Below are 60,948 nucleotides of genomic sequence, written 5' to 3'. Positions count from 1 at the left end.
TGTTAAGGAAAGCTTTTTGCTGGATCTGTAGTTAAATCTGTTTATAGATGGCTCCTGAAGGGCTTTTACATGGCATCACTGTGACTCAGGAAAAGCCCAACTCCACATAGCAAACGTCTGTCTAGACAGGCTCCAAGTGGGAAAGGCATGTCCAGGAACACTCCACATCTCATAGCATTATAATATATAATATACATAGCACCAAAATACAGCTTAACCATATTAATTCCTAAACTGTGCTTCTATTAACAGTACACAAAGTATATAATCTATTAGCTTAGACAAACTGGTTGCCCATTTTGAATAGTATTTCTAAAATCATAAACCCTTAAAGCATGAAGTAAAAAAGGCCTGTATCTAGCTTACTACTTTATGAACAAGTGAATGGTTCTTTGGTCAGGACACAATCTTGTCAGTGCAACTTTATGGAATACGTTCCTTACACTCACTGAATTAGAATTAAACAGAATAATGCATGGGAGGAAAGATACAAGATTCAACAAAACCAAGGCTTAAATAAAATCTCTGGTCATAAGAAATCAGCCTACTTTTAATACTGTTAATGCTTATTGTTCCGTGAGTATTCTGTTGCTCCACAGCATGGAAAAAAGCAAACAAATCACAAAACCAAACATTAGAATATAATTTTTTTTTTAATTTTTATAAATAACTTATCTGTTACAAAGGCAGTTTACCCAGCTAAATCACAAAACCATCAACTCAAGATATCCAAATTAGGTTTTATTAATAAACAGGTAAAAACTGATTTGTCAATCTTCACATAGAACTGCAGATGAAGCTGAAAAACAAGGCCTCATTTTATAAACAAAATGCATTGAATGCAAGTGCTTCGGGTCTACTGCCTAATTACCTGGGATTGGCATTTTCTTCCCACATAAAAAAAAATGCAAAGCCTTAAAAACAAAGGCCTCTGTGCATTCACATAGATCACTTGTAAAACTCCTAATAAAAGTGTCCACTGGCAAATGTTTACAGTGGGTGACAGTCTACTTTGTCTCTTGCTACATTGTGAGCACTCCCTCCAGCCTCACACTAAGTGCTGCTACATAATTCTTTGCGTGCTGTCTTTCATGCATACTGTACTGGAATTCCATTTTCTTGATCTTGGTTACATACATCCCCGATCATGTGAATATTTTCCTTAAAAAAATAGATCATCAAAATAAAGAGATGCTTGAGGTTGCTTCAGTGTTCAAGTCTGTTTGATTTCTCTTTTCCAGCCTTTATTTCAGTTGTCCTAAATATTGCTATCCTTGTTTTCTATAAATATGAGACTTCACCACAAAGTCAGGTTTAGAAACTGGCTGCCAAAACAGGAAAGCATTTAAAGTCCTTGAACAAAGCTGTACGATGCTGCTGCTGTTGATTTTGGCACTGTATGTACTTCCCCAATGAATCTCTCTTCAGGAGTCTGCAAGATACCCAGCAGATGAAGCAAGCTTAAATTGGATGCTGATCTGTTGGTGGGTTGAAAGTTTCTTCGTATAAAAAGTTTCCTCACGCCAGACAAAATGCTACCTTGTGTCACCCACCGTAAAACTCAGTGTACAGAGTGAACTATATGCATAACTCTTCCAACTTTTCCTGCATTTTTACCACGCTGCATCTGCAGGTCTTCACAGATCATCAGCATTTACAAGAGCAATGTACAGAATGAGCAGAGGAAAGCTATTTTGTGCATAGTTTCTTATTAATGCTCTTATTTTAAGGCATTGCTTCTCTCAGATAAAAGCTTAAAAAAAGGGACATGATCGTGCTTAATCACTTAAAGGGAAAAAAAGAAAGTTAACAAAAAGACTATTACACTATACATACAGAAGTACAAGAAAATAATAAAGGTGAAGAAAAGAAATCACTTAAAGCAGGCTCTAGAGCTATGTACAGTAGGAAAAGCTTTGGGGTATTTCACTGTGTGTATTGTACAGACAACGCATGCAGTTTTTCCTTTTCATCTTTAGATGTGATTGTACTGATTTCTGGCTTCACAGAGATGTTTTCAGGGAAGACAAGGCAAAGAGTACCACTGATTTGTGAAGTTCTTCCCTTTATCGAAGGCACTATGTGGCAGCAAACAGTTTAAATAGTTAAACCTTGTTCCTTTTAGATCTCCTCTGTGCATGTAGTGTTTCACTGAAAGCTCTGAAAACAAAAACGCTAGCACTCTATTCCTTTCCCCTGTCAAAATTCAGTAGTGACATCGGGGCAGAGAAGAGGATGGGCAACACCCAAGCACTGAACATGGTGTGTGTTACTGGGATACTGGTAATACTGTACATGGTTTAGGCAGCTGGCAACTGAGTCTTTCAGCAGATTACCTTTCAGCCGATCAATTTCAACTGCCTGTGACAGAACACTGAGGTATTACTAGCTCTGTGGGCTGACATTTAATATTAGCAAAATACCATCTCGTCACACCTTCAATTTTACAAAATCCTACGCATAAATGCTTTTTTTGCCCCCCCCAATGACTGGATAGTTCCTTGTATGTTTGCTATGGTTTTACAAAAGGTAACGGGCCCGTTGGCTCAGAAATGCCTGGGCATTTCACACTGTTCACAGCGATTTAAGGCTGGATGATTTAAAAAAGTACAGGCAGTACAACTCCACTGAGCTCCCTCATCTTCATCTGTGTCTGGAACAGTCTTTGGTGTTTTCACAATGGACCTCTGATCTGTGACATGAAAGAGATAAGATAAGCAGTTACTAACCAAGAACAGCATGGAAAGAATTTTGAGATGATTTTTTTTCAGTAACTGAGAACTATCTTGTTCCTCTGAGAACAGCACAGTTATTACAAGTGACAGAGGCAGCTTTTTACCAGCCCCTTGACTACAGCTTGATTGTAAGTCAGCCAAATGGCACAAGGTGAAACTATAAAAAGCAAGTTTCCCATCCCTTCACTCTGCTTTCTCCCCTTTTGGTCTCAGTTCAAAGCTGTTGCATGAAAAGGAGATAAAATTTAGAAATTAATCAGGACAGGAAACATGCACAAGATTTAGAAGGCTGAGGTCTATGGAGCAGTCTAAAATTCATTATGACAAGAAATAAGTGCTCTGTAACCTTTGGACATATTTAACATTTTGACCCTTGAATGAGTATCAGCAGTTCTTCCTCAAACAAGATAAGCAGTCAGATACACTAAAGAAAAATCAATGCCTAGCTCTGTCATGCTATAGGGTAATCCTCCTAAGCATACAAGTGCATCTTTTTGCATGATGTATTAGACAACAATCTTCAACTACTTTAAAAGAGAAAAGATGAAAAGAGATGAAAAAGTTGAAAAGAGAGAAGAGTGACTTCTCAAGTTAAGGGTTCCCAGTTTAGGTAACTGCAGCAAAATCTTTTAGCCAATTATTTCAACTGGAGAACATATCATTAGCAACTAGCCAATTGCAACTGCTGAGAAATGACAGTGACAGCTTCGGGAAGTACAAGGCTACTGATCACAACACAAAGAATTATTTTCCATTGTTTTTTGAACAGTGGTAATTCTGGTTTAAGTCATAACCTACATCAGAGTTAAACTGAAACTTAAAAGAAAATGAACTGAAAATTAAAGTTAATGAAGGACTAAGATACAGTAGTGATACTTTTTAAAAAAGAAAGAAAGGATAAGAAGGACTTCAGAGGTTTATAAACCAGTCAGGGTTAACTTTGCATTTTCAAGATCGGTTGTACCAAATTAAACACTGAAATTTGTGAGTTCCTAGAAGATGAGTCAATGCAAATGTTAACAACTAGTTACAGAAAATTAATTTTAATTTTCCTTCTTTGATAGGTCAGGTTTTATTTACTGTAAAGGGAACCATGTAATTGACAGAACTGCTGATAAATTCTTCATGGTTCAGATGTAAAATGTGTCTAATAGGACTGCATATGGATTTAACTTTACTCAGTATTTTCACTAACAGCTTGGATAATGAAGGATAAAAAAAAAAAACTTATAAAGCATGAAGAACAGTATCAGTTTGGAGGAGTTACAGTCTGGAGGACAAAAAAAATCCAATTTATCCAGACCATTCTGAAATACAAAATGGCCAGAAATCCTAAGACAAGATTCTGTAACAACAGTTACTGCACACCACAAGGACAAATCACACACACATAATATATATGTGGAGAACTTCCTGGACAGAAAGACTGCACAGAAACATTAGTGGATTATCTATTTTATTTGGTGGTCTGCCTGTATGTCATAGTATGATGCTGTTGCAAACAAGGTAATTTCATTCTCTGCTTTACATAACACACAAGACATAATTATTCTGCTTTGTTTGACATCCCATTGGGGGGAAAAAAAAATATTGCGCAAAACAATGACAAGCAGAATATTCAAGACTGACTAATAAATTCAGCAATATTGACTGCCCTATTGGGCAGCATTCCTTTCCACTTCTACTATCTGAAACTATATTTAACAATAGTCAGAAGAGGCTTTTATGTAAATTGTTAATACAAATTCTACAGTAGCCAGGAAGTCCAGTCAGGGTAACCAAACTGAATTATTGTAACATGTAAATAAATCCACTCCTTACCAAGGACAATGATGAAGTCATCTAAGCGAGTTTCACTGATCCCTAAGCAATGTATCTCACGCTCATTTTTAAAAAAAGATGGATGCTTCCATTTACTTAAGCTACCTCCCAACATATTAGCCATCTTTAAATATATGCCATTTAATATACTTCTCTTTCCTGAATGTATGAATAGAGGAAACAAGAGCAAACAGAAGCACATTTACTGCAAATACAAATAAAATGCAAGGTTTGGATGCTTTTGAAATAATCTATTTCACAATCAACATTTAAACTAGATTCATAGAACAGAACTTGATATTAGATGCAAACCAGGTATTAGTATTAAAGCCAAATTTTACCAGTACAGTACCTTTGGGTTTTGGTGGCACCGGACCAAGAAATCCAATATTATCGTAAAAATTATGAATAGCACTGGGATTAAAATGTGGTCCTAAAAACAAAACAAACAAACAAAAAGAAAGTGTAGCAGTTTTAAAAATAAACTTGAATAGGAAAGCCTATCAGGTATTGACAGTGATTCTGAAACAGTACTATTATTCACTTATCACCTTTTATATCAAGGTGTCAATACTGACCCAAGTGAGATATTAAAGATGTCAACAATACACGTGAAGAAACTTACTGCCCAAAATATGCAATATAAAGTCAGTAACAGAATCCAGCAGACCAAACTCCTTAAACATTTTTTTTCTGTCACTCAAATATTTAACAGCATTTTATTAGTAAATTTTACCTGAGACTTTTTCTAAATTGTAACTATACTGAAAGAGATGTGCTATCTACTATGCAGTGTATTATATATGCTTAGATTTAATACTTTGAGGAACTCCTAACTCCAACTTACTGTAACAAACAGATATAAAAATCACATGCAATTTGAATATTCTATTTAAGCTCAAGTTTTTAGCGCAGCATTACATTCAGTACACCTGTCTACTTTCTCCTTATCTGCAGGTACATTGTCTGAAGAACTTCCACAGCTCAAGACTGAACCGATCTAACAGCTCGCTGCTGCTGAAAGTGGAAAGCATTAGTCCCTTCCCTCTCACTATCTCAGTTCTCCCTTTCCGTGCCTCTCCCTCACATCAGCTGCAGGAAGCTTTTCCAGCAATGCAACATTTTTTGCTTGGCTAGTGAGCAGCATCAGCTCTGCAAAGGGTCTAAAAAGCTAATACAGAGCCGAAGTACAGTAAGTGGCAAGAGAGGGAAGCAGGAAGAGAGAGGGACCTCTTGTTGGCAGCTCTTGAATTGGCTCAGCTGTCTTGTAATTTCACCCTCATAACCAAAGGCTGTGTCCCTGCAGACAAGGAAAGTGGAAGGAGGAGAGCACACTGGAAGTTACAGCCGTACTTTGTATTTGCTAACTTGAGAGGCTGAATACAAGACAGAAGAAGTGCAAGACGAGAGAGAGATGGACACGTACGTATGGCTGTATCATTTAGAAAACTTCTCCTCCCTCTTCTTTGATACTCAAATAACCAGATTTCCACACCCCACGCCCCCAGCATTTATTAAATAAATGGCATCACAAGTCTCTCTCTTCTGAGCCAAGTAAGAGATAGGAATGACCGTGGGATCAGGAAAATGATAAAGCCAACAAAAACAACAGGCTTAGAAGACAATTACTCCCATGGTTTCACTCAAACTAATGTGATGATTTTGCAAATAGTGTCTGTACTCACCATTTATAAACACAGACACTTTCGATACATGCAGACAGTGAAAGAAGAAAGGAAAAAAAAAAAATCAACATTTACAGTTGCTGATGTACTAAGGCATACTGTACCTCTTGCTTGAAAGAGATCAATCTCTTTGGTTAGGCAATCTATGTCTATCTGCAGCTGTCTGTTACAACTTCTTAACTGTTGCATTTCTTCCAGCTGAAAAAATAAATCTGCCTGTTAGACCAAATTTTCCCATTTTATTATCAGTTATCATTCACACATAGGTAGACAGCATTTAGTTATTTCAGAAGTAAAGATAAAAGAATCTTCCTTATAATAACCCTTCTTTTAGTCCAAGCATAATCTTACAAAAAGCTTTCAGACCCACTGAATTCTTGTCTCTCATCAGACTTCAGAGCTGACTAAACAACTCCAGATTGTGATCAGGACACAGCCAATGGTCCAGCAGATCAATGGCTGATCTTCTGGCACTGAAAACTGGTGCATTAATCAGTTTCTCTGAGATTGGTATATGCATGAAGACCAAAAAATACCTTGTGTGGAGAGCAGTGTGAGTATTAAACTGTAGTCTGAAAAGTTAAGTGATCATGCCTTTAAGAACATCCGGGAAGACTACCAGGTCAAGCCTTTTGTGACTGCCTTTAAAAGCAACACTTCACAAAGCAATTAGTGAACGGAAAGGTTGTGGTTAAATAATACACATTTAGTCTTTACTCTAAACTACACTATTTATCAGTTTAATTCTAGCTATACTGTCTGTCACTAGTATATTGTCAATATATGAGCAACTGTTCCTTCAATTTATTGTGACAGACCACACTTGTGGTTTACATTTATAGCCTACAAACATTTCAACTTACTGATGGAATTTGGGAAACAGAATTCGATCTTTTCAGGCGCCTTCGTGTTAGATTATTCTCCATTTCATTGACCTCTGATTTTAGTTTATCCAACTTTTTCTTTTGAATCTCAAGTTCTCGTTGAAGTCGCTCCATCCTGGCCTTCTGATGTACCAGTAAAGCTGCAATACATAAAGTCCCATTTTATCTACTTTATTATCCTTCACATGGTGACATCAGATAAAGATGAAAGTTAGTATTCTTTTGGGAAAATACAGACAAAAAACATTGCTACAGATGGCTTTTCCATTCTCCTCACAAGAAAACCTCTGCTGTAAGACAGAAAGTGTTGTATTTTCGAAAACAGCACAAATCAATTACAGACAACAAGCAAATACAATGAGAAAGTCATACCACCCAACAGATGACCCTGCAAAATTTAGTTGTAATCTGTAAAAATCTTTTTCAAGAACCCAACCAATCTACAAGAATGACTAACAGAAACCAACAACAAACATTTCCTTGTATTGTATTCAGCCCAACCACGGTAAAACAGGTAGTATGAAGAGGACTTCAGACAGACAGCTGCAATACAGAGTACTATATATGCTAGATAAGCATCAAGATTTTGATTTTTATTGCTATTTGGATTGGAACATAATCCAGTGTTCTTGTCATAGCAGGAGACACCCAATGAAACTAAAACAGGAAGTACTACAAGCAATACTGCTGGTAAACATCAGTTATATTTATCACAGAGGCTGGATTGTATACCATTTTATTCCTTAACTATGGTGCAGAACCATTAGCTCAGCTTCTAATTTCTAACACTGCTTACCATCTGTAAAGAAAATGGCATGAGGAGACCCAATTTAGAAACTATGAAGTTAGCTTTAAAAAGCAGAAGACGCAATCAAATTCATACAATTTAAGGAGTTTATTTTATTAAAGGTAGGTATACTATCAAATATCACCACATGAGCAGATAACACTGCTCAAAGCAATAATCACCTTCTATAAAAATGAAAAAGTATTTCATTAAATAAACCCAACAATCATTTCAACTTCTGCACAGCCATTCATTCATCCATTAAATTACTAATTCATATAAACCAGGATCAGTTTCGCAGACTATGGATACCTTTATAGCACTGTGGAAATAATAAAAAAGTAGCAATAACAAGGTGTTTTAAAAAGATTGAATTTGCCTCACAAAGTGTTTAAGCAAAACTCCAGCTGGAACATCATGTTTAATTCACCACGATTTCTTCAGGTACCAAAAAATTAGAAGCACTCAGATTTGGTTGGTTAGGTTTTCCCAAGTAGCAGCAGAGTTAAAAATAGCAAAAAACCAAGATGCAACTTTCCATATCTTCAGCAAGCGGAACTGCCCTCTGCTGCAATTCCTGCCTGTTCATTCATTCACGCATCACATTTTGTCTTCCAGACATTCTCAAAAGGAGGAACCATGCCAAACTATTTTTGTACAGTGTTACAGAACTGCAAGGCCTTACTGAGATTCAGCCTAGACGTTTGAGCCACCTGTGTTCAAAAGATACTGAAAAGACAAAGCTGCTTGAGCTTCTGCTTGGTTTTGTTCGATTTAGAGATGTTTGCATAAATAGGCACCTTTATTTAGGGTAGCCACTAGTCACACTATAGTTAAAGTTGCAGCTGTGCTCATATGTAATATAAAACCATAGTAACTGAAATCCCAAAATAAAGATTTTTGTTGAAGACTTGGAATCATCAGGTAAGTAGTCTCAAAAGACAGCCTCCCCTCTTGAAAAGCCTTTTAGAAACAGCTGAAGGAACTTTTTCCCATTTACAAACTCCAGGAGTTACAAATGTAGCTGCAACTATAAAAAAAGGAAATCAAAGACTCCGTTGCCTCTACTCTTGCAGGAAAAGTACACCCCCTTTTTCCTTCTACACTTTGTTTCCAATTTTAGATAGTCTCTTCAATTTTCATTGCCTTGGTATTACTGCTGAGGCAACTCTTTGAAGTCCAGATTATTGGTACTTGACCTGCAGCAACACAGCTGTGCTCTACCAACCAGAGTCAGAACTCCTTAGACCTGTCAAACTTATGGATGCAGGCTGCTGGTGAGCAGCCAGTACGCTGGACATGCTAAGCAAGAAAAAGGGTTACCAGAGTATCTCCAGGACACATGGCATGGCATGGCCTCAAGCGTAAGACTATGAGCAAGACTCTATCTCTGGAGGATTTTGCCCTGCCACCTCCTCCCCTCCTCTTTTTTTTTTTAAGCTACTCTTATAAAGCAAAAAAACCCCACAACTTCTCATTTCAATGTTCTCCCACTTCTGTGGTTTAGAAATTAAGCAGTCATTATAGAACCGCACAGGGAGCAGAAGGCACTGATGGATGCCCACAGCACTATTACATGCTCTTCATTTTCACATCACTTTCCAGACACGATCCAATTTATTCTCCTAGCAGCTTTGTGGCTACTTCACCATTTTAAAATCTGTTGGGATTTGAAATTGTAAACACACTCATTACAAAATTACCATTATGATTAAAGAAGAAGAATCACTTGATATTGCTATGCTAAACTTCTACTATTAAAAATAACTTGGATAAGAAACTGGCAAGACATAGGTTTAAGTGGTGGCTTTCACATAAAATTTGGTAATTTTGCTTAAATACCAATTTGGCAGCTGCAGGAAAAAACATGGGGTTGGGAGGACAAAATGTCCCCATATCCCACTGCAGTATTTATTAATGGAAAACAGCAATTTAAGTATTCAGCTCCCTCTAGTGTTGATCAGAGCAACTGAAAACGTTAAGAAAAAACTGCAGTGCATCTCTGAATCTAATGCAATTCAGCTACTAGGTCTAGTTTACGCTGTCTACAAGGAGACATTTAACGGTCTTTCTGATAATCCCGTGCTTCTTGCAGGAACGGGATTCCACCTATGCAGGCAGGACAGGCACACCCAAGTTTACTTTACATAGACTAACTTGGAGTACAAGCCAGAAAGCCTCAGGCTTGCACTTGTTTATTCAGACATTCTTAAAAAGAAGCTATTTACTGTACTCAGCCTAAGCAAAAGAAGTACAAAGATTGCCCCCTTGACTCGTCATTATTGTACGACAACCAGAACAGATTTCATGTCCAACTTTTTAATTATGTGCAAACAGGGTACTATGCACATTCCATTTTTTCAACTTCTGCATGTTCACATTCAGCAGATTGGCAAGAACAGTACACTTCAACACTTTGGCAGATGCCAGTTTCCTTTGACATTCAAAGTGCACATTTTCCATAAAAAGGCTGTAATCATTATAGTTAGAAGGAGCATTAAAATCTGAAGGACAAAAGTTCACTTTTCCTTTCTTAGAAACCTACTCAAACAGGTACTGAATATACTTGTAAATTTGAAAATGTATACATAATTGTTTTCTCAAAGCCTCTGTGAATCTCAGTTTTAAACAATTACTGCTTTAGAGAACCTTCTGTTATTTTAAGTGTTTCTAAAAAAAGCTAATCTAGGAACACAATGATTTCACCCTATTCTACAGACCTATGAATTTCTGAAATTTCTTATTTTGCCAAGTATGGAGGAAAGGGGAATTCTGGCAATGCAATTACTCTGTGGCAGTAGGTTCATGAAATTCTCAGGACACACTTAATGTCTGTGCACATTTTCAAAATCTGTATTTGAAGCTGCACAAAATTAAGTCATTTAATATGCATTTAATATGCAATTTCAACAGTTCACATTGGGTTTTTTATTCTCCTTTTCCAACATTCTTGCCATTTTATTTCTTAAAAAGAGTGTCACTCAAGTGGGGCCTGATATACAGAGCCAAATGTAAGGCTGTATTTTTTTCTTAAGTCACATGATGTAATGGGCTTAAGGCCTCTTGGAGCATGGGGCACAGCTGTATCTCATTCAAGTCTTTATTTTTAAAGATCTACAAGGACTGGTTAGGATTTTAAAAAATTTGTTTCCTGCAGCTTTTTTTCTTTTTGAAATTTTAAAAGTCTCCAAGAAACCAAAGCAAGGACTGTGCAAAATGTCAAGTTACTAAACTTGTTTATCAATTAACATATTTACATTAAAAACATAGTGGCAAGAATTGCTAAGTAAACATCCACATACATACCTATAGTTGGTACCAATGACTAACTCTACACATACCATCCCCTCCCCAAGAAAATATGAAAAAGTCACAGTCAAAAGCCAAGTAGTATTGAACTAAGGGACTTAAGCTCCCTAGTATGAAAACATCAACTTAAAGATTTTGTTACAAAATTATGTATTTTCTTGATAGGATGCCTGCCCATTATACAGATGGAAAGCTATATACAGAATGAACAACTATTAAATAATTATTTAGCCTCACTAAATAATATTCATATTCAACATATGACTACTGCATGCATAGTGAATGTATATCACAAAAACATTCCTGAGCACAGAATTTTCAGTTTCTAACAGGATTTCACTGTTTTTCATCCATAATACACTTTATACTAAAGTAATAAATTGAAATCTCGGGTAATTGCTTCATATTAATAAAACTAATTATATTATAAATTGAAATCACTGCTAAGTAATGGGAACTGATACTCCTGTACACACAGAGAACTGATACTAAATAGATTAGCATAAAAACACATCCTCTTTTGGCTGTCCTTTTGGGCATGCACCTAGCATTGCTTTTCTCACAGCATCATTAATTCTTACTGACTTCAGTAGTGGATGAGCGCTCTCAATATTTCCAGAAGCAAGTCCGCAGTATCACAAACTGGAATCCCAGAAAACGAGAAACATTAATTAGCAACCACTTCTGAAAAGTCTGGTGACAGAGTTTCTTAGCATCACAAAGTCAGTGGCGGAGACATAACCTAGCATTCCAGGGTAACTACACTGATTTTATCTGAGCAGTATCCTACTTCTTTTCACATCATATAACCTCCAGTTCTGGCAGCAAACAAGACAGAGATCTGTGGCAGCTTTCTACTACCCACTGCAACTTACTTGGGAGGAAAACCAGAAATCTAATCATGAAAGAGACTGGAGTGCCTACACGCACCATAATTAAAGGAAGCAAAGTTTCTAAGGTGGCAGGCAGTAGCACTTGCAGATAGGTCCAACACACCTTCTATTCTCCTGGGTTGGACCACACATATGAATTTAATTCACTGGAACAAAGAAAAGGAAATCTCCTTTGACACTGTCACCCCTGACACTTTGACACTGACACCAAAGCAACTCCACCTTCCACATTCCTTCTACCCCAAGCCAGATTCAGTTCTCCCTGCCAAGATAAGGAGCATTCTGGGCAGAAATGGAAAAGCTGATGAAAATACATTTTTCTCTAATTGTGGCCAGAGAAACTACTCATCTGTTCTGGCTACAATTAAAATGAGACAAGCACCTAGAATGGGAGTTTTTTTGCACAGTCTGGCTAAATTATAAGCAGCTTAGAACCCGGCCTCACAGCAGAAAGCATCAAGTAACTCAAATCCCTTTTAGTATGTAACAGAAAAAACCCCCACCTCTAAATAAAAGATTCAAGTTTAAAAGCAATAGTTCAGACTTCTAGATATCAAGATCATACAAGTCAGTCTATCACACACTTCTCAACTTTCCGAAGATTAAAGAACAAAAGTTTAAAAAATACTGCACTTGTTGCAGCAGAAATGGAGCAACACACGCCAGAAATCCCAAACACTTCTGAATGTGAAGAACTTCACAAGCCTGAGTGTGCTTTATATGAACTAGTGAAGGACACAGAAAGCTGGTGCTTCCCTAAGGTCCCTAAAGCTGCACCAGCCCACATTATGCATCTACACTTCATCTAAAAACTGCATCTATGTTGGCTTCAAGAACAACTGCGCTCCACAGCAGGCATGAGCCAGTCAATGCTTTAAATTCTAGGCTGCATAGCAGAAATGGGCATCTCAAGCTTGCCTCAGCTTTATAAACTGGATGCTGATACCTGCAGCCCGTGGAGATTCTGGAGGCAGTCAGGCTACACTAGCCATCACTACCAGGGGTACAAGAGATGAAGAGCTAGACCTAGTAAAAGTCAGTCCCATCAGAGAGGCAGAACAGGAAAAAGGGACACCCTTCCCCAACAAGTACCTAAAATGCGGAATGCTTGGGAAGCAACTTCATGATCTAGAAGAGTATTTACAGCCTAAGGACAAGATTTCGACTGCTTAATTTCCGGATATCTGAAGTCTTCTAGGCCTAAAACAGCCATCCAAGTCTCCCTCCAGAGTAAGGAAAGGGAATAGCACTTCTGGATAGCAATTTGTTTTGCTTATCTACAGATGAATAATTTTCTGAGGTTCTTTAACTCTTCATTAATTGTAAAAGACAGTCTAGGATGTTTAGGGTTTTTTTTGTTTTGACACCTAACCTTTAGACACTTGAGTTAAGATGGATTATTCTCTCACCAAAGATATTACATCCAGAAGTAGTGCGCAAGCTATCATCATTTTTTTATTTACTTCATTACTATAGTACTCCAGATGCAGACCAGGCTTCCAGTGTCCTGATCATTGTACTTACTTACACAAAACAAAACGGCTAAATTAATCTGAAGAACATTTAGAGTGGTCATAGAACAAGCCAGTTTAATGCTGAATTGTTTGCTAAGTCCAAAGAGGACCAATGAGGTCAAAGAGAAATTATTTTGACAACCTATCTTAAATATCCTAAGACTCATTCAACAACTTTATACAAAAATTCCACAGAAGGGCTAATAAACCATCAAGTTGGTAATAAAAGCATGCAAAAACATGAAAACAGAAGAAAAAGATTAATAGGTTGGGTTGCCATATCACATATTTTAAGTTTTACCCTCCCATTACCACTGATCCTTTAAAATAGCTTTCTTTGGTGTGGTGTTCCTCCTCACATTTTATAAAAGAAGTATCAAGACTTTAAGCATTTTATTGTCAGGCACACATTAGGAAACATGGAGGCCAATACTTCATCCCACTAATTGCTTTTGAAGTCTGCTTTTCTTCCTTCTTACATACACTTTCAAAAAGAAAAAAATGGGAACATTATCCAATGGAAACAGTTTCTCAACTAATTCAAAGATCTGCCAGTAGACTTGTAACTTTAAATCATTAGGACAAATTGAACAAACTAGATGTTTCAGAACAACAGAAAAATGAAGATGCTACCAGTCCACTTCATTAAACAGGCAACATATCTACTTAAGACAAACAGAAGAATTATCTCCAAGCATTCAGTTACATGTCTTCACCATAAAAAGAAATCTATGATTTGCTTATAAAGCTTTTTTATTTACTTAGGAAATGCTCATGAATGCTAAAGTTGAAGATACTGTATTAACATCACAAAGGTTATCAACTGTTTCCCGTTCTGTAATCTACATATTGAATTGACAACCTGGTTGAAATCTCTACTATTTATATTAAGAACATTACCTTGCGTGTAGGCAGCATCATCAGATCCCATACTCAATTTCCGTGCATCACTGATCCTATCCACATGTGCTAAAACAGGGTCAGTAAGATGCTGGATACCCTCTGGTTCAACATAGTGATCAGGAAGGTTTAGAAGGTTTGTAGGTTCAAAGGTTGGGGACACTACCCCTGGGGAAACTGCAGGGGGCTTATTTGGAGAAACTGTAATTTTAAAAGTATATTTTGTGTTAGGCTGCGTAACCACCACTCGAGGAGAGGTTGCAGTGGTGCTGTTGCCCACTGCTCGACTCTTGGGTGGATGGTGATGAATAAATGCAGGACCCATGCTTACTTGACCAGACATATTCCTAGAAGTGGCAGAAACTCCAGGATTTGTCGATATGAAAAGCGTGGGCTGGTTCCGCACAACTTGATCATCTCCTGTTGTGGCATTTGCTGAAATGTAGACCTTGGGCTGACCGCGTGTGATCACTTCATCAGTATTTGGAGGACTGGCCGATATGTAAACAGTGGGTTGACTTCTACTTAATGTCTGGCTGTTGAGGGAAGAGGGAGTAGTGGAGGTGCGAGGGCCAGTTGAACGCAACTTAGAAGAACTGTTTCTTTGTGGTGGTTCAAGTTTGATTTCAATTTGGTTTTTGCGAGGTCCTGTGGAAATATTCTGAATGTTGTATTGGCTATGAGAAGAGGATTGTGAGCTACCAGATGAATGAATCATAGGTGCTTGTGGAGTAGTAGGAGAACTGATAGGCATATAGACATGAGAAGTCTGGTGGCCTTGATGATTTGGCTGCGTTGAGTGTTGCGATGAGGTATGTGGCGTAGTACTGGATGTAGGAAGAGTAGTCCAGGGACTTGGCTGCGAAGGCTGGTAGACTTGCTGAGGGTGCATGGGATTAAACTGAGATGCCCAGCCTGGCTGCTGCTGTGTCTGTCGAGTGGTACCACTAGGAGCTGTGATGTAAGGCCTAATATAGATAGAATTTCCCTGTGGACTGTTAAGTACAGGAGGAGGTACACCATGTATGTGCAAAGAAGTAGGGGTATTGCGACCAGGCTGAATATTTGGGGCTAAAGTTACCATAATGGGGTTGAATCTGGGTGTTTGTTGAGACAAGTTAGATACTCCTTTGCCGCCTAGGTGAAATCCAAGATGCTGCCCTGGATTAGAAGTACTAACTGTATTAGCCATCCCAAAGACATTAAATCCTTGTGGAACCTGCGCAGGTGCTGTCTGTGGCTCCTGCTGAAACAGTTCATTGTTGGACTGACTGGTTTGAAGGTGTCCATCACTAACGCTGTGAGCTAGAGTCCTACTTCCATTCATTCTACTTCCTTCTCTTCCATGGTGATACACGTTCTGTGACTGCAAATCCAAATTAAGAGATGTCATGTGATTTCGTAGTCCAGGAATCCCAGAATCATCCGGAAAACCTAGGTCTCCTTCACCGTAGAGATACTTTGTGCTCTCCTGAGAGAGAACTGCACAACAGGCATCCAAATTATTGTTATTCTATAAAAGACAGATGAAAGTTTGACATTACTGATAAAATACCATCACAGTTAGATATGTATGTATCCAATCATCATTGAAAAATTAATGTAGCATCAAACAGAAAGCTTTAGGTGGTTGGCTAGCATAGCTGCTACACATGCACAAGGGGCTCGCATGTGAAGCTTACTATCTTGAGAACAGTGACTCAGTCACTGGCACTGAGAGTGGAGGTCTGCATTGCTGCTGAAGCAATGACAGGGAGATCTTGGACCTTGACAAGCTAACACCATACAGTATGATACACCTTGGATGAATATTTTTGCTATTCCTTCTCAATTTCAGAACAATCTTCAAGCAATGACCAAGTCTCTGGCTTAAGGCGGAAATGACAGAAGGAATGGATTCACAGCACCTGCATATTACTGGTTAATAACTTAAAAACAAAAATCAAAATACACGTTTATTTTAAATCTTTTCCCAAACATTTCAATAGCAGTTATGCATTACCTCCTGCTGAAAATGGAAAGTGAATCTTACTGCAGAGGAGAAATATGCCAACCTACGGAGTTGTACATGACTTCAGAAGAAATGTAAAAATTCAGTTTATACAAATACAGCAGGATTACTCTTTTGCAAGATGAAACTATTAATGGAAAATGCAGGAGACATTTGTATTTTCATTTTAAACCACTGCTTGCAAAGCTTTTAAATACTTACAATTGTACAAAGTTACTTTATAAAACCTGCAATAGGATAACTTAGAACAAAACCCACAACCTAGCTAATTTGCTTTTTAAGAACATTTCAGAAGTGAAGTGCTAATCCCTCTTCTCTTTTTCCACGTTTAGTAACATTGTACTCTGATCTTCCCAATTTAGTTTCCTACATAAAGATTTTTGGAAAAGAGCGAACATACATCAGTGGCATAATTTCTTAATATTATGCTCTGTCCGTAGCACTTTTCTTACAGAACTACTCCCCCTCCCCCACCCCAAGAAATAAAGGTTAATACTTTCAGCCAGAAGAGCACCTATTGAGGCTCAGATATTATTAAAACTAAATAGGTGTTAAATTCATCCAGCACACAGAAACAGTTACTAGAAAAAATGCATATGATCAAGGAAAAAAAATTCATATGCCAAGTAGTAACATTATCAGTTAGCTGAAGAGCAACACAAGCAAGATAAAGTGATCCATGCTACATGCTTTGTGTCAAGTTATTTTTGTTAAACTAGCAGACAGTAGTTCTCATCCTTCAACCAGGATGAGGGGTCATAGTGTTGTGCAGACACAGCAAGACTGTCTCTACTTTACAGATTTACAAAAGAAAAAAGAAAGAAGAAGAAAGGATGGACATAACAGAAGTGAGAGAGGGACAACAAGGCTGAACTCCACCCACAAAACCAAAACTATGTGCTCACACAGGTCAGATGCAGTTCTGAATTCTTAAAAAAAAAAAAAAAAAAAAAAAAATCATCCCACACAAAAACCCAGCCACAAAACCTTTTAAAATAACAGATTCCCTAAAGGCTATCTAACAGCCAGCTGTATATAAGGATTGTTGCAGAAAAGTCTTGAGAGATATGAAAATGGGTCAAATTGATGGTATGTGTATCAGCTCTAGTTTGGAATAAGCACCAGAGGACAAAGTAATCAAATGAAGTTAGTAGTGAAGAAAGGAATCACACACAGACAGAACAGTGGGTAAGAAGATAAGAACAATAGCTTTGTATTTGTTGCAAAGGAGAAAAGGGAACCAGAAAAGGGAAAAAGATAGGATGCCACAGAAAAACAAGCTAGAAAGATCTTAAAGGCAGATTTTGCATGAACTTAAGTGAATTAAAATTATTAACAAAGGCCAAAAATACCAAACCAAAAAGGAACAGGCCAAGCTTGCAAGGCCCTTACATTCAGCTTGAATGCATTTCTTTGGACAATTTTTTTTTCTTTTTTAAGACTGCATCCAATCAATTCCAAAATTTCAGAGACGTCAATGAGCAAATTGGAGAACTCAAAGGGGAAACGGGGGCACATGGAACCCCTGGCATCTTCTGGCTGGCAGAGGCAGAGTTTCAACCGCTTCTAGCTCTTTATAGATCAGAGAACCGGTTGATGGCAGAACTGAGCATATTCCAGCAAAACAATACCCCTCATCTTAGCTCTGCCCATGTCCCAATTGAGTTTAAAATGTTGGCACCCTGAAAGAGAAAGAAAAAAAAAGAAAGAATAAGAACGTTGGAGGGAAACGAGGAAGCAAGGAGAGGACACAGACTTGAGGAGCAGGTAGTTATAGAATGCTCCAGACACAAAAAAGAACAAAAGGAGACAATGTCCACAGACTGGGGACACTGCAGTGACTCCTTTAAATGAGTAGAAGGGGAGAGCTGAATGCAGAAGGCTTGTTGGGGAGAATGGAGGGATGCAAAACTTTTCAGGAACATTCAGTGTTGTCAGCCCAAGAAAGCAATAAAACTTTTTACTCCCTAGATTACATAGGTTTAAATTTCATCCTATTAGATTTTTGGTGGTCCTCTGTTTTTAGTATACTAGATATTGTTTAGATATTTCAACAGTGGGCTATTCACCTCAAGACATTTGCATACTCTGTTTATCCTTAAGTTTTTCATTATAAGCATATAAGGCTATCAACCTTCCTTTAAAAAAAAGCTGAAAGTGTTTGGCTAAAAAAATTCAGAGGACGACTGAAATATCTGTAAAGTTTTCCTGCACAATTCATAGTGATCTGAAGAAACTTTTTTTGTTATAGAAGCCTCTTGTCAATATCATTATAAACTGCATAACTGCTTAAACTCTTTCAGGTTCTCTCCTGGGATATCTTATACATCCTGGTTTAAAAAAGAAAACTGCACCCTGACACATGATGCCTGCATATTATGTATTGTGGGGGCAAGCCGAATGCACCATTTCTTATACCCAATAATGTCCTTAAGTACTTATCCCTAACCTAAATCATAGTTACCACGTTTATCGGAAATTCCTTCCACTATGCTCAACTACAAGAAGGCAGAACTCAGGATTCAGACACCGTTCCAGCAGTATTGCAAATACATGCAGAAGTACTCTCAAATTCTGCTTTCCAGTCTTTACCACCAGTCCAAGTACAAAATTTGTTGGTTTAAAGAGGTCATGTTAGGCTTCTTTTTAAACAAAAAACCCAAAACAACAACAAAAAACCACCACCCAAAAACCAGCCCCACAAAAAAACCCCACAAACCACCCCACTATCTCAGAGAAGTAGCAGAGCTAGAAGCTAACTGATGCAGAGAAACCAGAGCTCATGGAATTTCAAAGAACCACCAACATGATAGGATTTTTCTGGTGAGTCTTAGAAGCTCTCAGTTAACAACAAAAAAGGTAGCCTTCTAGTGTAATGAACTAGTGTAATAATATTGCACATATAGAACATTAATTACCCTACAGAATTTTTGAAAAATCCTCTTATGAAAGCTGACCTAAAATACTCCCTCATCTAAACCCTTCTCCCATATCTCTGACAAAGTATGGGATGTACAGTATCTTTTCTTCACAGTTATAATGCTCTTTATTAGAAAAAAATAAAAATCCACTGTATTCAATGTTATGAAGACTGCTGAGTCTCTCAAGAGCCAAGCACTAGCCTTTAAATTTATCAAGAATTACATTCAAAAGGTGATTACTGATGCATTCACCCTGCCAAGTCCATTGACCTGCTCAACAAGCAGTTCTCATGTTTGAAGAACAAAATGGTACTTGTAGTATAAGAATTAGATTAGTCCTACCGAGAACCAAGATAAAAATGGTAGTGTACAATCCTGAGAACAAATACTGGCAGTTTATAGTCCGGTTCTGTTCCCTCTTCAGCTAAATAATTAGAAAAAAAAAGAGTTGAGGAAAGCTTGAAGTCTCATGAGCCCTGAGCAGAACTTTACCCTCTTGCAAATCAAAAACAATTCTCAAGAGCTGCACTTTTCACAGCTTCTTATTCTAGTAAAAATGGAGAGTCATGATAAAGTCTTGAAAATATCAACATTAAATTGGCACAGTCACACTTCTACTCCCAACAGTACAAACACTGTGTTTGAATGCATGTGTGTGTGACTACATACACATATGTAAGTATACACATATATGTATTTTATAAATAAAAATACATATAAAAAGCAAGACAAACAATTATGATTTAAAGAATGCTGAATCATAACCACAGATGTCCTAGCCATAGTCCAGAGACAGCTAGCTTCTGGGAACTCATGACCCATCTTTTTTCCAATCAAGCTGTGTATACTGATCATCAGTATGAATATTCAGACAATCCTCTTATTATCCAGAGTACTCAAAGGTTGAATACCTTAGATAATGAAAAAAATCCAATCAGTATGGATGCTTTGGGATCACTGGAAAATGCAAAGCAAACATGTTTAAGCAACATAGTTAAGTCCATCATCATTTGTTAACTCCAGGCATTCAGGCTTTGGATAGACACATTAATTTACCTCCTGAAGTAACTAATGTGATGTTATAGAGCAGAAGTTGATATAAAATATGGGCACGTAAGTGTTCTGATAGCGGCAGTATAGAAAACAGACAGCTGGAGGTAGAAGTTGATGATATGGCAGTCCATAGCCTTAGCAATAACTGCAGTACCAGACTCAAATGTTCTGTTACTTCCAAGCCTAATAGAAATCCACAGATTAGCAGCATGGACTCCCAAGCTACAACAAAACAAATGAAGCCAAAGCCCTGGGAAGTTGTGGGCAGAAGCAAACCAGTGTATCACACCCACTTAGGTCTAACATGGTGGACGCTAAGCTACAACCACTTAGTCCTGCCTGATGCAGCTGACTTAGAGAACTTGGTTGCGCCCGCACTACGCTCCTAGGCTCCCGGATGCAGAAGATATGTAAGGCCACCAGCAGTGGCTCTGCAGGCCAAGGGAGCTGGGAGTGGAAAGCAGTGGGGCCGACCTGCATGCAGGCAAGGGCCCACTAAATACTTTGAAGCCTGATGGAAACCAGGTAGCAAAGTTGCTTCTGGACCTGCCCTAACCCTCAAAGCAAAAAAAAAACCCCAAAAACCAAAACCCAGAACCCAACCAAACAAAAAAGCTGCAGTTTTGTAGCACTGCCTTAAATTGTCCCTGCCGGACTCAAGTTGGCTTTGCATCCCTCCTTTTGCCACAGTTAGTTTTGGCTCTTGAGATGGCCAAAAGGCACGAGCATACTGATTGGCGAGATGATAGTCTCCATGCACACACTGATTTACAGGCTGGTTTACCTTGGGCCACCCCTTATGAGACATGGAAAAAGAGAGGCCAATTTAATACTTAGCTTGCTGTGCAACAAAGAAATAGACTGTGTATATCTGCCTCACTCAGAAAGGAAAATAGAAAGAAAAAAAATCTGCTTTCAAAGGAGACACCCATACATAAAGCTTAAAATAAGCAACACTGCTTACTCGTACAGTCATTAACAGAACACTGACCTGTAACATACATCTGGATACAACACCTTCAGGTACCTCAGGAAACTTCTGTCGCAGGTCATGTAAAACCTGAATATCAATTTGCTGGCTTCCTTGGGCCATTCGTATATTGCCTGGTCAGGATTGTTTTTCAACAGGCAGTTTTAGGCCTTAGTAAAGGGAGTACTCATCTCTTCTGTCCCAGCATTTTCTGGAAGAGGAAGGAAAGCCTTAAGACACTGAAAGCAGGCACTTCTGATGTAACAAAACCCAATGAAAAACAACCCCAAACCCCAACACACACACCCCCACCCTCTTTCCAATTATGAAATATAAGTCTGTATTTTACGTCAGTATTTTCCCACGCGACATCTCTGGCTAACTAATTGTCCTTCACACACTCATAACCTTGAAAACGGCCCATTTATAGACACATCTCCTGATCAGTTTCCTTCTATCTTGGTTTTTATATTGACATTATAAAATATATTAAGAATAAAAAAATACTTGATTTATCAAAGCATTAAAATTCCTGGTTTTAAGAACAGCATTTTTACTTATTTAAAACACAAGTAAACACGAAGAAGTCCACATCAAAAACAGGAAGGCAGTGTTCATTCAGCTTTTGAGTGCACCTACACCATTACCTTTACCATCACTGTTATTGTTTACTATCAGGATATTGCGGCTAGAAGTTCAGTGTTTCTAAGTTTCAGGATTAATTAGTAATAGTCTACTTGTTTTCCACCCAACATACTTAAGAAATATTCTGAGATTATGACTAGAAGTAAATAACCCTATAAGAACTCAGGTTTCTTCAACTAACTCTGTTTCTCCTTTGAAGGAAATTACAAAGAGTTATGAGTAAGATTATATCACAATCACCCAATCAACACATTTATACAAATTATCTGTCATGGCCATATGGTATTCATAGGCTTTTACCAAGAAGAGTTTCTACCAATTAAGTTTGGAAGAATGCACCTATGTGTTAGGCAATAGAATGGTATCTTCTTCATATAAACTAATGTTACAAATAAATGTGACCATATGGTTTACAAAAAAACCCAAAGTAGTCAACTCCAACATTCATTTACCTCTTAAGTCAGCAAGTCTTATACAAACATCTCTATCAAGTTATTAACTTTCTCCTCCCCTCCTCTACCTGCTTTGCTTTTCTTTTTTCTTTGCCTCATATTCAACATGTACTATGACACCATGTACTGACTCACGGCAACCTCCAGCAGAGAACTGCCTCCAGTACCAGGAGGCACCTGTATGTGCTGCTCCCTGGACCCTGTCAGCCCAAGTTCTTTCCCAACAATCCCACTGGCACACTCACTTTGTAAGTGAGCCTACATGCTTGTGTTTCTGCACTCCTATGCACTAAAAGGGGACTAGTGGCAAGTTAATTGGGGAGCATTAATCAGAATTTTCTAGAGCATTAACACCACTTGTGGTTCAAATGTAACATAGTGCAATGCTACAACTTCTCTTGAGACTGAAAAGATGGAGGAAAACCTGCAAAGAATTGATGGGAAAGCACAAAGCACATCATTTTCAGCATGGATGATGAGACAGGCTTAATACTATTCCCAGACCACTGAACCACTATATTATATACTAGTCCCAAACCACTCTATCGTAAGAATTTTTCAACTCCTATGTCTTCTGTGGTCCGAAATGATACAATTACCAGTCAACAGGTAATTGGCTTGCACGAGAACACCTCCAATAATAGCAGAACATGAAGTGAAAAGCAACACATTAACCAGTTCAACTTCCTGCCAACAATTTAATAGCTCTGAAGAAAGAAAGAAAAAACCCAAACAACCCAAAATACCTGTTACTCTGGAGTCTCCATCTATATGCACTACACATGGAAAAAACCAGCTTGTCAGCTAATAAAATACTGAAGACTGAAAGTCCTAAGAATATTCCAGTAAACATCTGCTCATTATTTTAGCCCCATAAATCCCAACTTCTCTGATATAATCACAATACATACTTAATTAAAGATACAAGCAAGAACAGAATTTTTTGTTGGAATATTCAGACATGTTTTGATAAAACACAGATCACAATCCTACCAACAGTTTTTAGTGTACATAACAGTACGATATTCCACTATTGAAAACAGCACAACTTCAAAAGAACCGTAACATACGACAAGTACCAGCCAAGACTGCTAGAACCGGAAACTCAGGTTATGGTATTCCTTCCCAGAATATGCATTCTGTTTATCTGACTAAGGAAGTTCAGTCTTCCTTCTCCTTGTGCACTTTAACAGAGCCAAAGCAGCCCAACTCTTCAGGAACTAGGAAGTCTGGTTCCCTTCAGACCTGTATGATTAAAAAAACCCAACCAATCCCCCAAAAAACCAAAACCACCAACCCAAAAAACCCCCACAAAACTATCTGCAAAGAAGTGACCAGTGTGAAGATCTGTGAAAATAGCAGGCAAGACAGGATTTTGTGAGTCCTACGTAAGTAAATTAAAAGTAGTGAGCACACATTTAACACCAACAGTCACAGTATGATTATGGTTTAACTAGATACACACCTGCACTAATCCTGTACAAATTTACTCTGCATATACCAAGAATGCTATCTCAAAGGGGTTGAGAAATATTGAAGACAACTGCTATATAACGTGACCTGTGCCTGCTGCTATCAGTACCCAAGATCACAAATTTAAAGGTAGCATGGATATGCCAAAACAAGCAGTGGTCATAATTTAGACTGAAGTTTAGACACACCTAAGAGGCCTCAGAAACTGCAACAACAGACAACCAGAGGATCAAAATATTTTCTTTTGAACAGCTCAAGCTATACATCTGAAAAACAACCATGTTCAAAAGCCAACTGAAGCAGCAAGTCTTGGCTTACAGAGAGAGAAACACAATACCTCATCTGAAACAAAAAGCGGTAATTTATTTTCTACCAGAAAAAGTGTCAGGCTTTTAATCTGTTATAGAGAAAAGCTACATTAAACATAACATGAATATGGTTAAAATAAGGCATGAGAATTGCAAAAGTTAAAATGAAGTAATGAAACAGTCTTTAAACACAAATTCAAGTACTAGAGAGTTCCTTTCCCCTCCCACTTCACGTGCGTTGGCTAGCACAATGTTCAGTATGTACGTATACTGTTAAAACGACACTAAAGCCTGTTTACATTTACTCAGGCCTAAAGCAAGCAATTCATAAAGGTTTGGGAGCAAAGAATACCATAAGAGTCCCTGAAGTCTTGGAGCAAACGGCTGCTCACTACAGCAGAGCCGAAGGAAGAGCTGATGATCCAGGCAGAGTGCACAAGCTTCAACCAGACCACAGAGCAGGCCCTTGAGAGCACAGCTGCACACACGTGTTCTCCTGAAACCACCTGTAGCGGCTATCTGCCCTCAGCTTGGATTAACAGTCACTGCAGATCCCACTCACAATTGCTGAGAATACATGCCCTCAGACAGAAAAAACAGGAGCTAGGTTGACACTGCTCTGTAATCTTACATTCTTAACTCTGAAAAAGTCAACTCCATGGCAGTGGTAGCGCAATTTTAAAAATTAATGAATCCACATCTCACTAAAAACACACCCCTGTTATTTCTTCAATGGTTTCGAATGCTAGGCAAATCTGAGCAGTGACAAAACACTATTGATCTTACACTTTCTTTTAAGCAACTGTTAAGAAAAACACTGTTCAGCAGAGAAAAAAACCACAACAAATTAAGCAATTAAATAATTCAATTGTTTATCAATGATAACTATACCACAATGCTTCTCTAATTGAAATTCAAAGCTGGCAAGATCACAGCAAGTCCAGAAGAATACAGGATTCTATTAACAAGGAAACTGGTTTACCTTAGTTCAGCATCAATGACATTTTTCGACCCCTCTTCTACGAGTAGCCCATTAAACTTGCTGCTAAGTAGTTAACCCCCTCTTAATCCTCCTAAGGCCTCTTAATTTTTTTCCAATTTCTCTAAAGTAACCCATACCACAATATACTGTATCATTATCAGAACAGTAAATTCTATATTCTCCATTTCAAATTCCCTGTACAGTACTAAAAAGTCTGTATTTATGCTCTATATAAATTTCCATCTTTCATCTGAGGTATCAGATTGGTAAAACAGCACCTTCACAGCTCTTACAGCAAAAACTGCACAGAAAGATTAACGCACCCACTCTTTTCATGAGAGCACAGAGAACAGATTAGAAAACATTATTTAAAACATTTAAAAACAGGAGAACGTTCCACATCATCACCCCAGTGCTTCATTTCAATAAATACTTGGTATTCTAGCTCATTTTTCAGCGTCTGTAGTCTTGATAAAACACACAATGACCACAAGTTCCATTTATTACTCTGAAACAGCATCAAAATAACTATAATAATTACCTTAAAATTCAAAGAAGTGCTGCAGAGAAGCTTTTCTGCATCTTCATGGGCATAAAACGACTTACGGGGCATCATCCAATGTTTGCAAAATCCAATTATCTGTTGGTAGCATGCAATACTTGGGACATTGCTTATTTTTATTTTACTACTGTACTTTTTAAGTTTTGGTGGCTTAGCAACAAGAAGATGCACGCAGTTAGTGCAGGAGGAGCTAGAATTAACATCTATCATTTTACTAAAGTTACTATGACATTTTTGTACACGTGCATCAGATGTGTCAACATGGCGGAACACAATTGTACTTATTGTAGCATGGGAGAAAATAAACACCATAGGCTCTGCTCCCACTGTCTTTATTCACAAAGAAATATACTCAAAGTCCTGTAGGCAGTATATCCACCACATTCACAAAAAAAGGGTTTTTTTTTTTTCTTCAGTTTCAATTACAACAGGTAACTAACATGGCTTCACTGACAATATAGCATATGAAAAATGCACTTGTATCATATGAATATTAAGGTCTCACTCCAATCATCACTTAAAGAAAAACCTACTGCAGAGCTCAAAGATATTTAAAGATTATTAATAAGTTAACCTTAATGAAGTCTGAAGTGGCAGGCCAGGAGGCCTCATGAGGCCTCTCTAGTACAGACAGATTAAAAGTTTTTTTCCCCAATTCTTGATGTTGCAAAAGGAACCATAAAAAGGACTCAGCATCCAACTTGCTAGAGGAAAGCTTAAAGGAACTGAAAGTTATTTCGACAGAGGCATGCCTAAGGAACAGAAACGTAGTGCTGTCGTCAGCCATGGAGGTCAGAATCTAGCAGCAGGACATCCAGAATATTGTTAGAAAGTTATATATACCAGTGGAAAATAAAAGGCACAAATGCAAGAGTGAACAGCCAAGACTGCCAGTAAATAGACTGTAGAAGAAAAGGGTACCAACAGGAGGTAAGGGAAACTGCTGGCAGTAACATTTTGGCTTCATTCAGAGACTCAGGCATAAAATAAGGGCAGTACAGCATTACAGAAGTAAACTGAAAAATCTATTCAAGAAATTAATTATCACCAGAAATTAAATCCAGCAATGGTGACTTGGAGAAGGAACTCTTCCTAAAACCATTAAAAGCAGAGTTTACTTACAAAGGAAAACTTTTAAATACTGGGGTGCAGTACAATATAAAGTTATTTTTGTAGTAATGTCGATTTACTACTAACCCTTTTTACATACTGCTTTTAGCTATTTCAGAAAACCCTTCAGTGTGACTTTATACTGTTGAAGAGAGACCCGCACAACAAAGATCCTAGTGCTCACTTATGACAGAAATACTAAGTAACTGGAAGAATTAATTAGCTGTGTTCTTTTAAAGACTACTGGCAAGATCCCCAGATAACTTAAAAGGCCTGGCAATTGTAACATGATGGAGCTCCCATTGAAGCTTTATTCTGTGAAAACTATTGATACTAAAGTAAACAATGCGTCATCTCCCAAAGGCTACTCAGAACCCTGAGTATGAGAGACAAAATAAACTGCTTATCTTTTTTATTAACAACTCAAAGATGACGTAATGTGAAATATGATTCAGGTGCCAAATACTAGGTTGCTGTAATGCTGGACCAATAGCTAGTTAAGAAATAAATAAATTTTTAAGTATCCTTTCTTCTGACAAAGCACACGTTCAACAGATCAGAGACAACTCTTCAATACAAACCTTACGCTTAATATCACATTGATTTTTCACAAAACTCTTACAATGCAAGTGTTCTTCAGAGTAAATTCTGCCAAAACTGATTTTATGAAATAATTATACCTAAAAAAATCTAAACAAAGCTGATAGTCTAGAATGTTAAGTGCACTTCTTGTTCACTCCATGCCATAAGAAGTACCAAAGGTAATTGTGTAAGTGTTAGCATAACTGCTGTATTGAACAATTCCAGTTGAACTTATGATGCACTCATAATGACTGAAGTCCCATTTCTGGTCAGCTACCACTCTGGAAACAGCCTTTGAGTTCCAGAGAACAGCTTTTGGAAATACGCAGAACACTACAACTGTAAACCTTCACCTTCCCCAAAATCAAATGAATGAAACCTCTGTACCTGCCTTTATACTTCAGCTACATATAATAAGTAAAATGCTCATGATTTTCTGTAGTTTTAATCTGATCACATCTGATCTGTGTTTTACTCATATGGCTAAAAATGCTATAGAAGTAACGCATCTAAAAGCTTATTTTAGAAACCTGGCTGTAAATAATTATTAGAAGGGTGCTGTGAATGCAGAAACAAGAGGACATGTCCTTGTAGCATTAATGGTATAGATGATAGATGTTGTGCATAAAAAAGACTGTTGTAATAACAGCAAATTAGATGCAACAAGTTGCAATGCAAGACCGGTAGAGGTTGCTAAAGTGCCTGTTGAGATAGCAGCCAAGGGATTTCTGGCATTCCTTTTGATGGATCCAAGAGGTGCAGAAAGACAGCAGAAATAGATAAGCAATTATAAAAAGATGACTAAACACCAAAAAAACCCAACCACCCAACCCCTCTACACTTATCTCACGTTCCTTCAGCAGGACTAAGTTGTTCCCCAATTTCTCCCGAACTATTTACCTATCCACTGGATAGCTCAAAAAGGGAAAACTATCTTCTCCCCTCCCCACTCCATACTTTCTTCAACAGTACCTTCGCCCATATATTTTGCTACTATTTTCCTGTTATCTTATCCAAACACCTATCCAAGCACCAGGTGAACAAGTATTAAAAAACTTCTATGGACCCTGCTTTTCAGCCAGACCTCAATTCTGACATATACTCCAAGTTGATGATTCAACTGCAGGCCAACCTTAGGTCACATCCCATTGAGGATTTCCTTACACCAAACAGCTTGAATGACAGAGTATGGCTCATACAGATATTGCCAGCACTTCTATCAGCTTTCTTTCAAGAATATAACAAAGTCTTTGGTCTATACTTAAGACTGGTAATCACATTATAAGCTTATGAATGTCTATACACAAAATATCCCTCCTAAGCAGGATCTCATTCCTCTGGCAGTAACAAGCATCGCAAGTTTATTGCCAGTTTATACTTACTTGTTATGTGAAAACACTCTCCCTCAGAATTAGGTTAGGGGTATATTTTCATATCCCTGTTGCTTGGGGCAGGAGGGAATCAGACTATAAATGCCATATTCTCCTCTTGCAACCTGCCTCTCTAACCTCTTACATACCAACTTCCACACCTATTAGTCCTTCCTTTCCTTCCTCAACTACACTGGCAAGTCCTTTGTTAAATGTAAGACTAGAAACTCCCACTACATGTGCCTAGCAAATGAAGGAAAGAAAAAAGAAAAAAGAAAAAAAAAAAAAAAATCAAGAGATACCACTGCATGTAAGGCCAACTTTCCTTAAAGAAATAGATTCCTAGCTCCAGGGAAGGCTGCCACAGTTTTAACTATAAAACTGACAACCTGCAGGCAGGAAAAGAGAAAAAAGAAAAACTCAAGAATAATAAAACCAAAATTGTATGATTCTCTGAGAAGCTACAACACAAAATACATTTAGAAATTAAACAGCAAGAAATAATGAAATAGTCTCCCCCACCCCCACCACGTAACCCTAATACACTTTTTCTGAATGGTTACATGGAATCAAATACCAGGCGGCCTGAACGCACACTTTTTCTTAAAATTAAAGTTTAGAGTAATTTTGTAAGGGAGAAAATATAGAAGCAAGAACATTCTACCATAGAGTCCCATATTGGCTCTGCAAAAGAGATTAAGAAGTGAAACGATAGAATATAAAAGCTTAAACTAACACCGCTAATGCTTTAAATGCATATTTTTTAAAGAAAGAGTGCATGAGAACCTTATGATGGAAGCAGGATTATTAAATGTTCCTAGAAGAATTTAATTTTTCTAATACATTACTCAGCTTTTCCACAGCTATTTTGAACCATTTCAACAGTCCTTCAACAGTATCTCTACTTAAAACAGAATAATTTTATCAAAACCACAAGTTATCCTTCACTCACTACCACCCACCTCCTAAATAAAAAAAATTAAAATAAATTCAGCTCATCACAATTAGTTTCTGGTCTCATCCTCAACCTACTACACAGTGATACTTAAATTTAACTATTTGCCAGACCTCTACTCTGCACTGTTCTGAATCCAAACAAGAATACGAGAGAGGATATAAACCTGATTTCCTTACATGACCACAAAACTAAAAAATCAGAATTACAAATAAGCATGACTTAGAGTTTTCCCCCAAACACAGTATTGGATTGGATTAGACCAGAAGACTTCTATCAAATAATCAATGATGATCAAGATCAGAAGAAGACGGTAAACTCTGCAACAGTTCAAAGAAATAATCTCTTCCTATGGAAAATCTGTTTTAGTGGCCATACCTGGAAGCAATTCATACCTTGAAGCATGAGTTGCTATTTTTTCTTCCTCCAAATTCATTACAAATATTCATTTCCAGAAATAACTCCTGGCCTGAATAACAGGTACCACAGCAAAAGTGTTCACATATAAAACATTTAAAGAGGTTTAATCTGTCAGGTATTTCCTTGGAAACTATGAGCACTTATACAATTTCTTTTTCAAGGAAAATTAGTTAGTTGGGGTTGTACTTTTTTCATGTTGCACAAATAAAGTGTTGGGTTTTTTTGTTTGTTTGTTTGTTTTTTTTACTGTGAATTATTTTAATTCTTGCTAGTTCAGCCATGCTAACTTGCACATTATTCACGGATTTTACGTAAGTTGGGTTTGGGTTGGTTTTTTTTTCCCCTCCCTTGCAGAATTAATTAAAACCAAGGCCACCTTCCTTTACTGCAGGCCATTCTGTGGATTCTACTAAAGCACAGCTGACTTTTTCATACCTCAGCAATATGTTAGCAAACCTCATACATGAGCACCTTAAAAATGAGGTTTCTCAGATCACTATAAATGATTCCTCAAGAGTACGGTTTCATTAGAGAAAAATCTATCACAACAGTTATCAAGCTTGCCTCAAGCTATTGTTACAGTTGACCATTTGAAATTTGACCTGTATTCTCTCCACAGTATGGTAACAACAGAAAACTGGATCTGAAAGCTTTGAAATTTGTAAAAAGGTTTAAATTCATTTTTACTGGAGATGAATTAGAAGTGAGGAAAGAAAAGCATCTCTAAGACAGCTGAGAAAGCATTTTGAATTCTTTCTACGCTTATTCTCAAGGGCACACCCAACCATTTAAGAGCAGTACCTCTCATGTGCTCTCCTGTCCACACAGTTCTTCCAAAACTGCTGGAAGCTTTGCATCACGAGTTAGCCTTCTGGTTAAGAACATACTAGTCCCCCTCCAATTAATCTCACCAGGTTGAAATGAAAAAGGTCACAAGGAGAAAATGTAAGTGTGCTATTTTTCTTCATTTTTATTCCCTGATAAATACAGTGAAAGTGCAATTAATTGCTATCAAATAACCGATGATTTGCTAGGTATTCACATGAATCTGAAAGGAGAGATTCTACCCATTAAGTTACACTGGGAATATACGTGAAGATAAAAATCAACATGACTGAATACCATGCGTATCTTAAATACAGTATTTGATGAAACTCAGAAACTTTTAAATCTCAGAATCTTACAAATTCTCCACCTCAGAAACAACCACATGTTTTGCATGTGTCTTGCAGCACCTGTTTCATGGCAACTGTAGGATGTCATGTGGAAATGAAGTAGACAAAGTAAAAATTGCATTACATAACCCACTTTTTTTTTAATTATTTATATTAATGAACTCCATAGTAACTCTAAATTCTGTCTGTATTAAGATTCCAGTCTTAGCATCCTTCATGCCAATTTTACTCAGGTAATTAATTCTCTCCACATTTAAGCAGATTTATTCCCCTTCCTATGCATCTACATACTTGCTTCCATTTGTCAGCTTCCCAATGAATGAAAAATCCATTATTAATTCAGGGGAAGTTCAAGTAGCAAGTATTAACCTTCACATCCCCAACTGTTATTGTATTAGGTTTCTTCCACAGATTTAACAATATGAGAAAGCTGCGAAGTATATTCCACCTCCCCCCCCCCCCCCCCGCCCCCGCCCCCTCAAGTTTCTACTATGGCTGCAACATAAAGCTTTCATAAAGATAATCCTCTATGAACTCCCTGGAGTCCACTGTCAAATGCAGGTATTGCTATTTTGAAGAGTATGCATTATTTCCAATGCAACTGTTCTGAGATTTGCAGGAAGAAAAAAAAAACAAAAAAAAACTTAAGACAAAAAGAGTCAATCGGAGAAAGAGGCAGGAAAACACACTTATATGACCAGCCTTTATCAAAAGATGGTTTGAAAACAATGACATAATCTACACAAAGCAATATTTGCTTAATTAAGCTTGTTATTTTTCTCTTCAACTCACTTGACCAGATTTCCTTTAAAAGTTTTCGATTGATGATTGACAAACACAAAAAAATTCAAAGCCTTCCTAAAATGAAGTGATGATTTTAAAGAACCAGTTTAAATCTAACTTGATGCTATCATCTTTTACAGATTCTCTGATCACAATGTGCACTAATATAAGAACATAAGAAATATCCCACTGAGTCAGACAAATGGTCATTTTAGCTCAGTATTGTCTGCAACCAGGGGCAACAAAAAGTGATATTCAGGAAGAACATGTATGTAAGCCTAAGCCTTTCTGTACTACATTCCTCTTGTTCTCTCAGTATATACAACTTGTGATTAAGGAAATTAAGGAGTAGAACCCTGACTATTCTATTTACAGACCTGTTGACAACATATTCATCAAATTCCTCTTCTTAACCCACTGAAATCATCTGCCTCCACAATACCCCGCAGAAAAGGATTCCAGAAGTTTGTTACTCTATGCATTTAAAAGTAGTAATAATAATAATAATAAAATCAACTAAAAATCTTCTGCAGACTCTTTCTAACCAGTTGTCCTATAAGCTTGGAGTGCCACATAGTTCTAAGGTTGCAGAATTTGGCGAGTAACAGTTCTGCATTCATCACCTTCATGAATTTGTAAGCTTCACTCATAACTACTCCCATCACCTTCGCCTCTTGAAACTGTTAAGTCTGTCTTTTAAGTCCCTCCTTGAAAGGCAAGAGCTGTCATCTTATTTGGAAAAAAAAAAAAAAAAAAAAAAAAAAAAAAAAAAAAAAAAAAAAATTCTCACTACCTTCTGTAACACCAGTATATCCTCCCTGAAATACAGAGACAGTGGCACAATGTAGTCAAGAGCAGGGCTCACCAGGGCTTTACACAGAAACAAAAAGACAGTTTCTCATGTCCTCAGTATCTTTCTGATAATGCCCAACAGCTATGCAGGCTTTTCTGGCTGCTGCTGAACATTGAGCCAATAGTTTCAGGTAACTGCCATGAATCCAGGACCTCTTTTCTGAATTGTAATGAGAGTTCTGAATATAGTACCTGTAAGCATCACCACGGCCTACTACACACCACAAGATTTCATACTGGAACTTTAATCACCTATTCCTACCCCTCACTCCCACCTATGCTTTTCCTTCTCCATATTTAGCTCCCTAAACATCATTAGCTGTTGAAGTCTAAAATGTTTTCTAATGTTTTACTACTTCCTAGTTTGTTGAGTAGGAGATAGCTTGGCAAAAGCTGCAACAGAAAGAAGATTCAGAGCCATAGTCAACAAAGCCCTTAGTACCTCAAAGTCAGGAAAGCGTTAAGCTTGTGATACAAAGCCTGTTGTACATGCTGGTTATGACCACAGTAACAAGTAGGGTAACAACCACCTGAAAATGCTAGTTTGTTTATTTCTATCTCCCTGCTTCCATGAATTTTAATCACTGCTCAACACACAGAACAATTTTAAGAGCAGCTGGCTCCAGAGAAGTTTGTAGAGATTCAGTTTTTGTATCTGACTTCAGTCCAAATCAGATCAAAGTCTTCCTTGAACAAGTTGCGCCCTAAAAAGTTGTAGATGTTCAGGGAACTTGCCAGTAACCTACTGCCAACAGCAGCAATAAAATGGACATGAATGACAAGTTCATTCAATAGCTTCAGAAACCTCTACAATAGTTGACTCTGGGCCAAAGGGGACTACCCTGTAGCCTAAGTACACAGCAGCCCATCTCAAAACCTCTTGGCTCCAAAAACCCTCTCAATAGTATGAAACTACACTCCAATTAGACCTGGAGCTGCAGAGCTTTCAGACATCTGGCTCCACCACTGAAAACCACAGTCCAGCATGACTGGCTGCTTCAGAGCTGTCAATGCACTCTAGAGTCACTAGTCCCATGGTAGTTTCACTGAGACCAGGTAAGATTCAGCTTATGCTTGCTAAGCCCATATTTCATTTAAAAATCTTCAGCTAAATGAAACAGACATCTGCCAAAACAAGGATCACGATTTCTAGGAAGCCATAACCCTACATATTTCACAGTACTTTTTGATAGTGACTTCCCAGTTTAAAAACAAAACAAGGCAGCACACAAACTAGATACCAAACCTTTCAGAAGAGACTGATGCACCTGATTACTATCTGAAGAGCCACCATGGGATGTCTTTGGGGAAGAGTGGCTGGAAAGCTGCCCAGCAGAAAAAGACCTGGGGGTGCTGGTTGACAGCCAGCTGAGTATGAGCCAGCAGTGTGCCCAGGTGGCCAAGGCAGCCAACAGCATCCTGGTCTGCATCAGAAATTGTGTGGCCAGCAGGAGCAGGGAAGTGATTGTTCCCCTGTACTCAGCACTGGTGAGGCCGCACCTCGAGTACTGTGTTCAGTTTTGGGCCCCTCACTACAGGAAAGACATTGAGGTGCTGGAGTGCGTCCAGAGAAGGGCAACCAAGCTGGTGAGGGGCCTGGAGCACAAGTCTTAAGAGGAGCAGCTGAGAGAACTGGGGTTGTTTAGCCTGGAGAAGAGGAGGCTGAGGGGAGACCTTACCGCTCTCTACAACTACCTGAAAGGAGGTTGTAGTGAGGTGGGTGCTCGTCTCTTCTCCCAAGTAACAAGCAATAGGACAAGAGGAAATGGCCTCAAGTTGCACAAGGGGAGGTTTAGATTGGATATTAGGAAAAATCTCTTCACTGAAAGGGTTGTCAAACATTGGAACAGGCTGCCTAGGGAAGTATTTGAGTCACCATCCCTGGAGGTGTTCAACAAACGCGTAGACAAGGCACTTCAGAACATGGTCTAGTGGGCATGGTGGTGTTGGGTTGACACTTGGACTTGATCTTAAAGGTCTTTTCCAACATAAACGAGTCTATGATTCTATCACCATATAGGAGGTGGCACATAGGAAGAGCATGATGCTTTTTGCTATTAAAAGATCACATGACCAGGAGTATCTCAGGCTTCCTCAATGTAAAGCTCTCCAAAATTATACATAAACAATTTATTTTTAGAAGACAGAAATATGACTTATTAGAGAAATAAATTTAGATGGTAACAGTTTGAAATTGGATTTTAAAAAGTACAAAGAATTAAATCCACATTGAAATACTTAGGTAAAGAACAATTTCTGAGTTTCATACTGAAAAGCCAACAATTCTGTGAAACAATGTATTTATGCCTTAATATACAACCATTGTAGAGATCACCCTTTATTACAGCATTGCTACAGTTTCTCACAAATCAAAGTTATTCATAGCCTTCTGTTACTTTGCATATCTTAGCTCTCATACTAAATAGAACAGCAAGAAGTGTCATCACTTCGGAACTAAACAAAAATACTGTTACTACACCCTTCTGAGTGGGAAGACTGCATCTGAGAGGGACTTCAAACCCAACTAGTTTGAAACTGAAATAACTGTCAGATTTATCCACAAAAGAAGTTTTGGAAAAAAAATCTTCAATTTTGTAAATGAAAGTACATTACTGTTTTTCCTTATATTGCTGATTCAAAGATGAAAGAATGCAAAAGGCCAAAGAAGTGCTAAGTTACATGCATGATATATAATGCTTTTGCTCTCGTTTATAGTGACCTGCTACTGCTGGATGTCAAATTATGCCATTGTCACATTTCCAAAACAGTGGAAAGTCTAAGAGTGAACTTTGTGACCTTTTAATATGCTCCTGCTGACAGCATTACCATATTTCTTCAAAATTCATATGAGAACATAAAGAAGACGAGCCCTGTTGTGTCATGTTTTAGCTGCTTGTCTGGTAGTTCCATTTCTGGTATGCATTTTGGGTTACTCAGTTCACAGCAGCAAGCTGTGGAAAGCTTCCGTACACAAGCAAATATCTGAACTTCAGAAGTTCAATACAGAAGTCAGCAACAGCATTAAAAATCTCAAAGCTTCCATTATGTAAGCCAATCTTACAATGGTTTTGTTTATGACTAGATTGGTATTTGAAAGACTTCTTTCTGTGTTTCATACTGATGCTAAAGCAAGTACCCCTAAAAATGCTAATTCCATTATCCTACAACTGTAAGCCAGAAATGAAGCTAATCAGAGATCAAGGGATATGACAGTATTTTAGAGGCAATATGCCAGAATCAAAGTATATCAGTAATGGACCGTACCTACAGACAAACAACTCTGAAGAAGGGGTAACGGTTTTAAACTACAACAGCATAGATTTAGATGGGGCATAAGGAAGAAATTCTTTATGATGAGGGTGGTGAGATGCTGGAACAGGTTGCCCAGAGAAGTTGTGGATGTTTCATTGGAAGTCTACAGGTTGGATGGGGCTTTGAGCAACCTGATCCTGTGAAAGATGTCCCTGCCCACACCGGGGGGCTTGGACTAGATGATCTTTAAAGGCCCCTTCAAACCTAAACCATTCTATGAATCTGTATCAGTGATGTTCAAACCAAAGATAACTGCAATACTTTCAACTGCATCAAAATCCAATGCATTAAGTAATGCTTTAAGAATTTTTTCCCCTACAATCGATGATGTTGCTGAAGTCAGGCTGTATAGCAAGTTGTATGCATACAATTACATTAGAAAAACATACTCACAAAAATCCTAGTAGTAACAAGGTATGGCAATTGTTTTCTTATTCATATTATATGCTGTGACCTTTTTTCTAATCCATGCATTACATTTTTCCTTAGAGGAAAGAAATCGCTTGCTTATAATATTGGCCTAAAATGTTGTTATAGCACACTTAATGTTATCAACAATGAGACTTTCTGAAACAAAAAAAAAAAAAGTCACTGCAAATATTTTTAAAAATTAAGGTGAAGCTTTCTCGCTGCTTTGACTGAAAACATTAATTTATGGAAAAAAAATCATAAGCCATTTGCATCTCTCTCCTTCTTAGGCACACATAATGTTGAGGCTATTTCTTGGTCTTATGAGAAAGTTTTTCTAATTATTTCTTTGATTTCATTAAGTCAGTCTCCATTTTTTGCTTTTTAACTTAAATTTCTATTTTCTTACTTGTGCAACCCCAGTCTAAACAGTGATTCACTTTGGCACAAGCTGGCCACTGCAATATGGCCCAGCAAGACAGTGGTGTCCACTGCCAAGAAACAAAGATACAGGAAGCAAAGATCTGAAAGTCTTACTCCAACAAAACCTGGTCTTATCTTTAAGAAACTGACCTAGCCAGCATGGGGCTGAGAGGAAGGGAAGGAGGGAGAAAAGCCAAGCTGCAATATATAAAACATATCTTCATTGACCCCCAAAATACAGGCTATGAGTTATCCCCTTCTTCTACATCTCACTGCCTTTTTGGATTTTTTTTTTTGTTAAATCTCAAATGTTTGTATGACTACAGAAAGAAACAAAGGTGAGCATATGTTTCAAGTTCAGGACCAGTTGCACCTTTGACACTCTCTCCAGTTCTTTAAAATTCATATCAAAACTTACATGTCCTTACTTGAAAGATGTTCAGCTTCGGCAAGTATGATGTGCGTCGTGCCCCCCCCCCGTCATGTCTCTTGATTCTGATTAAACCAGGTAAGTAGGCAACTTTAGCTGTGGTTTGGACAAGGAGATGAAAAATTCAGATGGTATTAGTACAGCCCCATATGAGTTACCACTAAGAGTGGCAAGTGCTTGTCTAAAGGCTGACAGTTGAATCCTCTTACTGAGGATGAAATATAAGGGTAACTATAAGGGTATAAGGTAATATAAAGGATAAGGCTAACTCTTGCCATAAGCAGAAGCTGGAGAAACAAAATTGCTAGGTCTGGAAAACTGATTTGGAGGGAACTACCACCTCCGCTCTAAGACTTACAAGAATCTTGTTTTCTTTGTCATGTTCCCAGAATAGAGTCAACCAGAGATCTTTCCATCCTTCATCTATTCTGTTGCTCTAAAGGTCATTACTACTGCAGCAAGGGCAACACTAATGATAATGTTTTTGAATGCAGTTGTCATGGCACAGTGCCGAAATCTCCTCAAGCCATACAATTAGGAGGGAAACTTATTTTACTAAGTTTCTAACTCAGCCAATGAGATGCAATAACATTTCACAAGGCAAGCAAGAGGTCTCTAGCCTGAGGAATTCTCATTACCAAATTTAAAAAATGAGCTTCTGACAAGAGGTATATTAGAATAACAACAACAGAAAAAAAAGTCTTTAAAATTCTCATTTCCTGCTACAATAAGGCTACTATGAACAAGAAAATTGCTAAGAATATTCCTGCTGGGTCTTTTCCCTTGCAGCCATGTTACATACTGTTCATCATATTCTACAAACAAGAAGTCAGACCAACGCAATAACTGAATTAAAAGGCCTCCAAAAAGCATAAATGTACTGAAGGCAAATTAAATCTAGTTGTGATACTCTGTATTACTTATAAATTTAAGGGTGGTTCAGTCATGTGACAGCCAAACTCCAGAAATAGTACCTACTCTAAATATATGTTGCTTTTAATTAATTATTCTTCACTTGTATCTTAAATTGGTGTGTAGTGTTCAACAGTTGATACACCTACTGCACAGCAGACTATATTAACGGTGACTTAACTCAGTAAAGACTTTAAATACACATCCACATAAAATAACGTTACTTTTAGGAAAAAAAATTAAAAATCAAGCACTGGGAAATTAAGACTAATAAAATTGTAACATCACAATTAAGCCATATGACGTGTATTCGCACACACATCACTCAAGTCCTGCCTAACATCATGCAGTAACTCCACAGAAATGCCAGGAGTAGAACTGCACACTCTGATTTTAACACACTGGAACGCAACCAAAGAAACAATTTCTCTCTTCTTATCATACTCCCAGCTCATTCATCATTTTTCTTTTGTATTTCACTAGGCAAAACACTACACTTCTGAACTATGATATCTTCCAAACAGTCTTATCAGTGCAATCTCATTGCTGATCTCATTTTAAAACATAGCAGCAATTCTACCTTGTGAAACATAAGAATTTTTCCAGGTCATAGGGTCAAAATCTCTGATTCCCCATGTGCTCAGCAGGCACTTAGAGAAGAATACTAACATTTTGCAAATCTTATAGGAAGGGCTCTCATATCTGTGGCAGTCATACAACCAGGAACTGTCAAGCACCAGTATACAATGTGCACAAACCACCCCCCCTCAGCTTGCTGAAGCCACATTCATGTGGCATTTCTCTGTCATTTACAGCCTACTTTGAGAATGCCTGGTTTATACAAAACACCACTCAAAAGAAAAACGTTGGAATTGAAAAACTCCTAAGCAGTACTACTGGCTTTAGAGGGGCTATCTGCTTAGAGAAAAGCAAAAAGATACCAAGTATAGCTTGAGCAATAGTATTTTGAGCAAGTCTGTAAGCTATTAAAAGGTACGAACTGTATGATTTAAGAGAAAAATAAATTCATCCCATACCACCTTCAGTGTTCTTTCCTATACAGTATAAACAGTTACCTGTACGTACAAATGTACATTAGATGCCACGTACAAGCATAGTTTGAAGCTCTGGTGGTGGAATTTTTGATCCCATTCACACGAAAGCCATTGCTTGAAGCATTAAAATGGATCATCACCAACCCATAGCTGGCTGTCTGGACTGCTAGCGCACTGCACTAGAAGAGGAAGGAACAAGCTATTTTACTTCCTCCTAGCTGTCATGTATAGTCATGACACCACACAACTTCCTCCTAGTAGTCATGTATAGTCCTCACCATACAAGTTTTTGCTTTTCAAGCCACTGAATTCACATCCACATTTTAAGCCTTCATTACCACAAACCAAATCCTTTCACTCATGTTTCAGTGAAGATGCAAATGAAGTTTAAGTTGCTTGACTTGTATTCATAACTCAGCATCGTTAATTAACCAGTCAATTAAGATTACACTGTGGAACTATCACTCCTGGTTTATCAAAGTTTCCTTATGAAACACTAATATCAAAATCATTCATATATGTAATTTAAGTAGATTTATAACAGGCATGGTATGATGGTTAGAAGAGGCATTTAGGACAGTCTGAGGTCCAGGTTCTCTTGAGGGTAAGATCCTGCTTTTCTCTCCATTAGTACCCGTGCTGGCACTTCCCCTTCCTCCCTTGAGCAAGCACTTGTATGAAAAAATTAGATTACTTATTCAGAATACATCTTAGCCTATTTAGTAATCACATTTTTTTGGGCTAGGTTAATTTTAACCTAAATCAGTTTCCCAGCCTTGTTCGTCACTCTGCCAATCAAATGCTTGTGCCAACTGGAGCAATAGAGGCCGGTGGAAGCTGTGCCAGCTAAAAATCATTCTCAGAACTACGATCTGAAGATTAAAAACTATTTCACAGAATGCTAATGCTTGCCTTCTTCCCTGATGTTCTTCCCTAGAGGAAAAAAAATATTATTTAGTGCCAAAGAAATAAGCTTTTGGAATGTTTTTTAAAAGTATGTCTAGCAAGACAGGTACTTTATTCTCATTTACAATCCAAATGGAAGGAACACAAATTTAACACTTAAAGAACTTTCAGCTCCTGTTTTCAACCTTACCCGCAGTATAAATTATGTGTGGAAGACTAGCTAATCGTTTTTAAAATACATCATTTACAGAGAAACTGGAAGTACCTTTGGACTGTTAAAGAAAGCATCAAACAACAGAACACAAATAGTTCTATTTCATATATACCAGACCTGAGAAAGTATTCAAACAGTTGCTAAGCAGCAGCAGGCTACGGGCATCACATCAGATTTTAATGTTTCACTGATCATATGTTAAGAGAAAGTTTTGCAAAATATTTTCTCAAAGTAACTACTTAGCCAGATTTCAACAAAACTATAGTTTGAAAACTTATTGACCAAACACTACAACAACTAAAGCAAATACAGATGCTGTTAGTGTCACAAGTAACACGTATATGTATTTCAGTAGTCTAGAGCAAAAGAATAGAGAACCAAATAAAAGAGAAAGCTTTTAGATTTTGGCAGTGAGCTTTTCCCCTATGGACAGAACAGGCTGTCCCCACAAAACTAGTATTTACCAAACGTGGCCCAACGATCAAATTACACTTTCTTTGGCATTCACCAAGTAGTGAATGCATGTGTCACAAAAAGCCACAAGGAATCCAAAAAGTTTAAAAGTAACTCCAAGTATTCCCTTTACTTTCCACATACTCCTTTCAGAAAGTGCTCTCAGTTCCCTGCTCTGTATGCAAAAAGTGACTTATTTTATATATTCATATTTCAAGAACAAGTCATTACAATCAGATTAACTAAAACAATCTAAAAATGATCAAGTAACCTTAAATCATCGGTCCAGGATGGTAATGATACTGATCATAACGTGTCAAAAGCAGGACTTCTCTTATAATTCAGACTGCCAAACTAAGAGAATGATTTATGGCAAAAACATTATGCATGGAAAAAGAAAAAAAATTAGTTGCTAAAAAGAGAATTGTGCTCATTCAGATTAAGGACTCCATAGGTAACATTCATCACACTCCTCCTGAAGATTCCTAACATTATTGTTATTTGTTAATTAAATAACAACATTTATTTGAACATACTAATGCAAAATAGTCATCTCAAGTTTTACCAAAACAAACTATTTAAGGCCTTTCATTACTCCCCCCCCCGCCCCGAACACTAGTTCAAAATATTTTAGCTAAAATCTACTGGCTTCAATACAAATGAAAGCTGGCTAGTTAGCCACCTAAGAGTTTTCTGATTTTCAACTCTTCAAAGTAATTTCAGAATTAACAATCTAGCCTACTTTGCTTTTGGAGAAGGAGTAGAAAAAAAAGTCCTCTGAATCTATATGGCCAAAATCTCTATGAACCTTTTCAAACCAAGTACGAAGTCTACTCATTTTTACAGATGCAAACAATGAAGCTCCAGCATTAACATTATTAGATCTGTCAGGTGCGTCCTGTAGCACAAGTCCAGAGCACAAGCTACCTTAGCCAGGAAAAGACAGAACCATCTTGAGTTGATTTTTGGCTTTTTTTAGCTTCAATTTCCAGACTGCTCATGAGGAATACTCAACAAGTCCACTATCGCTATTCTTCTCACTGTGAGGATAAGATTAAGAGAATCTTCCCCTATGAGATGACTTCAGATCCCCTCTGAGGTGCAAGATCTGCACTGCAAGTTAATTGTCTGGCAGTAATAGTCAACCTCGCATGCTCCCTTACTAATGAAGTGCTTAGCGATTTAGGGTGAAACTACATGAGAAAGACTGAAAACTTCAGTAAGAGAACATATCTTTCCTTCTCCCTCCACTTTGCTCCCAGATATTGCAGTTCTGCCATCTTTCTTGCTCTGGTCATGATATTTGTTCACCTCTTCTCTGGGTCAAACTCAAGTGATTAACCTATTAGAAGACAATACCCTTCTTTTTGTTGGATTATTCTTTATGCTTCAGCAGTGATGAGCTGCTGCATAAGCTCAAGCCATCTTGGGTACATTCACCCGTATCACATCCAGCAGATACCAGGGCACACTGGAAGATCCTACCATGCAAAAAGTCTGGAATTGCATTATTCTGAAAGCAAAGATTTCACTGCTAAACTAAGAGAACAATGAAAGAGGCTGACATAAATTACACCCGCTTTCCAAGAACTGTAATTAAGAATCTGAATTACAGACCCTGTAAGTGTGGCTAGACCAAAAGCTGAATTTGAGTAGTCAGTTATGAGCCATGTATTATATTTTAGCAGCCAGCACCAATCAGTGGTATGACTGCACCGTTTGTATATTCCACTCCTATTATCTCCCTGTGGGATTGCATATTAAACAATTCTACAACTAGAATAGGTGCGTAAGAGCAGTGACTGCCAAAGAAACCCAAACCAAGAACATTTCTAAGAAATGTGTAAAAACATATTCTAGGAAGCACTAGCCTCGATTTATGCAACCTCAAACAGACTGGAATTATGTAATTTAAGACTGCTCTGTCTCAAACCACCTCCAACAGCATCTCTGATAAAACAGTATTGAACTGGAATGTTTTCTAAACTTGGACTTACAACCCTGGAATACTCTGCAATAAAGGACAGCTCCATTTTCATAGAATCACTGAAAAAAAAATTAGGTTGCAGGGGACTTCTGGAGGTCAACAGCTCCAAACACCTATTCAAAGCAGGACTAACTTCAGGTTTAAACCAGGTGCACGGGGCGTTGGCCAGCCAAATTCTGAAAATCCCCAAGGATGGTGATTCCACTAGGTTTCTGGAAACCCTCCTCCAGTGTTTAATCATCCCCCCAAGAACTTTCTCCTTATGTCCAATTGGGATTTCCCTTGTTGCAATCTATCACTTACTTCTTTTAATTTTGCTCACCACTTGAGAAGAGTATGCCTCCCCCATCTTGCCTGTAATTCCCATTAAAACAACTTAAGACTATATGTAAGTCCACCTTTAGGCATCTCTTCCCCACATTAAAGATGCTGAGTTTCCTCAGTTTCTCCACATATATCACTAACCATCTTAGTTGCCCTCAGCTGAAATTGCTCTGGTTTGTCAGCATTTCTTGCAATGGCAGGCTCAAGACACTCTGTCAGATGCATCTTCACAAGTGCTGAATAGAAGGAATAATCACATCCTACAACAGGCTGGCTATGTTCGTTCTTATGTCCAGTCTGAAAAGCCCTTTTGCCTACGCTTTGAGAAGACTGACACAGTGGGAAGTACTTTGAAGCCCATTTAGATTTACGGCTGCTGTCTGAAACATGCTTTTTTAAAGCAAGTTTAATTAACTTGAATCTTTTACAGTGCTTTTACATCAGTAATTGTATTCTAAATGAAGCAAAAATAGGTATCTAAAGAAATATAATAATTAGTATAGAAGAGAAAAATTATTTCTGTTACATGTATAATACTTTCAACCTTTGAATGTACTTCGGATTATTTTGTTAACACAGACACACACAACCCGCAGAACCTGGAGAGAAGCATTCAGTTTGAGAGCTGCCGACTTAAGAAAGTGAAGTGGGGAAAAACATGCAGAGAAAAATGAAAGTTATGGGGCTGAATACGCTATGAGGAAGAGTTACAGGAAAAATTGTAAGCCTCAATGTATTTCATGACACCGAGCCCAAATTAAATTCAAACCTCTGTGCCAAGTATTTATCTGCTACTGTTGGGCTCTATGCAGAATCTTAATCAGCAGCTTTTGTGAGCCCCAAATCTCTTTTCCAGAGACCTTTAGATCCCTCTCCACTAACTAGATGTTTACAGCTTTCAGTGGAATTTGGTTCCCTTTGAGTAAGACTTACATCTTTCTAGCCCAGACAAATGTCCCCTCTAGACAGAGAGAACCCATTTTTATATTTGAAATTCAAATTTTAAAATGCCAAACTTCTTAATGCCAAAAATCAAAGCCACTGCTAACAATATTTTCACAGTCGGAAAGTTTTAGATGCCAGTACAGACAGTGGAAAACCTTTTTCAATATCATATACTGAAGTTCAGAAAAAAGTTTCAAGCCCCACATCTTCCCATGTCATAGCAGCTAGCAGATCTTGCTCTGCCTTTGTGGACAAATGCAGGATGGCCATTTGTTGACTAAGAGAACAGTGAACCTTTTAAGTGAAAGAGCATACAGATATCAAAAAGGGCTACTATGAGTTGTTACTGGCACCAGTCATTATGAAACCAAGTGAAAAAAAAACCCAAAACCCAACCAAACCAAAACCAAATGGTTTCAGAAGTACTTTAAACTTCATTTTCCCCCCACTGCCTTGAAAAGCAGTTTCTTTCCAGTAAGGAATGGAAACTGCTACACTTTCCATGAAATAAAAGTTACCACCATGTTGCAAATTAATGGCTAGTTATTTTAAATGAGGTGGTATAGTTAATTCCTTATGTGGAAAAAAAACGATTAGAAATATTTTGAAATGCTGTGGCTTCCTCTTATCCTACAGATCTTCCAGAAAGCCTACCGATTAGTCTCGAGAGACAGACATGCAATCACTTTTGGTCATTACATGATAAGTCCTCAGGACAAAAGCAGACAACAGCCTATGAAACAATATTGAGAGACTACACCTCCTTTGAGCTTAAAAGTCTTTCTACCTTACCCTTAAAGCTATGTTCAAGCTGTAAAGAAGTCGGTAATCTGCCATTGGAAATGTCACATCCTCATTCTGATACTGTCAGGGTACCCTTATACGCATTTTAAAAAAGGAACAGTTCTAGTGATTGGGCCACTGAGGGAATCAAAACAGTCTAAAATTCCAGGCATCCCTGGAAACTGGCCTAGTCTGCAGATGATGAGGCCTCTCACCCCCTATTATTATACAACAGTATTAATGACACTGAACAAGACATCTTAACCATTTCACCGGGAGCCACAGGGGATAGATACAGCAGCTTGGTTGATTGGCGTGTAACAAAATCACATCTGGACAAATTTTCAAGACATCGCAGCACGAATTTTGACCGTACTGTGCCCTTTTACAGCAATAAGAGCTATATAGGTTTAAAATACATGACTAATTTTAGTCCTTGTAAGAGAGGCTTAGTGACACTGGTCACAGAGAGCATCCAAGGAAGCAAGCCTTCCACAGAATCCACTGAATTTGCCATAAAGCAACACAGGTTATCATAAATAATTTAAAACTAATAAACCTACAGCCATTCCATTTCACAATATTAGAACATATTCTGAAATATTCACACTTGCTTCATTGTTTCAGCTACAGTAAACTCAATCCCTTTTTACCATCAGTGAGTCCTAACAGGATTGATTGCTCCAGCCAAATCAAAACTAAATGCCAATACCATCAACATGAGAGGCAAGCTACAGGCCCATGTCTTTCAGGTACAAAACAACATACTCTAGAACAACAAAATCTACCATGAACACTGCCACTTCAGTTACATGAATTCAGAATGAAGAACTATGAAATGCTCCTAGGCCTGGGTTAATAGTAAAATTAATACGTATAATAATAGTAGATTAAAACATATTCTATCCACTATAATGTTTCATAGTAAAAACTAATCTAACAATAAATTACTTGAACTCTACAACAATAAATGTAACTTGCCTTTTAAAAAAAGGTATTTCTTGTATCTCAATTTATATCATAAGAGAAACAAAGGCAGTTCTTCTCATAACTTAAAATTCTATAAAGAAAACTCCCTTACAAACAACACTGGAAGTTAGAAATTTATTTCTTACAGATTCAAGGGCAAGGGAAACTACTATTACAGTGGAATGAATTGCCCATATGCCTTTTCCAACTTTGGAAGAAATTCTGCATGAGTTTTCTTTATAGCTTCTGCACTATTGCATAATTTTCTCAAATATAGAGATTTTAGCAATTTCACTCTTGCACAGATCAGTAAGTTTATCCACACATTAAAATTTCTCTTCAGTGCTTAGGAAAGCTACAAAGAGTCAGCAAAAAACTGTCTACAAAGAACAGATTTGTGTTTCTTTTCCAAGCCACAAGAAGTAGAAGTTTAGGAGCTGGTTTCCCCCTCCTCCATTTTAATGAAACCTTAAACTTTGCGTAATTATAAAAAGCTCCTTCCAGTTGTTGCCATAGGGATAGTGAACTCTTAAAGGAATATGCAAAGCACAAATTTCTACTGTAACACTACCTTACATTTCTCAATCAATTTTTAACTGTTTGGCATTAACATTACATAAGTAACATTTGATAAAAACATTTAGAATACTAGTTTGTTGCAAAATCTAAGATTTCCCATTGTCCCCGTATTACAAAGCCCATTCCAGACTGATATTTGGAAGTTGAATTGGGCAGAAGACAATCCAAACGAATTACCAAATGAAATCAATGAAACCTGGTTTATAGGCACATGTGAGCTTAGATATTTATCAGCTTAAAGCGTAAAAAATATGAAATACTGTAGCATTTTTTTTAAACCTTATAAATACACTATTAGTCAAATATGACTGAAGGAAGCTCACCTTACCTGAATGGCACCTGAATACAAAGAAATGTAAGAGTTTTAAATTATTCTTCACTCTGTATCATATCTAGCAATATACAGAATTACAAATTGTAAAAGCAAAGCCTAAAAAAATTCAAATTCTCTATTTCAAGTAAGGCAGAATACTTGCCTCTTCCCCACCCATTTATAGCATCAGACTGAGAAGTGAAATAAACTAATACCTAAAACAAAAGAACCAACAGATCAGAAAAGAAATTAAAGAATCTAATTGCCTGAGTGCAGCAAATTTGACAAGTAATAAGAGAGCCAAAGTTTCCGGACAAAGAATCAAACCATTTTGATGCTTTTTACCCCAAGTGGACCCATAGCTACATAACCACCTTTCTAAGTGTGTAGTGACAAAAAAAAGGAATTCTTAAGAAATTCTGTATTAGCTCCTGAAATCTTAAACCTCTTCTTCAGAGCTTTTAGCTTCTTATTGAATCTACTCAAGAACTGTGAATTTCATTTCTTGCAAGATTTCCTGTTGCTTTCACCTTCAAAAATAAAGATTGCTATTAATCCTTCTTCATCTGCAGGAATACCGATGTGATTAAAGATGGAAACAACTATCTCAACATTACATGTATTCCAAGCAGACAGCACAAATAAACAGAGAATGCCTTGATTTTATAGTTCTTCCATTTTCTAATGATCCACAGTAGTTCAAATCAGTTTTTTTACGTAAAGAATAATAATTTTTAAACAGAATTGACAGACATATGTTGTATGTATGTACTATGTATTTTGACAACATACTGTTGACAACTTCTGTATCAGAGCAAAACCCACAATTGCCCTTTTCTCCATTCCACAATCAAAATAAACTGTACTGATGAAAGCTGCATCTGTGTGAGGAATATTTTGCTAGCACAGTGTAACTGTACCAGCAAAACACCTAGAATACACAGATTAAGCCATAGGCTATAGTTTCACAACACTTTTTCCACTACAGTACCAGCTTAAGCAGTCCTCATCCCTCAGCTGTGCTGGCACAAGTGTTTGTGCAGCTGAGCAGTGAGGCTGGTCAGGGAATCGATCCAGGTTAAAAATAATATTTTTCTAATGGTAAATTCCACAATCTGCCTTGCTGCACAGCCACCTGGAACATTAACCAGCTATACTACTGCAACTGAGGGGCAAGGCAGGAATAAGAAACTAAGGTCAGGGCAGCTCATGCCAGCACTGACATGGAAAGAAATGCTCATGAAACTACACCCTTGGTCTTTAAATGTTTTGGCATTCCCTGATTAAGTGCATTATCCAAATAGTGCAGAATAGAAGAATACTACCTCACAAATGTACAAAAAGAAAAAAGCACAGGAGGCTTCCACCCACTTCTCAGGAAATACTATGCAAGGGCTATAAGAAATTCTCTTAGGAACTATTATTTTTTAAAATAGAAGTTGCAAACTGCTCCACTCTCCCCCTATCATTATCATTCCCTCTTTGCGTGGAACAAGTGTATTCTATCATTCACTGTTTCTTTCACTAGTTCACACACAAAACCTGGTATTGGATCTCTGCCCTTCAGGCAAATGGACAAGATGCTACTGCATTTGTTCTCTTAGCAATGGAAGAGGAATTTGTTCTCCTGGGCGATGGAAAAGGAGGTGAAAAACTGTAAGCTAGGACAGTAATATCTGTTTACAGCACCTTTATATGTAAGCACATTTTCTGTGCTATGATAAAGCAACAAGACTAAAAAAAATACAACTCATCTCACAATACTAGTTACTGCGTTTGTGTAAGGGCTACACTCCACCTCCTTGATAAGATTTTAACCTTCAGCAGCAATAGGACAAGCCTTTCTGTTAGTAATCTGCTTTACTCCTCAAGTTTTTCAGTCCAAAGGAACTATTGGATAAACATGTCTACAAGGCCACAAAAAGGTATGAACCCCTGCTGATTGTGCTTTATTGATATAAATGCTTTCTACTCTTGGGGACAAGAGCTATTGGCATACAAACGGCTCAAGTTTATCACTACATGGATAAGGCTTCCAAACAGAAGCTGGTTTATATCATATAAGCATGGCATGCAAGACACAGGGAGCACACACCTGTGTCTCAACCATGTTCAAAAGCAGCATCCATGGCGCATAATCACCTTCCTCCTTCTGGTTACAGCAGCTTTTTAAAGGATGGCAGTTAGTATCTGAAAGCAAGTATATGCTTTTACTTAAAAGAAAAAAACCCTAATTTTGGGAGCAGTTCATAACTTATTCACACATACATGCTTCACATTTAGGCAAGTCTCTGTACACATCTCAGAAAAGTGAATAAATCAAATATATCTTTTCAAATGTTTAAATTGAAACCATATCAAACAGCTAAGTCCAACTTCTGTAGCTTCTTTCTATGAATTTGCTTCAAAGCATTCATGAGATTTTATCAACTCAAAGAATAAGGGAATAAATGTATTTTTTTCACCTGTTAACTTCAGATGTTTATCATCAGATTTAATTCAAAGTACAGTTTAGAATTTCAAAGGAGGAATACTATAATCAAAGTATGAGTCTTATAAAAATTATTCTGAATCAATATTAATGCCAAGAATACACTGTACTCTTTCCAGCCATCACTGGGCACATGTGAGCTTAGATATTTATCAATTCTCAGAGATGGATCATGAGCAACAGATCTTGTTTAGTATTTTGATCTTTTAGTAAACTTCCAACAGATATTACAATATAACAAACCAGTTATACCTGAAAATCTGTTGACTCAGGACTTTTTTTTTTTTTTTTAAACCTCAAGCAGGAATGAATTTAGTGTGAAACACTGACACAAGCTTAATTCAGGTTAAGACAGAGTTACCCTCTATCTTGAATACAACTTATCCCACCATAGATGCTTATCCTCCCAGGAGTTAAGGTTGTGCAATTCCAAGTCCATTCAGATAAAAATACTAGACATTAAGTGTGCACTTGTTCAGCAATTAAGAGGCACAAAATAATGATAAGCAATGTATGTCAGACCTGCACCAAATGATCTTAAACTACTGATCGTCCTGTAGCGTAGCTCCACAGCAGTCTATCCTGTAAAGGAAACACCACCCTGAAGTCCCAAAACAGCAGGCTGGTTTCTCACCTGGCCTGAACACACCTCTTCAGGGGTCAGGTTTCACTGCACTGCTCTTATGGTGTGAATTCTGATAAACTCACAGTTAAACTAAACTGTAGTCTGTGAAACCCGTGAACATACAACTTTATTTAGGTACTTGTTCTAGCACCTTATCACAGTTGTACAAGACCAGGTAAGAGTCATGAATTTTGCTGTGGCCAAATACATCACCTAAGACAAGTATTACCTGTTTATGCACAAAAGTAAAATGCATTATTTAAAAGTCTTACCATATCATTATGGTAACACAGATGCACCTAAATTAATCTACCTTCTCAGAAGATCCTGCAACAGGTAGTTGAGCAAACAACAGCAGCTTGCTGTCATTTGGAGGGGTTCCTTTCTAAATACTACGGCAGAGCTCTTTCGGTAAGCATCCCCAAGTTAAGCATTCTGCATCACAACCACTTTCACAGACAGGGTTCCGAGATAAATCCTTTAACAGGACACCGTTTATCCAAAGCTAGCAAGCCACCTTAAGTGACCCTTCTTGACCTGTTTATCATATACCTGTCCTCATCCCTCCGCCCCCCCCCAGCCCCAGTTCGGCCCAGTTCAACAGGTTGCTGCTGCCACCTACCGGGAGAGCTCTTGCCCGCCTTTCTCCACCACGCCAGCTCTGCTCTGGCCCTGCTGCTCACTGGACCCTTCGAGGAGGCAATTCCATTTGCTAGTACAGCAGAAAGTTATTTTCTGGTGGGTGAGGGGGAGCCTGAACGAGTCTCTAGCAAACTGAGCTGGCTGGAAGAGGGACCTAAGAAGTGCCAGTACAAGCCCACACGTAGGGGAAGAGTACAGACTGGGATGTATTTCTCTTGTTAGGCTGTTAGATTGGCACTCTATTCAAGCAGAATGACTGCTGAACTCCAGAGCTAACAGCCAAATAGCATGTTGCTAGTTATAAATAAAGCGACCAGTGCCACTGCTATCATCAACAAATACCTAACCATACCAATGTTGCTGACAGAAACCATAAAAAGTTCATTTCTCAAGCCTGCTACTTTCACATAGACATTTAAAGGCACTTGAGCCTTTAAAAAGAAATGCTTAACTGACTTTAGGTACCTTCTGTTATCCTTGGTCTTGCATCATTTTATGATTAAAATATAGTCTGAAGTACCAAATTAACATGAAATAAAGATCATATGTATTTGATTCCAAGCTTTCAATGAATCTCCAAAGAGTTAAGACAAACTATTCCTTTGTTAGCAATTGGACTAGTACCCATCAGTCCGGTAAGAGAACAGAAAGTGATCTCTGAACACCAATTCATCTTTCCACTATAAGTCCCCTGAAGTTGCAAGTGAACTAAGGCAAAGAGACTAAAATCAAGACAGGCCAAGTGTTAGATATTCCATGAACACATCCACAGAACAGTTCTACCCCAACATGGGGGGGGAATCTGTTACCTACATCATGAAGCATGAACAAAGCATATCAAGTAACTGAGCTGTACAGGTATCTGGTAATTCACAAAAATAAGTTTCAAGCTTGGCACCAGATGTGCAATGGTGACACTTTTGCTCAGATCTGTATTTTACCACTCAGTCACTCAGTTGTGAAAACCCTTCAGAATACCAAGTTTTCAACTGGAAAGTTATACAATTGTAACCTTACAACAAATGTAATTCTGCATCAATTATAGTCATCATCAGCATGAAGCTGACTAGAAGTGTTTGTAATTCCAGTTTTAAAAGTAAGAAACAGTCACCAAAAGATTGCCACGACCACATAAAAATGAGCTTTGCTTTTCTGAAAGGCTTCAGGCAAGAAAGAAAGAAGAAAGGAATTCTTACCAGTATCATTTCTTTTTCTCTCTTTCACTTTGGTTTATTCAAAACAAGCAGCAGTTATACCCTTTAATGGAGCAGACTAAGTGTTAGAGGCTAAGTTTTGGAAAATTCTAAAGTATATGGGAAGACACTAGGCTCCACAGTCTCTGCCTGACAACATGGAAGGCAAAAGAGCAAAACCAGTCTAGAAGGTTAGGACTCTGAGCAGTTAAACTCAGCACAGACTTTCAGTTTCACATTTGGTGGTAATGCTTTTCTACATATTCTGACAATTTTATCTGACTGAAGGACTTGGAGGAGAAGGAACTTACTCTTGCAGCCCTGTCCTCATTTCTCTCCTGTTTTCCCCTTTCATTTCCACGTCACCCAGAGTTCACCCATATCAAAGATTAAAAAAAAGGAAAAAAATACAAGCATTCAAAATTAATCTAGAAAACCCTGGATTCTTGTGTTTTTTAGATTTGTTTTGGGTTGGGTTGGTTTTTAAGAAGATTCTCCCCCCAAATTTTTAACCTTGAATTTTTATACATGCAGGCTATGTTCTGCAGCCTTGAAGGACAGAAGCTTGTGTTTTAAGAACATTCAAATTCTGACTTCAGGAGCTGGGGCTCAAAGAACACTAAGTATCACGCAGCTCATTGAAAAACCACTAGAGCTGGCACAGTGGGGTTTTCTGCTACTTGTTGCTGTAATCTCTTCATGCACATCCTACCAGTAAACAAAAAATATATTCAGAAATTATAGAACAAATATATTCAGTGTTGAAATATATTCAACACTTCAATTACCCTACATCCTTTTTTTTTTTTTCCCCACACTCTCATCTGTTAAAGAGCAACCAAACCAAGAAATTTCACTTTCCAGTCATAATAGAAATTCCACTTGCTACCATCAGCAGGACAAAACCAGCTACGGATGTAGTCTGAAACAGACCTGTCACTATAGGCTGGAGGAAGAGGTTAAAAACAGGTACAGAAAGACCACAGCACAGATTCCCTTGTAGGACACTCAGGAAAATGAATAGAGGAGAAAGGTCCTGAGAAACAATCACTAATGAGAAAAAAAAACCCTCACGTAGCAGACACTCAGTTTAAACTGCAGACATTTGGAGGGGGACAGGTGACTTAACGCCTACTAGAAACAGTCTTCAACTACCCTCTATAGTACTCCTTTAACCTATGTGTTATTGATATAAATCCTACCAAGTACTGTTTACAACTACAAGGTCCCCAATATAGAAGTCCATATGCCTACAACTCACTGATCCAGTCCTTGGAAACTGCATCTTCCCTTGAAAGATAATTTTACTGGCTCCTCTGCCAAAACTCTTATCTACCTCAAAACGTTAAGACACCAGCATGATTTTAAGACTCAAAGCTCAGTCTCTCCCCCTCATTCTTCAACATTTTAAATTTCATTCTCTCAGTCCATGAAAGAAGTGACTGAGCTGCAAAAAGAAAACTGCCTCAGCAGCTACCTACATGAAGTTGGACGATGAATTTAACATGTAGGGACAATAACAACAAAAAATGTCCCTTTTTTGTCAAAGAAAGAAAAAAAATGTGAACAAACATGATCATAACTGAGAAAAGAGGAGTAAAAGTCTCAGAACAGATTATGAGAGAAGACCTCCACAGACACAGTTGTTCAGTCTGATGCCCCTGACTCACTATTTGCTCAAATACTGATAAAGGCAAATGTCTGTTCTCCATGCATGTCATTAAAGGTAAAAATAAACAATGCATATGGAATAACCAAATAATTTAATTGTTACCAAGACATTTAAGTAATTATATTGCAAACACCTGAAAACTATTATAATGGTTTCTTAACAGAGCAAAGATACTTAGAACATCACTATCCCTAACTGCTGAAGAAAGAGGGAAGAAATGAAAAAAACCTCTCCCTTATGAACATCTGTAATCACCAGGCTTCTTCAAAAAAAACCAAAAAAACCCAAAAAACCACCAAAAACCACCCACCCACCCAAACAAACAAACCCCCAAAAACCAAACGAACAACAAAAAAAACCTGGTGATGAAAAACTACCAATTCCTTTCCCTCATTTAAAAAGTGAGGAAAGAACCTTGAATCAGAACTGTCATGAAATCTGAATCTAACCATAAAAGAGATTAAATTAATCATTTAAGCCTAATCAAAAACTAGTTTGTTCAGAATATTCGGGCACAGAATTAGATTCTCCAGCTTTTCAAAGCAAGCAGTCTCTGTCTTCCTCTTTACACCTTTCACATGCAGCATACTTCTTTCTGCTCAAGAGCTTCATTTAAAATGTTTCCTTACAGACAATACCACTTCAAAACATGCATACTACTTCAATCCAGAAAATAAACACCGTCAGTATATTAAAGCATTTCACACATCAATTAAAGTGTACCATGCAAAATTATTATACATTTCACAGTCTAAATCTGTATCAAATGGGAAAGCAGAAGTCAGAGAAAATTATTTCTTTTTGAAATGTAAAGGTTTTTTTGAGGTAGAAAATGACTGGCTAAAGCAATCACTCATAGGTTTCTCTTATTTCAATGAAGTAAAAGCAGATTTTTTCTAATGGGGGCAAACATTTTCGGCTATTTTAAGGATTTGGGAAAAATTTCCATGCAAGAATTTATTCAAAGAGGTTATCTTTTGAGAACAGCAGGCTTAAAGATATAGTGTAATAACCAAACATACGATTAAAAGCTACGTCCAAAGATAAAATAGAACACGTCTTCAGTTTTGCATATTGCTGTACTTCATTTTACCCATACTTTCCTGAAAAAATGACTGCAATTATTAAGGAAAAATGTTTGAACTTTCCTTGCTAAGCTTATAATCAAAATTAAACTCTCCTTTTTTCATTTTGCCACACTTAAGTTTTTCCAATTACACTTGGCACTGGCATAGTAGGAGAAGCCTCAAGGCAGTATCAAACCCAACTGTCTTGCTCTCCTCAGGCTTGACCAATGATACTTTGCTCAGCAGCCCCATTCCATAGCAATTTGATCAGCTGAGAGGTGGGTAGGGGGAAGGAAGCTAATGAGCAAAAAAAAAAAAAAACAAACCCCACCCACTCCTTGAAAGTACACTGATCATTTTCAAAACACTTCCACCTTTTGTAATAAATAGGTCAGTATCACCTATCACTACCAATTAGTAAAAAGAGTAAAATGTGTGACCACTATCAGGCACTTGGGTATTGATGAGAAAGTCCCATGTCCTATTTCCCACAGAAATAGATGCAAGCAGAATGAAAGGTCTGAAGCAACTGGACCAGTGGGCATGTAGTCAGATAACTAAGTAGCTAAGTACCATGAGCTCCAACTTCCCTCATGTTCCCTAATCATAACAACATTTGCAACTATAGGGCAAATTCTACTCCCTTCTCATTCACCCTGGGTGACTCACCTTGAGAACCATCTCAGTTTATTTCATGAACTTTGAGATTTAATTTCCCAGCAACCCTCATGCTGTTCTCTCCTGGTCAAGAAGCGCAAAGGATTGTGTCACACACACACTTTTACTTCTGGGCTGCTTGAATACTTTCTTTTCGATTCTTCCCCTCTTTACAAAACTCAAACAATTTCTTTAATTGATAGGAGAGGTGTTGCTGGTAAATCCAGTGTTTGGGTAAATACCTACTGAAAGACTGGCAAAAAATAAACTCCTTTTTCACTTTAGTCAGGGATTTGACTTGTTTACTAATGTATCATTTACTCATAATGTTTCAATGACAGTAAGGCAGGGTATTTCAGCCACTCCTTAAAATGCAGTTCCAAAACAATTCAATACTGCCACTGTCATTCCTCCTGCTCCCAGGCATGCATTCCCCCTCTCCCTCCTGTGATCTAAGCCAATGCCGGCACTCATCTGATCCTGCAGCAAACCCGTTCACGGAGCAAAACCAGCACAGGGGGAAGGTAGTGTTAATTTTCTGCTAGTTTAGTTTTGAGCCAGATGAATGCCAGTGTGAACACAGGGGAAGGAGCAGAGACAACTTACACTGATTTACAAATCACACCCTTTATTTTTCCTGAGGGTAGTCTTGGAGGAGGGGGGAAAAAAACCAAGGTTGTACTCAACACTAAAAGAGACTTTTCTGATTATTCATTACCTTTAGCACTAGAATAAACATTTAGCAAGTTAAACATCTAGCCCAACCACACAAGGCTCTCTCTGGCAGCTGTTACAAACAAACAACAATGTAGGCCTGTAGGGTAAGAGGAAGGAAGAGACATAGAAGTTCTACAGAAGCAACACAAAAAGGGTGAACAGCAGCAAACCACTTCCTTGAGTTGTTAGCAGCTAACTGGAAACAACTGTGTTAAAAGCACCTGAAATGAGAGCAGGTGGAGAAGTTTCAGAAAGACTGGTAGGACAGCACCCAGGGAAGCTACCACCAAGAGGTAGGGAAGAAAGACCTTCAGCTATTTAAGACAGCACCATGAAGAAAAGCATGGCCACAGAAGTCCCCTTTTCTGTTTGTCCTTTTCTCTACAAGGGGAATTGAGGCACTTGGATATGAAGGGTGCCCATATTAGGAAGAGGCCTACAGCTGGGCTACCACAGTTTTAGGCTAACAGAGCTTGACTTTGTATTTAAGTGCAGTTATCTTCACCTGTGAAACTACACTGGCAGAATGTCCTAGGGTGAGAGAGGACTACTTTGACAGAATAGCTGCCAGGGAAAAGGGGGAAAGAAAGGGGAGAAGTGTGGTCATGGAAACTAGGAGTTGTTTTCTCTTTCTTCTCTGTTAGTTCCCAAACTAACATAGGTATGGACAAAACCAAGACCACCATTGCAACATTTGGGAGGAAGCCTCTAGTTTCCACTTATTTTCTGCCAACTTCATAGTAATAGGGAAAAATAAACAAAATTCCATTAACCTGGAAAAAAAAAGTACACCAAGATGAATTAACAGACACCGACAGGCAAGAGTCAAATAGAAATACTTGTGGTGGTGCCAATACAACTTATTGTTCCTGTTGCTTTTCTTCAAGGAGCACATTTTATACACAAGAAGGGAAAAGCAACACAGACGTAACCAGCTGTTCCTCTAGCTCCCAATTATTTTTCCATACTTTTCTTCTAGAATAAAATACAGATCTCCTACCTAGGAACTGATACTACATCATTTTAAAACTCGCTATTTTCCCCCGAGTTTCCCATGTTTCATGATGAACTTTCTTCAAAGAAGAGAAGTACAGTACTTGTTCTCCAACCTTCGGTAAAGGAAAGAAAGATGCAATCACTGCACTTTCTTCTATGTAAGGGACTAACACCCTTTTCTCTGCACTCTACTCCACACAGGATTCAGGAAGAAGAGAGTAACAAGGGAAGCGGCGAGGAAAGCTGAGGAGAGCAGAAATACCTCCAGTATTCAAGGCTTCTCAATACATACTGTTTCCTGCTGTTAAAACCTTTAAAAGATGGCCACTAACCCTTTTACAAATTAACCTATCTTCTGCCTTTTCTACCTTAAACAGTATCTCCTTACAAAGATCCTGACACCAGATACAGGCAACAAGACAACTGGATACTAAGAAGGAAAAAATTAAAAATAACCTGAAAAAGGCAAATAAGCAAAGTAATACAGGGAAGTTGAGAAAGAATAGAAAAGATGCCTCATAGCGCAAGGTGAGTAAACAAACGGCTTTTAACCTTGTAAGGTCCTCCACTTTGTCATGCTGCTTGGGAAGAAAAATGACTCCCACAACAGAAGCAGGATTTACAGAAGACTAAAATCCACATTAAAAAAATCCAGAACATCTGCAATTAAGATTCTGTCCCTGTCTTATTCCTATTCCAAGGCCCCTTCTTGCAAACTATGGACAGGGCGGGCAGAGGGAAAGTGCAGAAATAAACCACCGTTTAAAAATCTAGAAGTCAAGATTACACCATCATCTAGCAGCAAAAATAGAAAAGGGTTCTCTCTGAAACTGACATACATGTATTATTAAACTAGACAATCTAACAAACCTTTTTAATTATAAAACTGCCAATATTTTGGACATATTATTAATACATGCCAAAAGTAAAAAAACCCACGTTTACCTAATTGCTAAAATGACAAATTTTGTTATTAACTTGCCAATCATTCTAAAAATTAGATAATTTCCCACTCCCTTTATTAAACACTTAATCTTCTCACTCAGATTTTGACCTTCCCCTGTGTTTTCCGGATATTCTATCACCTTATAGCCTTTAGCTAAGAAATTAGCTGTGTTTTATCTTTCTCTTTACAGCTGGAGTTAAACTCTAAAAAATATAAGTAGTACATAGAAGTAAGAAGAATCATTAAGTCTCAGTGTTTAATGTTATCTTCTAACCACAGATATAGCCAGATATCAGATATGTTCAGGAAACTAAAGCAAAAGCTGAGATCCCATTTTATTAAAAAACAGACTAAACTCCATGGAGGAAAAGTAACTCTGCTAGTCTGGATAGCTCTTCACAACTTAAAAGTACTAATACATTTCTTGCATCTGCAACAAAGATAAGAGGCCTGTTAATAGAAGTAGACCAACTTTTGAAAGATAAGATGAACAATGTCACACAGATAAAGTGGCAAAGGATTTGTAACTATTATACTTAGCTTCATATTTCAGAAGGATTCAATTTTTCACCCATTCCAATTTTCTAATGCTTGTCCTCCAAAAATACTAAGCCATGGGTTACAGGGAGGCATAATTTAAAAATGGAGATGTGGACTTTTCACAGGAGCTGGCAAGAACAAAGGTATGAAAAAACTCTTGTGCTTTAATTTTGTGATAAAAAGCACAATTTCCCCCCATAAATGAACAGCAAAGTAGGTATTACTCCTTCCAATTACATACAGTTTAATTCTCACAATAGGTTCAGAAAGTATGACAAAACAGTGACAATAAAGTCTTAAGTTCAGAAGGCAAACAAAGCTGCACTGCTAGGCTTCTCCTAAATCAATTTAAAATCCTAGTCAATACATTTACATCAGAAAACAAAGCCACAAGAGCCAGAGAAGCTGTACTGCAACAGCAAAACATGAAATGAGAAAGTGCTATTGAAACCAGTGAATTTTGACAGTCTGAGCAGTCACTGTAGGCATTCTGCAACATTCATTGACATGACAGCATAAGGTGATGACTTGCCCTTATCACAAACAGGCAGCAGCTTGAAGTTACACAGACAAAGCTGAAATACTATTTTGCTCTAAGACTCCTAAAAACTTCAAACCAGAAGACAACTTTTTTTTAATTAACAAGATCCCATGCTAGGGTAACTCTGGATATTTTTCTAGCTTCAGTATTTTTTTTCAGTATGAACTGTATTATGTTGAGTCAAGTTGCAGGTCTCAATCTCATTTGCGTTGGCAAGAATTTCTCCACTCATTGATGGGGAGTGGAAAAAACATTCCGGAGAGTTGCCATTGGCTCTACACTGAAGAAACACAAGCTACAGTTTGGCCTGTTCTTTTGGCCAGTTTCAACAGGAAGGAAGCCTGTAGCTCCATCAACTCTGCTAACACCATTAAGTGGTACTTTAAGATACTCTCTGTTGCAGTGAATTTACTTGAAACTAAAATCCGAAAGAAAAAAATTAAGCAAAACCAATATAACAAACTCAACCAAGAAACAAGAAAGAAGTAATGTCAAACTTCAGCACCTAGATAAGGCTTAAACACTTGAGTTTCGTACAACATTTTGCACACAGATGGACATTTACATTAAGCTTTAGCTTGAAGAAGTTGTATCTGCCAGCCTAGAATCTGAACATGCAGGCCAGATCGGCAGCTACTGTTATGTTCCAAAGTCCATCCAAAATCTGCAATTTAAAGAAAGAGAACGCCTATACACTGATTTTAATGTACTCATCTTTAAACAAAGCTTTACATTCACTAACATGGCTGAATAGCAGATTATAATTTAATAGATTCACCAATTTCCTCTCATAACCATTAAAAGTTAGAGAAGCTCTAACTCAAGGCCAGCTCAAATAATACTCCCCCTGTAGTATGCAGGCAAAATGAAGTATCTTTACAAAAGATCTGGTTTGCTATCCCATTTTAACCACCTCTTTCCTCAAGTGTCGACAAGTGCTGCACCTCTTTTCTAAATGATTCTGTCCATCTTTCTCTCTTTCCATAGTTTATACACCTCATTGCAGTTATGCTTATCTATCAGCCACACTTTTACCAGTTTCAATGGGACCTGAATTTCCTACTCCACTGCAAAACTGGACTACAACATTTAAAGACTGAACACCTTAGAAAAACCTAGCCATTCTTACTGACAAAGAGAAGACTGCTAGGATTCTTACAGGCACCATCACTTGCAGCTCACTTAAATCATGCCTGCTGAAAGCATTTAAGACTCCTTGATTATCTCCAAGAAACAGCAGAAAGATTACTGTTACCATCTTTCACCCAGGTAGGCCACTGGTAAAGATTTCACACAGTGGCAGAATCCACATATGTGGGTTCTGGGGTGAAGTCAGTTCAACTAGTTCCTCTCCTACTTTTCAAAGAGCTAACTTTTAATTTGCATCATTTTGATGATTGTGTTGGTGACCCTGTAAACAGCTGCAGTGCCACACTGGTCAGAGCTGAATTCTTGAACTAGTCTTCCTGCTTATCTATCATAGCACATCTCTTAGGCCTACAGTTTCATGAGAGGTTTTCTTCATCAACAGTATCAGCTCTTATCTCTTCTTCCACTTCATCGCCATGCCACAGTTTTGTGGAAAAAACTATTTGTGGGACCATACTATAAACCGCATCAGTGAACTAAGGGGAAAGGATGGCAAATCTGTACACTGTCACTGCTGTAGTGTAAAACATCCCCCTCAGTGCAAAGT

General features: G+C 37.8%; 1 protein-coding gene across 2 annotated transcripts; it reads right to left on the bottom strand.

Moving 5' to 3' along the window:
* Positions 1 to 634: 634 nt before the first annotated feature.
* TAB2 (TGF-beta activated kinase 1 (MAP3K7) binding protein 2) lies at positions 635 to 35,883 on the bottom strand. Of its 2 annotated transcripts, XM_030023483.2 has the most exons (8): positions 35,872 to 35,883; positions 28,664 to 28,667; positions 21,505 to 21,694; positions 14,529 to 16,041; positions 7,105 to 7,265; positions 6,346 to 6,439; positions 4,909 to 4,989; positions 635 to 2,692 (listed from the first exon to the last, which is right to left on the bottom strand). In XM_030023483.2, the coding sequence occupies exons 3-8, from the start codon at positions 21,604 to 21,606 to the stop codon at positions 2,547 to 2,549; spliced, it is 2,097 nt and encodes a 698-aa protein (XP_029879343.1). In that variant the 5' UTR covers positions 21,607 to 21,694; positions 28,664 to 28,667; positions 35,872 to 35,883; the 3' UTR covers positions 635 to 2,546. The 2 variants fall into 2 exon arrangements, with proteins under 2 accessions (XP_029879343.1, XP_029879342.1); XM_030023482.2 differs by lacking the exons at positions 28,664 to 28,667; positions 35,872 to 35,883 and adding an exon at positions 17,932 to 18,221 and having other exon boundaries at positions 21,505 to 21,610.
* Positions 35,884 to 60,948: the final 25,065 nt, after the last annotated feature.

Source organism: Aquila chrysaetos, chromosome 8, assembly GCF_900496995.4.
Source record: "Aquila chrysaetos chrysaetos chromosome 8, bAquChr1.4, whole genome shotgun sequence".
NCBI lineage: Eukaryota > Metazoa > Chordata > Aves > Accipitriformes > Accipitridae > Aquila > Aquila chrysaetos.
Note: the sequence above shows the minus strand (reverse complement) of the source record. Positions and strands in the feature narration are given on the sequence as shown.

What these genes read in the sequence shown, in the direction of transcription:
- TAB2 (XM_030023482.2), bottom strand. Translation starts at nt 18,057, where the DNA reads ATGTGCCCCCGTTTCCCCTTTGAGTTCTCCAATTTGCTCATTGACGTC. An exon ending in TGATCTCTTTCAAGCAAGAG is followed by an intron (nt 4,990 to 6,345) that starts GTACAGTATGCC and finishes TTTTGTTTTTAG; the next exon opens with GACCACATTTTAATCCCAGT. An exon ending in GGTGCCACCAAAACCCAAAG is followed by an intron (nt 2,693 to 4,908) that starts GTACTGTACTGG and finishes TTCATGTCACAG; the next exon opens with ATCAGAGGTCCATTGTGAAA.